Genomic DNA, 56,054 nt, shown 5'->3' on the forward strand with positions numbered 1-56,054 from the left:
GTCTGTCTAAATTCTGGTTAAGGAGAAAAAATTTTGTAAGGCAATATGTCTTTATTCTTTGTATCTTTGCATTCTTCCTTGTTTTGGGTGGAGATTGGAGACAGCTATGACCTTGTGAGCTTTGGAGGGAGTGAAGACCATGCTGAGTTTTGCAGCTAACAAGTTCTGCCTCAGGACCTTGAGGATGGAACTTTGAGATCCAGCCCAGTGATAGCTGAGATGCAGATCCATCCAGTAGGTATGCTGGGGGCAGCTCGGTGGCTCAGTGGATAAAGCACCGGCCCTGGATTCAGGAGTACCTGAGTTCAAATCCGGCCCCAGACATTTGACACTTACTAGCTGTGTGACCCTGGGTAAGTCACATAACCCCCATTGACCTGCAAAAGAAATCCCCAAAACAAAACAAAAAAAACCCCAACCCCCCAGTAACTATGCTGCATTTGGAAATGAACTTGGTGCAACCAATGCTATTAGAAAACTGTGTTAAGTCTGATCCCATTCTTTCCAGGGACTGAGGTAGTATAAAAGAGAGGGTGCTATCAAGTAGTGGACTGGGCAGGGGGTGGGGTAGTTTCTATTTCTGTTCTTGCTGTATCTAAATATACCTTTGTAAAAGCTAATTGATGTTACAGGCACTTGTCATTTGATTGTGTTTACCTTTATTACTCTTCACAGATATTGGTTTGTTTTTTGTCTTTTACAAATTGAAGGTTTCTGGCAACCCTGAAACAAGCAAGTTTTTTTAGCTCCATTTTCCCAACAGCATGTGCTCACATCTTGTCTCTGTCACATTTTGGTAGTTTTTGCAACTTGGTAGTTCTAAAACTTTTTTATTATTATTATTATATTTGTTGTAGTGATCTCTGATCAGTGATCTTTTATTTACTTTATTTATTTTTGCGGGACAATGGGGGTTAAGCAACTTGTCCAGGGTCACACAGCTGGTAAGTGTCAAGTGTCTGAGGCCAGATTTGAACTCAGGTACTCCTGACTCCAGGGCCGGTGCTCTATCCACTACGCCACCAAGCTGCCCTTGCCCCTGTACTTTCACTTCTACTCAGTGATTGCGGTAGGGAGTTAGGCTATTCCCTATTGCCTCTTATAGAGTCGCCTTCTGCCACCATCACTCAGTAACCCTTCCTCCTATGAGGTTCATTTAATACATATTTATTGCCCAATCAACATATTAGCGACTGTTATCTGTTGATGCCATGATACTGTCCTTCCTTCCTTGGTGAGTTCTGTGCTTGGCTCATGGTCTTGATTTAGCTAGGTGGTACAAGTAGATAGAATGCTGAACCTGATGTCAGGAAGACCTGAGTTTAAATTTGGCCTCAGATTCACACTGTATGATCCTGGGGAAGTCACTTGAATGCAATGCATGTCTTAGTTTCTTCAACTGAAAAATGGGGATAATAATAGGACCTGCCTCCAAGAGTTGTGAGAATCAAATGAAATATTTGCAAAAGTGCTTAGCATAGAGTAGGCATTTTATAAATGCTTGTTCCCTTTCTCTTTCCCTCTATCCTACCCTAAGGGACTCTTGCATATATATTGGTACTTTTGTGTGTGTGTGTGTGTGTGCGCGCAGCAATTGGGGTTAAGTGACTTGCCCAGGGTCACACAGCTAGTAAGTGTCAAGTGCCTGAGGTCATATTTGAACTTAGGTCCTCCTGACTCCAGGGCCAGTGTTCTATCCACTGTGCTGCCCCTGGAACTCTTTTTTTTTTCTTGTATTTTATTTATTTATTTTTTCCGTTACATGTAAAGATAATTTTCAACTTTTGTTTATACAAGCTTTCCAATTTCATATTTTTCTCCCTCCCTCCTCCCCTAGACAGCAGGTAATCTGATACAGGTTATATATATATATATATATGTGTGTGTGTGTGTGTGTGTATGTGTGTATATATATATATATATATAATAACATTAAACATATTTCTGCATTAGTCATGTTATAAGAGAAAAATCAGAGCAATGAGGAAAAACCTCGAAATAGAAAAACAACAGCATCAAAAACAAAAAAGATAGTATGGTTCATTCAGCATCTATACTCCACAGTTCTTTTTTTCCCCTGGATTTGGAGATCCTCCTCCATCATGAGTTCCCTGGAACCCTTCTGTATCATTGCATTGGTGAGAAGAATATGGCCCATCACAGTAGGTCAACACACAATGTTGATGATACTGTGTACAATGTTCTTCTGATTCTGTTCATCTCGCTCATCATTAGTCTACGCAAGACCTTCCAGGTTTCTCTGAACTCCTCCTGCTCATTGTTTCTTACAGCACAATAGTATTCCATTACATTCATATACCACAGCTTGTCCAGCCATTCCCTAATTGATGGGCATCCCCCCAACTTCCAATTCTTTGCCACAACATAAAGAGCAGCTATAAATATCTTTGTACATGTGTGTCCTTCTCCCCTTTCCATGATCTCTTTGGGAAAAAGACCCAAAAGTGGTATTGCTGGGTCAAAGGGTATGCACCGCTTCACAGCCCTTTGGCCATAATTCCAAATGGCTCTCCAGAATGGTTAGATCAGTTCACAGCTCCACCAACAATGCATTAGTGTTCCAATTTTTCCACAGCTTCTCCAACATTTATTATTTTCCTTTTTTGTAATTTTAGCCAATCTAATAGGTGTCAGGTGTTACCTCAAAGTTGTTTTAACTTGCATCTCTCTAATCATTAGTGATTTAGAGCATTTTTTCATATGGGAATAGATAGCTTTGGTTTCTTCATCAGAAAACTGCCTGTTCATATCCTTTGACCATTTCTCAATTGGGGAATGACTTGGATTCTTATAAATTTGATTTAGTTCCCTACATATTTTAGAAATGAGGCCTTTATCAGAAGTACTGGCCATAAAAATTGTTTCCCAGCTTTCTGCCTCCCTTCTAATTTTGGATGCATTGCTTCTGTTTGTACAAAAAATTTTAAATTTAATGTAATCAAGATCATCCATTTTGCATTTTATAATATTCTCTATCTCTTGTTTGGTCATAAACTGTTTTCCTTTCCAAAGATCTAAAACGTAGACTATTCCTTTCTCTTCTAATTTACCTCTTATGTCTAAATCATGTACCCATTTTGACCTTATTTTAGTATAAGGTGTAAGATGTTGGTCTATGGCTAATTTCTGCCATACTATCTTCTAGTTTTCCCAGCAGTTTTTGTCAAATACTGAGTTCCTATCCCAGTAGCTGGAGTCTTTGGGTTTATCAAATACTGTATTACTAATGTCATTTACTACTGTGTTTCTTGTGCCTAGCCTATTCCATTGATCCTCCCTCTATTTCTTAGCCAGTACCACATAGTTTTGATGACTGCTGCTTTACAGTAAAGCTCCAGGTTTGGTACTGCTAACCCACCTTCCTGTGAATTTTTTTTCATTATTTCCCTGGATATTCTTGATTTTTTGTTTTTCCAGATGAATTTTGTTATTATTTTTTCTAGCTCTATAAAATAATTTTTAGGTAGTCTGATTGGTATGGCACTGAATAAGTAAATTAATTTAGGTAGTATTGTCATTTTTACTATATTAGCTCTACCTATCCATGAGCAATTGATACCTTTCCAATTATTTAGATCTGATTTGATTTGTGTGGAGAGTGTTTGGTAGTTGTGTTCATAGAGTTCCTGGGTTTGTCTTGGCAAATAGGCTTGTATCATCACATCAAAGACTCCCAAGTATTTTATATTATCTACCATTACTTTAAATGGAATTTCTCTTTCTATCTCTTGCTGCTGGACTTTGTTGGTCATGTATAGAAATGCTGATGATTTATGTGGATTTATTTTATATCCTGCTACTTTGCTAAAGTTGTTAATTGTTTCAAGTAATTTTTGAGTTGATTCTCTAGGATTCTTTAAGTATACCATCATATCATCTGCAAAGAGTGATAGTTTTGTTTCCTCCTTGCCTATTCTAATTCCTTTAATTCCGTTTTCTTCTCTGATTGCTAAAGCTAACATTTCTAGTACAATATTAAATAATAGGGGTGATAATGGACATCCTGGTTTCACCCCTGATCTTATTGGGAGGCCTCTAATTTATCTCCATTACATATAATGCTTGCTGATGGTTTTAGGTAGATACTGTTTATTATTTTAAGGAAAGCTCCACCTATTCCTAAGCTCTCTAGTGTTTTTATTAGGAATGGGTGCTGTATTTTGTCAAAAGCTTTCTCTTCATCTACTGAGATAATCTTATGATTTTGGTTAGTTTTCTTATTGATGTGGTTGATTATGTTAATAGTTTTCCTAATGTTGAACCAGCCCTGCATTCCTGGTATATATCCTGGTATATATCCCACCTGGTCATAGTGTATTATCCTGGTGATCACTTCCTATAATCTTCTTGCTAATATCTTATTTAAGATTTTAGCATCAATATTAATTAAGGAAATTGGTCTATAATTTTCTTTCTCTGTTTTGGCTCTGCCTGGTTTTGGTATCACCACCATATCTGTGTCATAAAACGAATTTGGTAGAACTCCTTCTTCAGCTATTTTTCCAAATAATTTGTATAATATTGGAATTAATCGTTCTTTAAATTTTTGGTAGAATTCACCTGTAAACCCATCTGGCCCTGGGGATTTTTTCTTAGGGAGTTCATTAATGGCTTGTTCAATTTCTTTTTCTAATATGGGTTTATTTAAGGATTTTATTTCCTCTTCAGTTAACTTGGGCAGTTTGTATTTTTGTAAATATTCATCCATTTCATTTAGATTGTCAAATTTATTGGCATACAGTTGGGCAAAATAATTCCTAATTATTGATTTAATTTCCACTTCATTGGTGGTAACATCACCCTTTTCATTTTTGACACTGGTAATTTGTTTTTTTCTTTCTTTTTTTAATCAAATTACCAATATTTTATCTATTTTATTGTTTTTTAATAAAACCAGCTCTTAGTTTTATTGATTAATTCTATAGTTTCTTTTTGCTTTCAATCTTATTAATTTCTCCTTTAATTTTCAGGATCTCTAGTTTAGTATCTAATTGGGGATTTCTAATTTGTTCTTTTTCTAGCTTTTTAAGTTGCATGCCCAATTCATTAATCTCCTCTTTCTCTTTTTTATTCATGTAAGCATTTAGAGCTATAAATTTTCCCCTAAGCACTGCTTTGGCTGCATCCCATAGATTATGGTATGTTGTCTCATTATTGTCATTCTCTTGGATATAGTTATTGATTGTTTTTATGATTTCTTGTTTGACCCATTCATTCTTTAGAATGAAATTATTTAGTTTCCAATTGATTTTCATTCTACTTTTCCATGGCTCTTCCTTACATGTAATTTTTATTGCATCATGATCTGAGAAGGATGCATTTACTATTTCTGCCTTTCTACATTTGACTATGATGTTTTTGTGCCCTAATACATGGTCAATTTTTGAAAATGTGCCATGTACTGCTGAGAAAAAAGGTATATTCCTTTCTATCCCCATTCAATTTTCTCCAGACATCTATCATGTCTAACTTTTCTAGTAATCTATTCACCTCTTTCACTTCTTTCTTATTTATTTTTCGGCTAGATTTGTCTAATTCTGAGAGGGGGAGATTCAGATCCCCCATTAGTATAGTATTACTGTCTAATTCCTCTTGTAACTCACTTAATTTCTCCTCTAAGAATTTGGATGCTATACCACTTGGCACATACATATTTAATATTGATATTACTTCATTATCTATAGTACCTTTTAGCAAGATGTAGTTTCCTTCCTTATCTCTTTTAATGAGATCTATTTTTGCCTGTGCTTTGTCTGAGATAAGGATTGCTACCCTTGCTTTTTTTTACTTTAGCTTGAAGCATAATATATTCTGCTCCAGCCTTTTACCTTTACTCTGTGTGTAACTTTCTGCTTCAAATGTGTTTCTTGTAAACAGCATATTTGTAGGATTCTGGTTTTTAATCTACTCTGCAATTCGCTTCCGTTTTATAGCAGAGTTCATCCCATTCACATTCACAGTTATTATTACTGTCTATTCCCCTCCATTCTATTTACCTCCTTTGTACTTTCCCCCCCTTCTTTCACCCTATTCCTCCTCACCAACGTTTTGCTTCTTACCCCTGCCTCCCCCAATCTGCCCTCCCTTTTTATCACCCCCCTCCCTTTTCTTTACCCTTTTCTCCCTTGCTTTTGTCCTCCCTTCTATCAGTCCCCCCTTCCCCTTCCCCTTTTACTTCCCTAAAGAATGAGCTAAGTTTCTTTATCCCAATGAACGTATATGTTATTCCCTCTTTGAATCAAATCTAATGAGAGTAGGGTTGAAACAATGTTCACCCCTCCTTTCTTTCCCTCTATTGTAATAGTTTTTTTTTCACTTCTTCACCTCCCCTTTCCTCTCCTCCCCATTTACTCTCTTTTTAACCCCTTCATTTTCTTTTTATCATCACATCAAAGACAATTTATATTTATACCCTCTGTGTAAAGTCCTTCTCTCTGACCAAATACATTTACAATTCTTAAGAGTTATGAGTATTATCTTCCTGTGTAAGGATGTAAACAGTTTAATCTAATTGAGTAATTTTTCCCCCTCTTTTTACCTTTTTAAACTTCTCTTGAGTCTTGTAGGTTAAGATTAAATTTTCTATTCAGTTCTGGTCTTTTCATCAGGAAACATTGAAAGTCCCCAATGTCATTGAATGTCCATCTTTTCCCCTGAAAGAGAACACACAGTTTTGCTGGGTAGTGGATTCTTGGCTGCAATCCAAGCTCCTTTGCCTTCTGGAATATCATATTCCAAGCCTTGCAATCCTTTAATGTTGAAGCTGCCAGGTCCTGAACAATCCTGACTGTGGCTCCATGATATTTAAATTGCTTCTTTCTGGCTGCTTGGAGTATTTTCTCCTTCACCTGATAATTCTGGAATTTGGCTACAATATTCCTTGGAGTTTTCCTTTTGGGGTCTCTTTCAGGAGGTGATCGGTGGATTCTTTCAATGATGATTTTATCCTCTGATTCTATAATATCAGGGCAGTTCTCCTTAATTTCCTGGAATATGGTGTTTAGATTCTTTTTCTGATCATGGCTTTCAGGCAGTCCAATGATTCTCAAATTGTCTCTCCTGGATCTGTTTTCCAGATCAGTTGTCTTTCCAATGAGGTATTTCACATTTTCTTCTATTTTTTCATTCTTTTGATTCTGTTTGACTGATTCCTGGTGTCTCATGGATTCCTTATCTTCCAACTGTCCAATTTTAATTTTTAAGGCATTGTTTTCTTCAGTAAGATTATGTACCTTTTTTCCATTTGGCCAGATGAATTTTTTTTTTAATTTTTTTTTTTTTTTTTTTTAGTGAGGCAATTGGGGTTAAGTGACTTGCCCAGGGTCACACAGCTAGTAAGTGTTAAGTGTCTGAGGCCGGATTTGAACTCAGGTATTCCTGACTCCAGGGCCAGTGCTCTATCCACTGTGCCACCTAGCTGCCCCCAGATGAATTTTTAAAGGAATTGTTTTCTGCAGTCAATCTTTGTGCTTCCTTTTCCAAGATGCTGATTCTTTTTTCATAGTTTTTTTATTTTGCTTTCATTTCTCTCCCCACTTTTTCTTCTACCTCTCTCAATTGATTTTTGTTTTTAGTGAAGCAATTGGGGTTAAGTAACTTGCCCAGGGTCACACAGCTAGTAAATGTTAAGTGTCTGAGGCCGGATTTGAACCCAGGTACTCCTGATTCCAGGGCCAGTGCTCTATCCACTGTGCCACCTAGCTGCCCCTCAATTGATTGTTTTTTTTGTTTGTTTTTTGTTTTTTTGTGGGCCATGTTGCCCAGGGTCACACAGCTAGTAAGTGTCTGAGGCTGGATTTGAACTCAGGTACTCCTGAATCCAGGGCCAGTGCTTTATCCACTGTGCCACCTAGCTGCCCCCAATTGATTGTTAAAATCCTTTTTGAGCTCTTCCAGGAAGGCTTTTTGTTCTTGAGTCCAATTCACCTTCCCTCTTGAGACTTCACATGTAGGCCATTTGAGGGTATTGTCCTCATATGAGTTTGTGTTTGCCTCTTCCCTGTTGATACAGAAGCTCTCAATGAAGATGGCTCTTTTTTTCTTCTTACTCATTATTGCAACTTATTTATTTGTTTTTTAAGTTGAGGTCTGCTCTGGGGGCACCAGGGTCCCTGTTTTGGGCTTCTTGTTCAGGGGTATAGGTGCTGTGTGACCGGCTTTTTACACTGAGGCCTTTATAGTGTGTGCAGTTCGTCCCCCTGCATTTCCTGTCTGAGCATGCTAGATCAGTGGGCCTAGTCGCTCCTATCCTGTTCGTGGCCCTCTATCTGCAACTTGCCTTCTCGGCTGGTGCAGGTAGGCTTTTCCACGGTCCTGCTGGGCCACCAGATTTTTGATCCAGGATCCAGGGGCCTCAGTTGTTCGTCTGTGGCCCGCAGCTTCCTGCTGTCTTGCCCTGACCCCCTCAGTGCTGGGCTGCTGCCCTGTGCTGAGCCTCCCTTTTGCCTGAGTCAGACCGACGTTTTCCTGAAGTCTTCTAAATTATCTCTGGTTGGAAGACTGTGTTTCTCTGTTTCTTTTCAGGTTCTGTAGTTTCAGAATCTGTCCAGAGGCTTGATTTAATGTTCTTTTTGAGGGAACAGAAGGAGAGCTCAGGCAGCTTGCTGATTCCTTTCCGCCATCTTGCCACCTCTGGTACTCTTAAACATCGTAACTTTCAGGTTCTTCAATTAATTCATTTCCCGTAATCTGTTCTTCCATTAAATCTAAAGTATATGCAGAGGTAGTCATAGCTTGATCTTATCACCCACAAGTCTTCCACTAATCTTTTAACATTCCCTCTTTCCATGTACCTCTTGATCCCTAACTCTTTAATCTCTTGACCCCTCATTTCTTTTCCAGGTGATAACCTTGCACAAGCTGCATTGTCCTCTCATCAACATCTCAACCCCTTAGTGAATCAGTGCAATTCTACACTATACTCAGGTTCCTTGCCCTATCAGCCTAATTCTGATCATGCCTTGCCAAGTCACAATTCAGTTACTCTCACTGCCTTTGCTACTAGTCAGGAAGGGCTGAATTGAGCTAGAGAAAATCATGCAACTGTGCTGACTGGGTCCCCTAAAAATTTGTTACATAATGTCATCTGAAAAAAAAATCAGCAGCAGCCCAAAGGCAAACCTTTTATGCCTTCCTAAATGATTCATAACAGTGGCTTTTCCAAACCTTTTCATCTCTCCTCATGGTGCTCCCTCCACCCCATCCCCTCTAGAATCTTCTGAGAATCATCTAAGAACCTTGACTCATAATTCATTGAAAAAGTTGAAGCCATTCACTGAGAGTTGTTTTCTCCACTCCTCATATCACTCAAGTGACTTACTCACCATTTCTTCTTTCACCTCTGTTTTATGTGAAGAGGTAGCCCTTCATTTAGCCAAGACTAAACCCTCTATGTGCATGCTCGATCCCATTATATCTCTTTACTGCCCCTTTATCATTTTCAGTCTCACTAATCTTCAATTTCTTCCTATCAATTGACTATTTTTTGGCTGTCTGCAAACATGGCCAAGTGTCCTTCCACCCCTTTTAAAAATCCTCACTTACAGGGCAGCTAGGTGGCGCAGTGGATAAAGCACAGGCCCTGGATTCAGTAGGACCTGAGTTCAAATCCAGCCTCAGACACTTGACACTTACTAGCTGTGTGACCCTGGGCAAGTCACTTAACCCTCATTGCCCCACAAAAAAAAAATCCTCACTTACATCCTCAATGGCTATCACCCTATATCCTTTTTTTATGGCTAAACTCCTTGGGAAAGCCCTCTACAACTTCTTCTCCTCTCATTTTCTTTTAAACTTTTTGCAGGCTAGCTTTCAACCTCATCTGAACCTGCTCTCCCCAAAGTCACTGATGATCCCTTAACTGCTAAATTTAATGGCCTTTTCTCAATTCACATCTTTGATATGTATCATCTCTCCCCATATTAGGATGTAAACCTTTGATCCTTAGGTCATTTCTATGCATCCTGCCTTGGAAATCAGCTTGTTTTGCTTGGATAAACAGTATATTTTCTTTGAATGTTATTGTATTTTGTTTCTTTTCTAAATTTTTCTTCACCTTTGTAAATTTGAATTCCTGGGGCCATCACCAGTTGTCTTTGACTTTTGTCTTGCCACTGGACTCTGATGACTCTGGAGGAGAAAATATGGCTGATGACTTTATGCAGCTCTGCCTCTCTTCAATTCATGAGCAAGTTAAGACATCATCCTTGTGATGTCATTGGTCCTCTAACAATTTGCATTCCCAATTGATAGTTCACTCATGTTTCTTTGGTGAAATTTGCAACTACAGACTGAAGCATTTCTATTCTGCCAATTATTTTTTGCTATGCAGGTCATAAATTCTGCTCTCATAATTTTCTTTTTTCTTCAACCACTCTGGAACAGCATGGTGTGGTTCCATGTTCTCTTCAAATTCCAAAGGGTTCTCTGACTCATCAATTGTGGGGTCATTTCCTTTTGTTTTGCAGTATTCATGGGTGCCTAGATCTGGAGGCTATATTCTTTCTGTTGTTAATGTTTTCTCTGTATCTGCTTTGTTCAGGTTCTTTGAGTTGTCTATGACCAGAATTCTTTGGCTATGATAACTCTTGAAACAGAACAATTCAAAATGGCCCTCAATTCTGTGCATTACTCTTCCTTTTCAGCAGGGCTGAGGGCATAATGGTGAGAAAAGGAGAACTAAGTATTAGTTTGTAGACTATCCATAAATGTTATTTCACTGTTAGCATTCTATGAGATCCTTGTCAAGGGACCAATGAAATGACATTCTTCTGAAAGAACTGAATCATAAAAAAACTTAAAATTCTTGTACTACAAATGAATTATGAAGATAAAAGTTTTATCGCTCATATTTATTATGAACACTTAATGGAATTTATCTGCTTTCCTCCATGATAGCTAGCTAAGAAAATTGGTAGTGAGTTAATGGAAGTTTTGATGGTGAAACAGGAGTAGCTTAAGAACAATGGACACTGAGGGGGTGCTAATTGGGAACCCTGGACAAGCAGATAAGTAGGAGAGAGAAATTAATAGTATAGAAATGAAAAGTGTGTACGTCCTTGTGGGATACAAATAACATTGGTATTTGTAACATTTGTAACATTGGTATTTGTAACATTGGTATATGTTCTTGCTCCAGTGTTTCCAGAAAAAAGCACTGTTATAAAGAGCCACAGAGGGGAATGGCAATGTGGAGGAGGAATCCTCCCATTCCCTCCAACCCCACTCCTCTTTTCCTATATTACAACAAGGACAGAGCTTATGATTTCTCAATTCTTTTTCCTTCCTTCAATCATAATATACTTTTAATACTTAAACATAATTCTGCTCACTTTTACATTAAAAAATTAAAATATAATTTTTATTTTATCTTACATCATATTACATACATTCAAATGAGTATATAAACTAAACATATACACATATAAAATAAGTATATAATCTATTTTGAATCCTTGATCCCAGAGTCATCAGTCAAAAGGATTCATTTATGCCTAAATTTGTACATTTCTCTTCTGCCTGATCAATGACTCCCTTATGGTGCATATTAAGGGAAGCAATCTAACTGGAAATATGTTTTTTAGGCATTGAAATGCTCATGCTATTCATTCAAAAGTCACAAATCTTTTAACCAGACATTTCACAGGGAAGACTTACAGGTAATTACTACCAAAGGTAGTTCTCTTTGTTATTTGTAGGTTGTACTTTTTGGGAAAAAATATTCAAGTTTCTTTCAATCTCCAGACACAACCAAATGAAGTAAGTACCTACTAAGGAGGCTTTGGAGAGTTTAGTTTTGCCTGGCAAACTTTCCCACAATGCACTTCTTAAATGCCCTGACTCTTATAAGTGCACCTGTGTACCCAGGGAAAACCTTTCAAAACCAGTCAAATTCTATCCTGTTGTTAGGGTACAGGTACTCAATAGATGGATAAGAGACAAAGTTAAGAGCTGGGTATCCCTCCTCAGCTGCAATACTTAGATTTTTCATTGTGCTTTGCATCTCCCTGTTTGTTTAGGCCAAAGAAAGATCTTTTCTGCTAAGGTAAATGTGACATCTTTACCCCAGACCCTGCTCCATAGGAATGATAGATAATAGGAATTTGTTTTTCCATTTTTGCTACACAGGCTCTATAGAGAGTTAGCTCTCTACACCTTCTTCTCTGCTGTCAGTTCCTCCTGTCATTGGCATCTCTTCCATCTCAACAGACTGTTCTGGGAGTGGATTCCTGTAAATTGGGCAAGAAAATTCATTAGAAGGTCAAGTATCCATCCCCTAAGCTTAAGCTTAGAAGTATTTGTTGAGCTTTCTGTATTTATAAAGCATTATGTTGGGTGTTGAAAGGAAACTATATAATAACATTGTGCATGAGAATGTTGCTATGTTGAAGTTTTGAAGCATAGAAAATCTATTTACTCTACTTGGTTTTCAATAGTTCATCTAGATTCCTTTAGAAATCATAGGAGTGGGAAGCTAGGTGGTGCTTGGATTCAGGAGGACCTGAGTTTACATCCAGCCTCAGATACTTGACACTTACTAGCTGTGTGACCCTGGGCAAGTCACTTAATCCCCATTGCCCTGCAAAAAAAGAAAGAAAGAAAGAAAGAAAGAAAGAAAGAAAGAAAGAAAGAAAGAAAGAAAGAAAGAAAGAAAGAAAAAGAAAAAGAAAAAAAAAAAGAAATCATAGGACTTCATAGTTGAAAGGGACCTTCAATCCCAAGTATATAGGCCAATAAATAGCCTAGATAACCTTTTTCCTGGAGATGAATTGAAGATATGAGTTAATAATACTTGTGAATGTATTTTGACCTCTTTGGAGAAAAGCTAAGATGTGCCAAGCCATACTGAATACGGTTTTTGACTTGTAAATTGGACAGTGCCCTTAGGGAGAGAAGTAGGATCAAACAGCTCCTCTGTACTCAGGTGACCCCATCTGGGGACAATGAAAGCAGAGCAGGGTACAACTTCCATTCTGGAAGTCTATTAGGCTAAAGGAGTGTCAGCAGGGTCACAGCCTGGGAATACCTTAGTGGCTGGCAATGGAATCAGAGAAGACAGCAACTCTCCATTTTCTGATAAGGGATGGAATGAAGAATGAATTTGTTTTGTATGGAATGAAGAATAAATTCTGCTACTTTCCCCTTCTGCTCCTTACCTTTTTTTGCAGCACAAATATACCACCAAAGGAACTACCAGGAGACTTATGAAAGCCACTGGAAGAGAAACACAAAATTCGTGTCATGATAAATCCAAAGGTCTAATTTATGTCTAAGAACCTGAAGATCCCTTACAATTTGCATTGCTTCCTCTTGTGACCAGTTTATTCTTGGTATTGAATTCTTCTCTGAGTGTCTCTCATAGTAGTAAAACAAATATATCAAGAGCTTTATATGATCCCACACATCTCAGTCACCCTATCCCTGATCCCCTTTATACATGTCCTCTTTCTCCTCAGCTATTTGCTCCCTTCACAATATAAATTGACCAGATTAACAGAAGAGGAAATAGAATACTTAAATAACCCTATTTTAGGAAAAGAAATGAAACAAGCCATAAGTGAGCTTCCTAAAAAAATAATAATAATCCGCAAGACCAAATGAATTTACAAGTGAATTCCATCAAATATTTAAGGAACAATTAATCCCAATACTATATAAACTATCTGAAAAATAGTTAAAGAAATCCTATCCAATTCCTTTTATGACACAAATGTAGTTCTGATACCTAAACCAGAGAGAGCAAAAACAGAGAAAGAAAACTATAGACCAATTCCCTTAATGAATTGCAATACAACCTGAGCACTTTCTAAAGAGAATAAGGTTTCTAGAAGAGTGGAGGCTGGCTTCACTATCTCCTAGGCTAGTGCCTTCCCTCTGAAATTAACTTTTTTTATACTTATATTCTAGTTTCCTCTTTTCTCCTAGAGTGGAGAAGACTGATTCACTAGCTAATATATTTTAGTATGAGTATAAACGAAAGGTAGTATGTAGGTACAGCAATTTATAGTTGTGTGATGTTCCTCAGTACAAATGTCTCCCTGAACCCACACCTAAAAAATGCTTAATGAGAGATTATTGTCTGAGCATATAAGCATTAGAATTATTAGACTGTCAGGATTGGAAGGGATGCAGAGGATCATTTAGTCTAATTGCCTCATTTCAACAGATAAGGAAAAGGAGGCCCAAGAGTAAAGTTAGTAACAGAGTTAAAATTCTCAGTACTAGGCTCTTTTCATGACTCTACAGGAAAAAGAACATGAATACAGAGATATAGAGAGACATCATTTCACTTTCTTCCCTTGTTGCTTTTATTTTATTTTTGACTGGGGAAACAAGAAGAAGAGAACATAGTATTTAGAGAGAATAAATTACTGAAACTGGAAAGGAAGACATATATAAAGGGGAAGCATTTGCTTCCTGTGTGATTTAGCTAAGAGGCATAAGTAAAAGAGTGGGATAGTGAGAGAAAAAAGCAGATGTGTCAAGGAGAAGGGAAGGGAGCCTTAGAGACATGAAAGGTATCCAAGGTTTTTTGGATGAGATGGGAGGTCTAGATAGGACACAAGTTTCCATAAACACTAAATGTGTAGGGATGTGGCCTCAGAATTTTCAAATGAAACCCTTTTAGGACACCCAACAAAAGTGAAGACTTGGAGATTTCAAGAAATTGTGATTTAATAGGTATAGGCACTCTACTGAAACAGATTACAAAACTCTTAACAAAAGTCTTTATGAGTTCTCATGGCTGAAAAAAATTAACAACTCAAAGCCAGCCTTTATCTTGGGCTATCACTGAGCCTCTATTCAAAGAACATCCAAAGCTTTTGATCTGCTGGAATTATGTTTTAAGAACTCAGGCTTATCCCCAATCTCTGAGCAATTTAAAAACAATAATGGTCCCAGAGAAAAGATAGTGAAATGTTGCTCCCTCCTCTCAGCAGAGAACTTTGGGACTACTGCAGCAGGACATTGAGTACAGGGTATAAGATTAAGGGAAAAACACCTTTTTTTTTCCTTTGGTAAAAGGGCTGGTTCTATTTCTGGGGTGAGTAGAGGGGCATTTCCAAAAATGACTCAATGATCTATGATATAAAACCAAAATATATGACTAAAACTATTTTCTTTTTAAAAGAACTCATATTTCTCTCCATGTCATAACGAGGCATCAGACTTTAATGGAAGAATCTAACATATAATTAATATAAAATAGTCAACTGTAAAAAATCCAAGATAATTATATATATATATATATATATATATATATATATATACACACACACACACATATACATATACACATGCATATATGTGTGTGTGTGTGTGTGTGTGTGTATTTCTGGTGGGGTAGGAGGATGGGGAAGATATGTATGAAGTCTAATAAAAAAGAGAGCAAAAAAGTAAGATTTGGTTAGTCTTTATCCAGTATTCCCCAGGGTGTTCTAATGATCAGTAACAGTTATATTAGACAAACAGCCCTAGAACAGAGAAGACTGATTGATTAATCAGCTAAAAAGTTTTGATGGAAATCTCACTTAAGAACATTTAACTCTCTTTGTTCTAATTCTATGCTTACCAAAGTTTTCCAAGTTACAGTCCTGAGTAGAATTACTCAGAGTCAGTGATAATGTATGGAATTATTTTGCCAGATATATCTTCCATTACATAAATTGGTATTCTATTTTTATAAACTAGTATTATATGGTTAACATAAACTTGGAATCAAACAACCTCTGTGTTTACTGATAAAATAAAATCTCTGAGAAGGGAAAATTGAGGACCAACCATATGATAACCTCAGTGAAGTATTGCTATTTTATGAATCCCAATCTGAGAAACCATAGTTGTAGCAGTAAGAATACAATATGTGGGGGCAGCTAGACGGCGCAGTGGATAGAGCACCGACCCTGGATTCAGGAGTACCTGAGTTCAAATCCGACCTCAGACACTTAACACTTACTAGCTGTGTGACCCTGGGCAAGTCACTTAACACCAATTGCCTCAACAACAACAACAAAAAACACCAAAAAAGAAAAAAACCCAAAAGAATACAATATGTGTAACTTTAAGAGTCACAGTGGATAGAGCACCGGCCCTGGAGTCAGGAGGACCTGATCTGGCCTCAGACACTTGACACTAGCTGTGTGACCCTGGACAAGTCACTTAACCCCAACTGCCTCTCTCTCTCTCTCTCTCTCTCTCTCTCCTCTCTCTCTCTCTCTCTCACACACAACACAACACACACAAAGAAAAAAAGAAAGAAAAAAAAGAAAAGAAAAAAAGGATCATTGTGTAATAGTAATAGTTCCAAATTATTCAGTCTGACTTAACATTAAGTCAACCCCTCAAAAAACATGAAGCCATACAATTAGAAAGATAACCCCAGGGGTCAGCTAGGTGCACAGTGGATAAAGCACTGGCCCTGGATTCAGGAGGACCTAAGTTCAAATCCTACCTCAGGCACTTGACACTTACTAGCTGTGTGACCCTGGGCAAGTACTTAACCCTCATTGCCCTGCAAAGAGAAAGAAGAAGAAAGAAAGAAAGAAAAAGAAAGGAAAGAAAGAAGAAGAAAGAAAGTAAAGATTAACCCCCAAATGATTTATAGAAGTCACCTAAATATGTAGATTAAGTAGCCTCCAGATGTGCAGGGATTGAGACAGATAACTTCACAGAGGACAAATGACAAGGTAGGCAATTATGATTGATTCTTTTTTTTTAAGTGAGGCAATTGGGGTTAAGTGACTTGCCCAGGGTCACACAGCTAGTAAGTGTTAGTGTCTGAGGTCAGATTTGAACTCAGGTACTCCTGACTCAGGCTGGAGCTCTATCCACTGTGCTGCTAGCTGCCCCAATTCTGATTGATTCTTGTGACTCAGTGGTAAATCAGAACATAGGGAAAATAAATCATGAGGAGGCAGTGAGGCCAAGGAACAGTGTGGAATGGCTTGGGTTTTCAAACTTCGATGAAACACCAGCTTTTATTGTTACAAAACTAAAAAAAAAGAAAGGCTGGACTAGCAAGTAGTGTCTATTAGTCATCTAAGTATATCTTCCACATTAGCCAATAAGATTAACATTCCATTTACCTGTAGCTGTTAAAAATTTATTAGAAAAAGCAAGTGGATGCCAATAATCTAGTTTCTCTTCATAATGCTTGCTTCCTGTTTTTGTTCAATTATTAAAAATAATTTATAATTACTAAAAGTGAAAGTGAACAAGGGTTGGTGGTGGGTAGAAAGAGAGACACTCCTTGCCTAAATTTTGTGACAAACACAAACCCAGCTTACAGTTTTTTCAATTACATCATGCCCCCACCCTCATGTGAAAAAATTCAGAGTAGGAGAACTAAGCTCATGAATTTACATGCCAGCTGCCAAACTATCCTACCTACTGAGCTCATTAGATGGGTGTGTGACCTAGAAAAGTTGGAGATGCAGGGGAGTAAGAAGAATTGAAGAAACCAGGTAGGGTAGTAGCACTGGATAGAGGTGAAAGAGGGACAAAAACACCCTTTTCCTGACACCTGATGATATCTACTTACTATGGACCAAAGTGGTGGTTGCTGAGCATTTAGGAATTCAGGATAGTTATGTTCTCTAGTAATGATTGTGGGGGATAAGGAAAAACAGTTTGGTATTGATGCAAAGATTCAAAATGTCCTTGTCAGTGATCCTCTTGTCCCAAGCTACTGTTGGCTTTCTCTTGAACTCAGGCAGGGTCACTAGCACTAACCTGGTTTGGGCTCTGGTGGTATAGGTCTGGACAGCAGTCAGGATAGGTTGAGAATGAGAGCATTTTATTTTTTAAAATTAAAAAAAATATTTTATTTTTATTTTAATTTTATTTCCCCCCAATTACATGTAAAAACAGTTTTTAACATTTAAAAAATTCTTACAAAAATGAAGAGACCTATGCAAAAAAGGAGGGAATATAGAAGCATATTTATGGATAGTAAGATCTATCACAGTTGTGTTATAAAACATTAATAAGAAAAAATTATCATGACAATGTTTTAATCCTGAAGTCCTTGGGCTCATCTGAATTAAAAAAATCTGATCAATTTTCCTTTAAACAGAAGAAAAACAATTTTAGGGAGAAAGCTTGATTCCCTAAAATGAAAAGCCCTCAGTCTTATTTGTGGGTGAGCAAAATAAAAGAGGGAGGGCTGGTCTTTTTATTTAATCTCCTAAAAGAAGTTATCTTAGTAGATACGTAATAGAAGTATCTCTTTGCAAACCTTTGACCTATTCAAAATGAAATCCTAAGTGAGTGGTTAAAAGGAAATAATTGCTCTGGGGATGATATTTCTCCAGATGGGTGTGGACACTGACATCACTATTGTTCTGTTGATACAAATAAAAAACCAATACCAAACCTAGACTATGTCCTTTTGTTTATTTTGCTAGGTAATGTTGACTTCTGATGACTATATTGTACTATATAATATACTATGTACATGGTCCATTGCCTGTCTCAGTGCATTAGCAATGGGCTGTGTTGCCTAGAATGTTACTCATGATTGATCATCTTTGCCTCATATTACTGCCGAGATTTCTTCAGGGGTCAGTACAAATGCCATAGTCTACATAAAGTCTATAAGAATTCCCCCACTGAAACTGACTATATATTGTTTATATTTTTTTCTAATTTGTTTGTCATATCAAGATTGTGCTTCATTTTATCTTTGTACCTCAGCACAGTGTCTGGCATATAGTAGGCACTTAAGAAATGTTTTGTTGAATGATGAATTAGTTGTGAAAGGTACATCTATGTTAGTCAGTTAGAGTCTTTGCAGTTTGTCCAGTATGAGAGGTGATGATGAGTTGAACTAGGTGGACAACAGAATGAGTAGTAAAGAAGGTATGGATATAAGAGATATTGTGGAGATAGAATTAACAGGCTTTAATAATTAAGAGAGAGAGAAAGGGTGAGAAAATGGTGAGCAATTACTGACTTACATAGAAAAATAACAAAGTAGAGAGTATGTAAAACACCTTAGGCAAATGAATTATCTCTAAAACCAAACAATAGGAAATAAGGGAATTTGGGGGAGTGCACAACTTATGACAATATTTGCAAAAGCAAGCAGGAACATGTCAGGAAAATGGACAAAATCAGAAGGAAATAAAAACAAGAATACTTCTACATATATCTCTGTCAGGAGATAGCAGAAGACCAAGTTTGTGGTATAAGGCTTATGTGCCACTATAATTCTTGTTGCATAACCTTGCTATGTTATAGGCAAAGTAAAACTTTTGTTAACTGTTCAGTGATTTCTGAATGTTTATTTTGTCTAAACATCAAACTTGAATTAATATGAGTGTTGGCATTAGGCCCATCTCTGACAACATGTCTTCCTAAGGTAACAAGTAAGGATGTTAGACTGGGGTCTTCTTAGCTATCCTTGTCAGGATACTGCCTTACTATTTATATTGATACTGCCTTACTATTTAAAATGTGTCCTTGTATGTGAGTGTATTGGGGGTAGTGATCCTCTCTCTTTCCAGTCAAAACAATATATTTCAGAAAGAGGGCAGCAGTGTCAAATATTAAAAAGACAGCTTTTGTATCTGCCTGTCTCCTACAAACAGATCAGAGAAATAATGTTTAATTTTTCCTACAAATCAGAGACAGGACACGAAAAAAACATACCTGTTCTCCTACGAAAACAGTTCAGAGACAGACAGAAAAAAAATCAATTTAATATTTTATTGTCCCAAGAAGAAAGTTAACAAAACACATAACATGGCACATGATCATGTGGAGACTTCCCTCCTAAGAGAGAAGCTCAGAGACTCCCCATTTCTGAGGGTCCACTGATTACAGGGTGTTGTCAGTTTCAATAGTATAGAAGCAAAAAGTAGTTTAACAATTTCAGTTATAACGAGTATGGAGGAAATACAGAAGCATCATGATAAGACCACAGGATTCCAAAAAAGGCTTTGGCAAGGATGAGGATGCCCAGATGTTACCATAAGATAGGGACTTACTATCCTGAGGGAAAAGAAGTCACTAGGTAAGGTCTTTAATCTGCTAGCTATCTGGGTTCAGGTTTGGAGTTCAGTTGAAGGACATTTTGCTCCTATTTAATCCTATTAATCCAGGATTTTATAAAACTACCCTTGGATAATAAGGTATCTCCATCAAATCCAGGTGATCCATATATTCATATTAACAGTAGTGACTAAGGAAAGGGCTTTCTGTTGGTAACAGAGTTGGATATCTTCAAATTGACTTGTCCCTTAAAAACTCCTAGTGGCCCTCAGATGTGATACTGAGTTTCAAATCCAGAAGGCAGAGCTTTGCCTCCAATTTCCTCCTCTGTCCCTTCAGCTCTTGTTTTCTTCTCTAGTAGATAAAGAAATGTGAGGTCTTTGTCTTTATCCTTCAGTCCTCAATTTTTATGTGTCTTTCTCTGCTTGGATTGGAACAGAGAAGCCTGCTCGATCCTGGTCAAAGAAGGTCCACATGAACTGAATAGAGGTAATCAATCTAATTCCATCCTAGTTTCAGGAATGGTTCTGCATATGTCTTTAGATTTATTGGGTTTCCCCCCCCCCAAAAAATACATTTTAAATGATTCCTTTTGTTTTTACATTGTCTAAATTTACCTACCCCTGTATCTATTTTTTATCTCAAGATTTATTAGTAAGAATTATATTCTCAAAGTTAGGGGTTCTTAACCTAAGTCAGTGAGTCAATAAGAATTTATTAAGAACCTACTATGTTCCAAGCCCTGTGCTAAATAAGCCTTAAGGATACAAAAAAGAGACAAAAGACAGTCTCTGCCATACATAAACCCTCCAGAATAGTAAATGAAAAGAATAACCAACACTGCATGCTACATAAATTATAATGACCAAGCTTGGGCTCTCAAGAAAATGTACCTTCCTCTCTTATTGAAGGAGGGGAACTATGAGTATGGAGTATTGTATACTGTTTGACACAGTCCACGTGTTAGTTAATTTTGTGGAACTGTTTTATTTCTCTTTCTTTGGAATCTTTGATGCAAGGGATGGTTCACTGGGGAGAAAAGGAGAGGGTACATTTGGGAATAAATATGATGAATGTAATGTAAAAAATATGAAATTATAAAAATATGGAAGAACCTTTAATTATAAGTTAACTCAAATGAACAATAAACTTTAAAGTGTATTAAGAATAATTATATCCTTGATTTATAGAAGTTACTTTTGATGGTTTTGTAGACTTGTACTGGGCTAGAAATTTTCTCCAAAGCTTTTGTTGGTTCTCATTATTTCTCACCTCATACATTGAGCAAAATCCCCTATTTATTAAGAATAATGGGATTCAGAAATGAAAGGGATTTCAGAGATCAACTGAGGCCCAAAGAAGTTAACTATCTTTTCCAGTGCCACATAGGCAGTTAGTAGCATACTCAAGATGTTCTGACTCCAAATCCAGCACTTATTCTACTGTACTATGCTGCTTTTCTTAATTTATTCAGGGGCATACGGTCAGTCAAGTACCATACTATTCATTGCTTAAAGATTCTGAGAATTATTGGCTGAGGGGATGGGAGGTCAGTGGCAACCCCAAATCCCATCCTAGAAAAGGGTAAAAGAAAGATATATTAAATATAAGTGATGAAAACCCCTGTGTCTCAGATTCAATCTGTTGTATCCCCTCCCTCCCTATATTTTTGGGGTAGTGAATGAATAAATGAATGGCAGCTAGGTGGTGCAGTGGATAGAGCACTGGACCTCGAGTCAGGAAGACCTGAGTTCAGACTCGACCTTACTAGCTGTGTGACCCTGGGCAAATCACTTAACCCCCTTTGCCTCAGATGAGGAAATATGTAAAATCAGCTGGAGAAGGAAATGGCAAGCCATTCCAATATCTTTGCCAAGAAAACCCACTACTGAACAACATAAATGAGAATCTCAGTTCAAGAAATCCAAGTTTAAAAAAATTGGGGCAAGTGGAAAGAGGTTGAAGGTTGGGATCTGTGTGGATAAAAGCAAGATACTTGCTTTCTGGCCTTTTTGCTACATAGCAGTCATGGCCTCCTGTGGAACATCCACACTCTCCTGCTTACTCAAAAACATTACATTATCTTGTCTTTACACAAGTCGGCCTTCATGACTGGAATGTCCTCCCTCTTAACTTCTATCTCTTAGAATTTCTAACATCCTTCAGACTTAGCATGTTTGTCACCCCCCTGTATGCTTTCCTGATCTTCCAACTGTTAGTGCTTTCTCTCTCTTCAAACTCTCTCTCTGTGATCTGGGTACTTGTATCCCTCTAGGTATATGAAAACTCCTTTAAGGGTGGGTCCATTTTCTTTGAATCTTTCCTGTGTCTAGCACAGTCCTTCTCTAATGAATTGTTTTTCAGTGCCCTGCATCCAGGATTGTCTTTATTCTGGATATGGGACCTTATGTGTGCCCATGCTTTATCAATAAATTAATATTTAAGGGTCTACTATGTGCCAGGTCCTAGAGATAAATATTCAAAGAATGTATCAATCCATCCTCTCCTGGAGCTCATATTCAAACAGGAGACAAATACACACACAAGGAACAAATTTTATAGAAATAAGGCATGATGGTGTGAGGAAACTTCCGCATGCCCGAGACTGTGACGCTGGGAAGTATTCATTAAGTAATCTTTTGGGACTTTGGGTTAATTGATGATTATATAAAACCTTTCCTTTCCTTATTAAAGATCTTTTGTTATTTTGTGGCCAGCAGGCAAGTAGATTGCAACAAGAGAAGCTGCCCTAGTTTTCTAAGTAGAGGCAGCAAGTTTCTCTGATAAAGATACCCTATATGAGAAATAGATAAAAATATACAAAAGAGCCAGTTCCCAATATATAGATAGCTTAAGCATATGAACAAGCAGTCTTCAAAGGCAGAAATCTGACCCATCAACAACCTATGAAAAAAGTTCCAAATCATTAACAATTATCAAAATATAAATTAAAGCAACTCTGGGGTTCTATCTATACCCATCAGATCAACAAAGATAACATAAGAGGAAAATAGCAAAGTATTTGAAACTAGGCTCCCAAATCACTAAACTGCATACCTTTTGACCTGGTGACACTATTGCTACTATTAGAGTATACCGTAAAGGGAAAAGAACGAGGAGAAGAACCTATAAGTGCAAAAATATTTACAACTGCTCCCTTTGAAGTAGCAAAGAACTGGAAACTAAAGGGAGTGTCAGTCTATTGGGGAATGGTTAAACAGATTATGTTATATCAATGTATCATTAAGATTATTTGATGCTGGTTAAAAAAAAAACCAAGGGACAGTCAGTGGACCATACTAGGTACAACCATTGAGCTCCCAAAGACATATAAAAAGCCATATCATAAATGATTTAGAGGAGAAAGGAAAAATTTCAGATCTATGAATGTGAGAAGAGTTCAGAACTGAGCCAGTGATAGAGAAGATAATAATAAAACAAAATGCCCAGTTTTTATTATCTAAAATTAAAAAGGTTTACACAAATCTAATATAGGAAAACTTTTATGTGCACCAGATAATTGGGAAAATTATATGAGACCTTTATCAGAGAAATGTTGCAAAAAAAATTTTCCCAGATGGCATGTCTCTTTTGGCATTCGAAATATATCACCTCTTCATGAGAAGGTGAGTGGAATGTTTCAATTTCATTTGTTTGGATTCATGGCTTATCATTGCAGTGATCTGAGTTCTAAAGTGTTTCAAAGTTATTTTCCTCTATAACATGAGTATTCATTTTATTAATTGCTCTCATAGGTTCTGCTCACTTTGCTCTGCATCACTTCAAAAAGGTTTTCCTTTGTGAAATTGTCCATTCATCATTTCTTATTGTGTTCCATCCATTCATATATGACATTTAAGAAGATACTATCTTAGTTTCTAATTTGGGAGTTACATACATACACACATATATACATACATACACACATATGTCTAATGTAGAGACAGAGAATGGCTGTAAATATTTTTGCATATAGATTTTTGTATATACATTTTTTCCTCTTTCTTTGAAGACCTTGCAAAGTGATAGAGCAGTGAGCTTATGAACAAATTTGTTCTGTGGGCTAGATTTTTGGGGTTTATTTTTTAAACTTACAATGGGGGGAAGTAGATGGGATAGATTTGTTAAATATTGGTTTTATCACTTAATTTTAACTGTCAATTTTCTTATTTCTAAAATGAGGGGATTAATCTAGGTGACCTCTTAAGGTTTCCTTAATTTAAAGACTTCTGGGCCTTACCATCTGACCTGTCACTGCACCCTTATAAGTTCTGGGCCTTTCTTTATGCTCTGCAGCTGAGCTTTCTTTTATGATGTCACATTGTATTTAGAGGTGACCCTGTTTCTTAAAAGCTATATCAGTAGTTCTAACTTGGGCAGATTCCACCAGGTCAGATCCATTTTCATTGGAATTTATTTTGGGGATTTTCACATGCCTAGATCTACTATACTCTTGACTCATGAAACACGACTCATATTAGTGACATACTCCAAACAATAACACCACCAACAAAACCCCCAACCATTTCTACACATGGGATGGACAAAAAGAATATTACAGTAAGATGTGACAGTATAGTTATCCCTTCCACATCGAGATTTTCCCCATCATGGTTTCAATATATTATGGGTCAGCATAAGAAATTAAATGGGATTTTTTTGGGGATTTTTTTCAGAAGCTGCAGATGATATTGTAAAGCCAGCAGATGAAACAGAACCTATGACCAAATACTTAACCCAAATTTTACAATAAAGTACTTTAAAGATCCCATAAAAGAAAAAGAAAACAATTCCGGCTTTTTCTTTAGTATAAAGGTAGGGCCAAAAAATTTCACAGATTTTCCAGATTGAGGGGGTGCCATGTCCCTAACTCCCTTGATGTGGAAGGGATACCTATAATATCTGAAATGTTGTAGACATTGTTTGTTCTAATCATCATACAACTAAAATTTTATGTCAAAATTACATCGTCTGACATTTTAAATGAAATAAACACCCCTCTTGTTGAACTATGAAGACATTCTATATTTGTTCTGTGCCAACTCTTTTTTCCCTGTGCCAACTCTTTTTGGATACTTTTTATACCTACTTTTAGAAGTAAATTCTAAAATCACTAGAGAACTTTCAGTCTTTAAGAAGGAATAAAAATCTTTTTGGTTTGATACTATGTCTTTCTGTAAGAAAAATAGATGGAAATTCTGATACAATGTATCTTAATTATATATACTTTACTTTCACCTTTACTCCCCACTAAGGACTTTGGTTACTGGTCTCTCTTTGGTGTTTCCATCTACAATTACCTCTTCCCTACTAGAGGGTAAACTTGAGGGCAGAGACCATATTTTTTTTCTTTTGTATTACAGTAACTAGCACAGTGCTTTGGACATACTTGGCACACCACAAATATCTGTTGAATGAATGAGTTGCCTCCCACCATATTCTGGGCAAATGTTGGCTTCTACTAAGAACAAATTCTGATGAAACTTCAAAATAACCCTTTCTCCTTGCAGGTGTGATGTTTATTTCCTATCAGTTCATTCTAATAAACTGCTGGTTAGAAGATACAGATTTTTACACAAATGACACTGTCAAATGAAGAGGATCCATTATCAAGGAACAATCACCAAGATCCAGCTAAAGAGTACTTACCAGAAATAGGTGTGACATAATGTTGTGCTTCTGCAAAGGAAAAGGGACATAAAAATGTTTATTACTGAACCCTGAGGCTGCATTTCCCCCACATTGACCTTTAACCAATCAGACACAGGAAAAGTATGACTAAAGTGTAGATGTTTGACTCATTCTTTTGGAAATATAAGGGATGTCACCAGATGCCTTCTGGAAGAATAAATAAATAATCTGATTCACTTGGAAGTGAGACCAGAATTTTGGATGAGAGAAGCCCAGACAGAAGGGGGGCAAAACTCCAAATAATCTCCTATTTGAACTACAAAGCACTCCCAAACTTCTAAAGAAAACCTAACACTGTCCAATACAACAAATGCCTACACTATGGAGAGTTTTGATGTTGGAAAGGCATTGGAAAGTTGCCTTTATTTCTCTGTAGTTAGAATCACTAAGTAGATGCTCAATCTTATTCTAGAACTAGCCTTGCCGTGAAGGTTAATAAGGTAAGCCTTTTTGTTTCTGGAATATGTATGCCTCTTTTCCAGTGGACTTGGCTAAGTTAGGCCATTATTGCATAGGATGAAGACTATAGGCTATGGGAGTACTCAGGAGCCAAAGGGAAAGAGCTAACTCAGCATTGACTGTGCATCTGGATGTAACAACAACATGCAAAAATTGCATTGCCCTAGCTCCTAGACTCAATGTAAGTGACAAGAAATGCAGAGCTAATCTTTCTTAAAGTGGAGAGAAGTCAGTGGCTAACCTGGTATTATCCCATCGTTACTGGGGGAGGACTGTTCCATGGTCTGTGCTGTTGTTTGAGCCAGGTCTGTGAAGGACCAGTTTCGGGTTGTTATTATGACTGTTGCGGAAGGTGGTTCTGACGATATCTCCTTGGAGACTGGCTTCGAGACCGTACCTGCTATTGCTGGAGTTGCTGTGTGTATGGATGATGAGAGGGAGATAGAGGTTGACACCATGACTGTCTCTGTTGCCACTGTGGTGTCTGCCTTGGAAGCTTCTGGTTCAAGAGTGAAGCCTGAGATAACGAGGACATAAATATTTTAAAATAAGTTTCTTTTTTGTGGCAGGGGTGGGGGTGAAGGCTAATTTAGAAACATGATCCAATAATCAGAATCTAGTTCTGACTGAACAACACTTATCTACTATTAACCTCTGCTCCCTGAAACTAACCTTTTGGGATATCTCTGCAAGTATAACATTTTATCCCATTTGTGATAACTGCCCAAATTCTGGGAAGTAGAGAGGATCTATTCTACCACAATGTAAGGAAAAGTATACAAAAGTTTTAGTAGGTAGTAGGCATAAGAAAGCATTTTTACAGTATCTGTGAAGCAAAATATCTGGGAAGGTTTATTTTTAAAAGCAAATACTGTATTTGTCAAAGATACCTTGGATTCAGGTTTTAAATTTCTAAATTTTTCTCAAAACCTTGAAATAAGGGGAACCCTTAGCTACCCAGTTCTCCCAGCAGAAGTCAGGACTGCCTGCTGTATTCAGAGGGAAACTCAAAGAGTTAAGTACCTCAACACCTGTTCTGACCTTGTGGTAGAAAGATAATCATGGGTTGGAAGACCTAGCTTGACCATTCTTGTGTGGTATAGAGTTATGAAATGCCAATATAATGGGATAATTTTTTTTTGCCAGTTTCCATAAAAGGAATTATAGTTTAATATGTAACTTCCTAATATAGCAGCATTGTAAAGTACTTGCATAATCTAGTACTAGATGATGTTGGCCTCATATTTTACTGTGAAAGTAGTTTTTGAAAAGCAAAGTCCTTCTATGTCTCTCTGGTCATATATGTTTATGGCCTCTTTTATATACTCCCCTAGCTATAAACTCAGTGTAGAACCTTTACTTTCCTTGCTACCACTCCCATTTGTCATATATTGACCAAACAAATGTGCCAAAGCACCATTTACATGATATCATGTAAATATAGTAGACAGCTAGAGTACCAAAATTAGCATATGTGTGTCAAGTTGTCTGAGTTTCTGACCCCAGAATTGTTAGGCTCAGAGCTGAGAATTTAAAGGTAGGGCTGGGAATGTAGGTGATATAGCAAAAGTGAAATCCATGAAAAATTCCTAAACTTATTTTTGTTCTAAATATCTTCCATTAAAAAAAACAAATCAGAACTGTTTATTGTTAACTGAAAAAAGACTCATTTTCCCCATATATTCTTTGGTGGATATACTATTGGATAGTGAAATAGATGAAGGTACAGCAGAAGAAACAAAGGGCCTGGATGATATGCAAATATCATAATCTATCTCTGACTTATCTCCAGTTGACTATAAAGTAAGAGTATGACCAGCTAAGAATTGAGCATATCATTCTAGAAATTTGTAACTGAGGAATAGATTTTATCCTGAGAATGAACATCCCTGAAGAAACTGGAATGGAAGATAACCCCAGGCTCAATACACACACCACAGTAATAAATTATCATTAATCTGATATGAAGATGCTTGGATTTGATCTGAGCCACTCAACACTTCACTTTTAAATGACCCAATTATGAAACATAAAACCAGAATGTGAAACAACTGTCAAATTCCCTTGATTTTTTAAAAATTTAAATTAAGATGATGTTAAACCTTTCCTTTAGGCTTTGGTTGTAACTATCTTGTTACAGTTTTGCTAAATTTCCTAGCCATAATTTATGCATTTTGTGGATATGAAGATAAAGGAGAAGAGTCCTACCACAGCATCTAATTCAGATATTCCTACCTTTTCCAGTAGGAGTGAAAAGTTCTCTTGTTGACATTGTCGAGGAAGGTAGCTTTTGGTGAACCAGAGTGGGATCTCCTGGAGAAGATATTTAGAGGATATTTATGGCTGAATTCTGAAGACAGTTCAGAAATGTAAATACTTTTGTTATTTATTTTTTTTCTTTTTAAGAAAGAGCTAGTGACTCTCTTTTTTAGGCTGGCTGCCATAGAGGTACAAGTAATGAACTAAAGATTGCCTTGACATTTCTCCAGCTCAGATTATAGAATTTTACTATTTTGGGTATCAGCCATGACTTCTATAGATGGAAATTCCCTCTGAGGATAATACTACCAGTGACAGTGGGAAAAAACTAGGAGAAAAACCCAATCTCTTTTACCAGGACATAAAAACCCATTGTAAGGACTACATGTGCTACAAATTCTGTTGGATTAGTTCTTTCTCCAGCCTATGTTTATATGTTCTAAGCACTCTAGTAGCACCAACTTTCGAGTCATTTCCATGGGACAGGTCGAGGGACAGCATTCTCTTGGAACTCATAGCTAAGCTGGTTAGGACAAGTCTTCTAGTTCACAATTTGGAGGCCACAATTGCAATTCCTACATCTTTCTACCTACCTAATTTCAACCCTATTCATAATGCACCTGGTGAAGGAATGCCAACAACAGTCCTAACAGCCAATTCAAGCATATATGTCAAACAAAGAACTCTTTCTAAGCCATCTGTACTTTGATCATTCATTGATTTATATAGCTTTTGGTATGTTCTCTCCCACTGACCCAGGAAAGCTGTTGGAAAAGGGGCCACTTACTGATGCATTTCAGATTGGTCTCTGTCCAGTGGGCAGTATTCGAGTTCTGGTCAAGCATACACCGAATAAGGCTGGATGTCCCAGCCTGACGTTTGAAGCCTGCATTACAAACATACCGCTCCCTGGATTCCACACTGTGACTCTTGACATGAATATCCGCATGTTCGACAGATCTGGGAGTAGGGCATGTTACTTCTGTAAAAACATAGAGAAGTAGGAAGATGGAATGCTCAGAGCCATTATTACTATTGGTCTCATTAAGACAAATGCCCCGGGTTCTAGAAGGTTGGTAAAAGCTTCTGTGGCCTGGAGGTCTTTCTAAGGATCTCATAGCCCCATTTTAGCAATCAGTGACCTTACACTGATAGGAGGTTATGCAGAGGGAAAGCTGAGGTAATAGAAGATCCTTCTTTATATTTACTATTCTCGTGGCACAGTAGATATTACAATGAAGTAAGGAGATCTAGATCCTTATTCAGACACTCAGTAGCTATGTGGGTCTTGGCACATCACTTAAATTCTAAGTTTCTCATTTTTTGAATCCATAACATGGAATAATAATTGTATTAACTACTGTATAAATGTTGTGAGGAAAGTACTTTGTAAAGCTTTAAGAGCTTTAAGAGCTTATTGAGCAGTTATCACTTGCAAGGTATTATGGGGAATACAAAGAAGAATCAGACAGAACACTGGTAGAGAAAAACTGCTCCCTCCTAGGGTTTGTAAGAGAGGAGAGGAAATCAGAGAACAGTGTGGCATGCTTCTTGGACTTTGGGAAAGTAGATTTCAAAGGGCTGAAAGGAAGAATAAGTAGTCTGCATGGGAAGTTAGCACAGGAAGAAAAAGATATCCTCAAGAAAAATTCAGAAGACCTAAAGGGAAACAATTCCATTGAGTGGAAAAAATGGGAATTGTCTAAAGAGATGAATGTGTATACACAGAGAATTCTTTAACCAACTTAGACTTTAAGAGTGACAGTACTAATAATGTTCAAAATGAACTAGAGATGGTGAAGGAAGCAAAAGAAACCAGAAGGATTTCTGAAGCTACACTGGGAGAAAAGAAGGGATCAAAGAGTGAGTAGGACAATGGCAAATGACAACAGGGAGAAGGCAGAGCTTTTCAGCTCTTACTTTGTTTCTGTTTTCTTTGCCAAAGAGACATGCACTGGACTGTACTGGACATGACAGAACAAAAAATAGCTAACAGAAAGTGAAACCCAAGATAAGTAAAAAGATAGTGAAGGAATTCCTATCAGAATGGAAGTCACCTAACCCAGATGAACAACATTCTCTATTACTGAAAAACAACTGGTAGATGAGATTACTTAGCTACTGTCAATAATATCTAAAGGACTGTAGCTCGCAGGAGTGGAACCATAAGACTGAAAAAGGGAAAACATCTCTCTTTTTTTAAAGGGTAGAGAATAAAGTCTGCAAACTACAGGCCAGTGAATTTGACTTTGATTCCTGGTAAAATTCTAAAAGCATAATTAAAGAGATAATTGATGAACATCTACAAAGAACCATCTACAAAGAATGTAGCTTCATCAAGAAGAGGTCATGCCAAACCAACCTTATTACCTCTTTTGACAAAGTTAATAAACTGCTGTATAAGATGATTGTGATAGATATAGTTTACCTAGCTTTTAGCAAAGCTGTTGATAAGGAATATCATTCTATTCCTGTGGAGAAGATATAAAGATGTGGCCAATAATATAGTCTAATTAAATGAATTCAGAACTAGTTAGATGGCCTAACGTGAAGAATATTCATTAAGAGTTTAATATCAATGGGGGCAGCTAGGTAGCACCGGCCCTGGATTCAGGAGGGCCTGAGTTCAAATCCAGACTCAGACACTTGATACTAGCTGTGTGACCCTGGGAAAGTCACTTCACCCTCATTTCCCCACCCAAAAAAAAAAAAGAGTTTAATATCAACTTGGCAGGAGGTTTCTAGTAGCATGTCCCAGGGATCTGTGCCTAGCATTTTTTTTTTAATGTATGAGGTATTTTATTTTTTCCGTTACATGTAAAGATAGTTCTCAACTTTTGTTTATACATGCTTTACAATTTCAGATTTTTCTCCCTCCCTCCCCTCCCTCCCCCCCTCCCCCAGACAGCAGGTAATCTGATATAGGTTATATCTATATATCTCTATACATATACATATAGATATATATATACACACACACATATATATATATACACATAATAACATTAATCCTATTTCTGCATTAATCCTGTTACAAGAGAAAGAATCAGAGCAGTGATGCAAAACCTCAAAATAGAAAAAAAAAAACAACAGCACCCAAAACAAAAGAAATAATATGGTTCAATCAGCATCTATACTCCACAGTTCTTTCTTTCTTTTTTTTTTTTTCTTGGATTTGGAGATCCTCTTCCATCACGAGTTCCCTGGAACTCTTCTGTACCATTGCATTGGTGAGAAGAATATAGTCCATCACAGTAGGTCAACACTCATTGTTGATGATACTGTGTACAATGTTCTTCTGGTTCTGCTCATCTCACTCATCATCAGCTCACATAAGACCCTCCAGGTTTCTCTGAACTCTTCCTGCTCATCATTTCTTACAGCAAAATAGTATTCCATTGTATTCATATACCACAACTTGTCCAGCCATTCCCCAATTGATGGGCACCCCCTCAACTTCCAATTCCTTGCTACCACGTAAAGAGCAGCTATAAATATTTTTGTACATGTGGGTCCCTTTCCCCCTTCCATGATTTCTTTGGGCAAAAGACCTAAAAGTGGGATTGCTGGGTCAAAGGGTATGCACAGCTTTATCGCTGTGCCTAGCATTTTAAATCAAAATTGGGATATTATCAATATTTGGATTTTTAATTAATATTTAGAGCATAGATAGCATACTTGTAATATTGACAAATGACACAAATTTGGTGGTATACTGGATAACCAAGTCACAAACCAAAAAGATCTTGAGAGATTAGGGAGCATTGAACTGAATTTAATCAGTTGAAAATCAATGAGGATAAAGATGAAATCCTAAGCTTGGGATAAAAAAACCAAATTCACAAGTATAAAATGGAGGATGCATAATTTATTCAGAAGTTTGTCTGAAAAAAAATCAGGAGTGGGATGGGAGTTTAGCGGATTGCAAACTTAATTTAAGTCAGTGGTGAGGCAGCCCAAAAGTTAATGCAATCTCAGGCTGCACAAGAGAGTCAGTGCTTCCCAGAGAGGGACAACCAGGGTGGTGAAGGCCTTGAGTCCATGCCATATGAAAATTGGTTGAAGGAAATGGAAAGGTTTAGCCTGGAAAGAAAAGACCCAAGGGTGCATGATAGCTGTCTTTAAGTATGTAAAGAGCTGTCATATAGAAGAAGTAAATCTGTTCTAGCTGTCCCTACAAGGCAGAATCAGGAACAATGAGCAGAAGGGGCTTTATGTTAGGGGAAAGCACCTTAACGATTTGAGCTGGTCAAAAGTGGAATGATCTGCCTTAAGAAGTAGTGGATTTCCTTGATCTGTAAGTCTTCATGTAGATGCTAGATGACCACTAGTCAGATTATATGGGAATTACTTTTAGGTATGGTATAGATTAGGTGGCCTCAAAGGTCTTTTTATCTCTAAAAATCTATGATTCTGTAATTCCATCATAAGCTGCAGAAGCCCTCTAGAAATCTCATCTTATCATAGATAAGATGAGTCTATATTGAAAGCAGAGGTAGACTAAATGGAAAATTTTCCATCCCTAGGCTTTTATAATTCTTTGAAGGTGCCCATAAGGCCATAAGGTGCCCATAAGTTTAACAATCCAAGAGATCAGAACTGCCAGCAACTATTCCTTTTTTATTAAATGATATTTTGTCATTGACATCCTAATAATTCTAGACTTTTAAAAATAGCCATTTTGATATAATTTCTCATTGCAAGCCATCCTCCAATGCCAAATTATGGAATAGAGGTCATTCTGGGTTTTCAAATTTCATGCCAGTGGAAAGTAAATTCTGGGGGGTCCTACCAATCTGGAAATGTCCCTATCTCCATCTTGTTCCACTAGAGACTCCAAGGAGTTTCCTCTTAGTTGAGATGTGGGACTCTCATTTGAGCTAACTTTTTCCTAATGAGAGTTTCTTCACTCTGCATTATTTGATTTATTTCCTCCTATATGTACTGTTTCTGATTTCTATTTTGCTACCAATTTAGATAAATAGATTTCTTTGCTATGTACTATGTGTATTCATTGTGGAACTGATATTTTGTGGGAAAGGGGACAAGTCTTAGATATAGAGTGTGGGGTCCTGTTTTCCCCAACAACAACACAGGAATTAATAGCAGGAATTAAAACACCCCTTGGAAAAGGGTGGAGGGAGAAGAGGCTAGAGATGTCTATTCTGCCTCCCTTCAAGCTGCACAATGACACTCCCATGCTACATTTAGGAGGGGCAGCCCTTGCCACACATGGTACTCCTTATAAGAAAAATATAAAAGAGAACAGAAATGGCTGAAATGCCACATGAGTAAAATTTTTGAAACAAACAACACAAAACACAAGAAAATAAAAGAAAGAAAGATGCTGATGAGATTGAAAAATACCACACAGAAAATTAATTCAAGAGGAAAAGAAATGGAATCCCCCCCCAAGCATTATATGAGAGATATCTCCAAATAAAGAATTGTCAATGCTAAGAAAATCATGAGATGAAAAGCTCTTGGAGAAATTTTTTTTAATCTTACTTGGAAATTAAGTAAGAATTAAAAAATATGAAAACATATCCATTTCAAGAAAGTCTTTGAACAACAATGAAGTCTCCTAAACAAAAATGCAAATACTTAAAACAATAAAAAGAGTAGCCAACAAAATATGAAAACAATCAGAATATTTTAGAAGCTTTCAGAGAAATTGACAGGGGAAAGGAAAAAAATGATGAAGCTCTTATCTCGAATGAGAGGAAATTCCAAGTTAAAATAACCTACATAGTTATTAATGTAGTATGTGGGGGGGGATACTTTCACCTCTATTTGCAGAATAGATCTTGTGGAGCATGTCTATCTGTGAATCTGCAGCTTAGAAAGTATTTCTCATAAGTATTCACCAATGTGTTTACTTTTAATTGTGAGCCAATTCACTCAAAGCATAGTTATAATCACATCCAGTATTTACAAGGAGAGAGGACATGACAAAGAATTCACAAGTAGAAAGACACACATATATAGAGAACATATATAGCCAGGGCTGCATATAAAAGAAAGGGTGCTCTCATGTAGAGAACAGTGAGAAAATAAAGGAATTTGGCAGACGCCCAGGGGCCCCACCTGAAGATTGATTTGGAATTGATTGAATTGGGTGAGACTGAATGACAGACTGACTGAGAACCTACTTAAGGTTGATTAAATCGAGACCACACCTGGCTGGCCCTAAGTGGGGTGTTGTTCTCAGAGGCTGTGGACTACAACATCAACACAAGACCACCCTCAACCAATCCTCCCCTTCCAGGGAAGGAGACAGGAAGTAGGAAGGGAGGCTGGCTCCCTAGCTCTGCCTTTTTTCATTCTGGAACCTTGGGTTGGTGGCTGAGAGAGGAGTCCAGTCTGAATGCTAGAGAAGATAGGCTTCTTTTTCCGAATTCCATGTGTTCTATCTTTACTAACCTATAATATATTTTAATAAATACTTAATGCCCAAAACTGGTGCTGATGTTTCTAGCTTATAAGTAAACCATAGCTAGTTCTCCTCCCACACTGGGGGTAGAAACAAGGCGACCACACATTAGATTTTAAACATAACAGGAACACGTGTGAGTAAGAATGTATGTGTGAGAATAAGCAAATCCTATGACATTATGGTCCTGCTTCCCTTGATCTCTAGTTCCTGCTAAGTAGTCACTGCCAAGTATTGCTCTGTTTGTTATCCACTGATAGACAAATGCTTGGCTATAGTTTTCTACTCCTTTTGCTACTTGATCAGCTAAAATCCTCAGCTAGGGTGTTTCTAAACTCTTACGTGAGTAGAAACCTTAATCTGTCTTTACATTTGAAGTAGGATGCTGTATATGAATCATATGGTCTGTCTTCTTCATTCTCCAAGGAGCAAGCTATATTTTAAAATTCATCTATCCAGAATATCCTATGCCAGAATTCTTGAGTTTGGAGTTTTACAAGAGGCAACTCTCAAAGTGGCATTGCCTTAGAAATCTCCTTTTTCTGACAGAAAGCTAGATGCTGGAATTGTATTGTCTGGGGAATTCACAGTTCCTCCTCCTCTGCTAAAGGTTGGAGTTCAGGAAACAGGGTCCTTGAACTCCCCTCTATAGCTTCATGAAAACACATCTCCTATGCCATGTACTTCTGCTATAAGTTGCTGTTACTGCACTGTGGTAGAGTGGCAGAAAGAAAAAGTTGAAGAATTAATCCTTAAGAATAAAGAACTCTTGGGCAGCTAGGTGGTGCAGTGGATAGAGCAATAGCCCTGGATTTAGGAGTACCTGAGTTCAAATCCAACCTCAGACACTTAACACTTATTAGCTGTGTGACCCTGGGCAAGTCACTTAACCCCAATTGCCCTGCAAAAAACAAAAACAAAAACAAAAAGAATAAAGAACTCTCAGGGGCAGCTAGGTGGTGCAGTGGATAAAGCACCGGTCCTGGATTCAGGAGGACCTGAGTTCAAATCCGGCCTCAGATACTTAACACTTACTAGCTGTGTGACCCTGGGCAAGTCACTTAACCCCAATTGCCTCACCAAAAACCACCACCACCAACAACAACAACAACAAAGAAGCCAACAATATGCTGCTTATAAGAAACAAATCTAATCCAGAAAGATTGAAATAGACTAAAAATCAATCAATAAACATTTATTAATGTTTAATGGGCCTACTATGTGCCAGGCACTATGTGCTGAGTTTTGGGAATACAAAAAGATGCAAAAGACAATTTTTGCTCTCAAGGAGCTTACAATCTAATGAAGAACACAAAAAACAAACAATTATGTGCAACAAGTTATGTAGTTATAGGAAATAATTAAGAGGCAAGGCTTTAGAATTAAGAGAGGTTGGGAAAGGATGCTTGTAAAAGATGGGATTGGAGCTGAAACTTAAAGCAGGTAGAGATAAAGAGGAACAGTATTCCAGGAGTTAAGAGATGGAATGTCTTGTTCATAGAACAGTAACTTTCCTCATCTATAAGATGAGCTGGAGAAGGAAAAGGCTAACCATTCTAGTATCTTTGCCTCAAGAAAACCCCAGATGGGGTCACAAAGAGTCAGACATGACTGAAATGACTGAATGAAAGTGAACCTAAAGTAAGTAATGTGTAAGAAGTCTAGAAAGGTAGGAGGGGGGTAGGTTATGAAGAGCTTTGAATGCCAAACAAAAGATTTTGTATTTGGCCTCAGAGGTGATAGGAAGCCACCAAATAGGAAATAATTAAAAGACTGAAGGCAATGGAATTAAGAAGGGTTGGAAAAAAAATTACTGCAGAAGATGGGATTTTAGTTGAGGCTTAAAGGAAGTCAGGGAAGCAAGTAGGCAGAGATGATGTCAACAATCTGAGCCAACACCCATGAACTATTCCCAATCTAAATTTCTTCTGATAACTTGCTAATGTTTATATGACTGACAATTCTTATAGCATATCCACAGTGGCTTGTCTTAGCCTCCTTTCTACGTAGAAAAACCTAATATACCCTAACTTGCTTATATTGCCTGTCCTTCAAAACTTTCCTAACAACCTCATTCCCACATATAGGATTTATTCCAAGTATCAGTAAACCCTTTATGTATATCAATATATGCAAAATGACAATATTTTGTCAACAAAAAAATCAGAGGGTCACAACATTGCTCCAAAATGCCAATGTTTAACCAGTAACCAAAGAACAATATATAGCTTGTTAAACAATTTAGTCAAATCTGATTATGCTCAGCAACAATAATAACTGTCCAATTGAGTCATATGTAAGCAAAATTCTAATTATTGATATAATAATAAAAATAGCCACAAAACAAGTCCATTCTATGGTGGCACCAAATACCAAGCATTATTGTTTATAAATGCTTGCATAGTGCATATGGATCCTATTTGGTAAGATCTGAAAGCAAATCATTCCAAAATAAGCAGGAAAAAAAATATCCCACTTCAGAAGAAAACACAAATAGCATAGCATGAGAATCGGTATTTAACATTTTCCTCAAAATTTGCCACTTTGGGGTTTATTCAGCTTCCAATTGAAGTGATAAAACAAATAATGTAGTAAAATTATAACAAAATTAATTAAAATCAAGATGAGAGAAATAAACCTCGGTAATGTTGCTATAATGAGTTCTTGGATAATATCGAGGGAAAAAAGGAAAAAAAAAACTGATCCCAGGAAGAGAGTCCCACAATATAACATCAGCTCATGTACGTAAGGCAGATTTATAAAAACATGGTCCACATTCGTAGTAATTCTGCAGTTAGAAGGGTAGTTATGATATGCCTTGTGCTCATCCCAAAGTTGTAGCGCAAACTATCATTGGCTGTGGGCTGAGCTCATTGCCCTGCAGTAGGAAATGTTCCTCCTCTCTCCTGGGTAGTTCCCATTTTGCCTTCATGCCCCAAACAAAGGGACCCTGGGCAATATCCAAGTTGTATTTTTTTTTGTTTGTTTGGTTTTTGCAGGGCAATGGGGGTTAAGTGACTCGCCCAGGGGCACACAGCTAGTAAGTGTCTGAGGCCAGATTTGAACTCAGGTACTCCTGAATCCAGGGCCGTGCTTTATCCACTGCGCCACCTAGCCGCCCCGACCCTGGGCAATATCAAGACAGGGTCAACCACAAGGGTTTACAAGAAATAATCTTTAAATGGCAAATGTATTCTTTAGCAAAATGCTGGGGAGAAAACCACTCACAACTAAGCAGAAGTAAGGCCCTTCTGCTTCTCTGCTTGATGTGTCAGTTTCTTCTGCTACTGAAGCAAGTACCATGGTAAAACTCAGTCACACACTTCCCATGTCACCCCTTTAAGAAGTCATCTCTCATGATCTTAAAGAAAGAAACTGCAGATTTAGCAGACACTGACTGCTGCCATGAGATGAACCCCTCCTTTCTCTTTTTCTCTCCTCATTCTCCATAAGAGTTGCAAAAATCTCCATTGTTCCACATAAGGCTAATCTCGAATTATTTCTCTCTTCCCAAACAATAAAGAACCACAAATGCAAGGTGTAGTGGAAATATGTCCTGCTGCATGATCCTTTGATGTTTCTTAAATTCCTTTTTATCACTTGTAACTCTGATGTGTGACAGTTTTAATTTGCTATGGAAACTTACAAATTGGCTTACTCAATCCCCCTGATAAGCTACCACTCCTTACCTTTGTTTCTTGGCATAAGGCCATCACTATCAAGATGTCCATGACTAGAACACTGGGTGAGCCTTCATCTAGCCTGCATGTAGAAGGCCCACTACCCTTAAATACTTGGAGTGAACTGCTCCACCTCACTTCAAGGCTGGGGTGGGAAAACCCTTCTTGGTTCACAGTTAGGAGGGAACGCCACAGAGGAGAAATGCCCTAGTCGTATTCAGGGAAACTGTTCTATATAAACCTCACACAAATCCTTAGCTAGGTGGAACAATGTCCCTGTACTACTTGATTTTCTTCCCCTCTCAGCTGATGCTCAGAGGCCAATTCCTCTATCCCAAAGAATCACCTTTGTATGAGACTCCCTGAGGCTACGGTCTCTCTCCTTTCTCCTGTCCCCATTTAGTTTTTAGTTTTTTAGTTTTTTTTTTGTTTTTTTGGTGAGGCAATTGGGGTTAAGTGACCTTGCCAGGGTCACACAGCTAGTAAGTGTCAGTGTCTGAGGCCGGATTTGAACTCAGATCCTCCTGAATCCAGGGCCAGTGCCTATCCACTGTGCCACCTAGCTGCCCCCCCCCCATTTAGTTTTAATTACCATCCGATGCCTTGTCTCAGGACCATTGCAGTCTACCCATTGATTGTCAGTGGCTTGTAAGTGTTAACATTAATAAAATTTCCTGTAATGACTTTTGGAGTCACCCCTTCCTGACAAAATCCAACTGAAATATCTGGATGGGTAAAAAAACCAAGTCTGGGTTATGAGTACCCTTAGTCCACGAGCCATTGTTCAAAGCTTCAATTAAGGTTCCTGGCAGCTACATCTCTATGGACTTGGTCGAATCTGCAACTGTTTCATCAACCCCATCTTTACCAGAGAGAGTGAGGGCCCAGTCTCTGAACCCATGCTTCATTCATAAGGAGTAGCTCATAAACCATTGCCCTAATCTGTGACTACTCAGCTAGGCAGTCTCCAGGATATACTAATTAGAATGGCACCATGATTCAGGACTCCAAAGCAAGGGCTTGTCTGAGGAACTTCTTCCCCTCCGACCTCTTTCCTTAGAGCCATTAGTGCTGAGCAAGGCTGTGAGTAGGACCCTTGGCAGCCACACTGCCCTAAATGAAGAGAGTAAGAGGCATACCCTGAATCCCATGCCCAAGGGAACAAACAAAAGTTCAGAATAGACAGAAGGGGTAGACAGTAACAAAGAGAATAAGGTAAAGGAATCCTTAGAAAAAAGGTACAGAAGAGAGATCTAGTTTCTGGCCCAATTCACACATAATTGCTTCTTTTATGAGTTTCATTGCTATTTTGAACCATTCTGAGGTTTCTTGATCTTTGGGGGACACTATAGGAAACTGTCACTTACCACACAGTATTTGCTTTCCTTCATATTTTGATATTTGCTAATTGTAATTCACTTTTTTTAAAGGAATTTTTTTTGTTGTTTTTTGTTTTTGTTTTGTTTTTGCAGGACAATGAGGGTTAAGTGACTTGCCCAAGGTCACACAGCTAGTAAGTGTCAAGTGTCTGAGATCAGATTTGAATTCAGGTCCTCCTGAATTCAGGGCCAGTGCTTTATCCACTGTGCCACCTAGCTGCCCCCTTAATTCACTTTTTCTTTGGGGTTTTATTTGTTTTTCTTTCTGATCTATAGGATCCTTTTTGCTAGTTTTTTTCATTGAGGATTTTTTTCTCTCTAGGTATCTTTTATCTTTTGGTCTTCTTTTATTATCTACAACTCACTCTGATCCCTCCCTCTTCAATGGTCCTAGTAAATATCAGAATCACTATGCCTGGGCTGGGACAGCCATGAATAATCCTGCAATTTATTTTATGCTCACTGCTATGGCCACATGTGGCAAGAGGAGCATAATGCTCTAAGCCTTAAAGTTCTTCAGTGTTAAAAGATTTTTTACCTTACACTGTCCTGTCTTCTTTTCTTGAGGCTTTAGTTCTAATTACTCTCCATATGGTATTTAAGTCCTTTGGAGGTTGAAGGATTGGAGAGGTATGCAGAGAGCTATTACTCCACCATCTTGCTAGTAACAGGAGAAGTACTGTATGGGGGAAGGGGAAAGGATATGATGGTAAATATAGGGGATGTAAAGTCAAAAGATGGCTGGAGTGCAAGAGATGAGAGCAGAGGTAAGACCTAAATGCCAAGGATGATGGCAACAGAAGATTAAAGAACACTGAAGTTGATAAAGAGATTAAATGCCCCTGGGCAAATGCTAGGTGGGACTGAAAGGGAGTAAGGTGGCACAGTGGATAGAGCCCTGGGCTTGGAGTCAGGAAGACCTGAGTTCAAATCTCACCCTAGGCACTAGCTGTGTGACTCTAGGCAAGTCACTTAACCCTGTTTACCTCATCTGTAAAATGATCTGAAGGAGGAAATGGTAAACCATTCCAATGTCTGCTAAGAAAAGTCCAAATAGTTGTACATGATTGAAATGACTTAACAACAACAAAAAAATCCCCTAAGGAATTCAAAAGTATTATTAATTGAGCATACTGTCCTTCCTAGAAGGATGGCATTTCAAAAACACAAGTTTTAGGAATACAATGGTTAACACACGCATGTAAACACACAAAGATATAACACATTGTGTGTTACATGTATGTGCAATTATTTTATCTCCCCAATAGAATGTGAGTTCCATGAGGGTAGAAACGATTTTGTGTCATCATATGCCCAATGTCTAGTATAGTACTTAATAAATTATTGTGATTGATTAATTTTTAAAAAGTGTCTTACTTCTATCATCGTCTCTTGTTCTCCAGCCGTTGAGAAATAATGTGGTTATTTTTATTTTTATTTTTTGCGTGGTTATTTTTATTTTTTAAGGTTTTATTGCTACCTTTTGATTTTATATCTCCTATATTTCCAAATGTTTACCTTCTGCTCCCTTACAATGCTTCTTCTCTGACCAACAAGATGGTGAATTTGTAGCTTTCTGAAACCTCGTAGCAAAGTGCCTGGTATATTATAGACACTTAATAAAAACCAGTTGACTGACTGACTCCTTGATTCTACAACATCCAAATGAATGAATGAATGAATGAATGAATGAATGAATGAATGAATGAATGAATCTCTTTCCTTTTCTCACAGTCCTCTCTTCCATTCTATGACAAAGAACACAAATGAAAAGTTCTAAAAGTAGGAAAAAACCAAAACCCTAGTATCAGTAATGGGTAATTAATTATGTTTATTCTTTGTTGTAAAATTAACATATTCTAAATCCTGTCAGTTTTTCGTAGTAATGCTTCAGGATTTCATGATTATTTGCAAGGGTAGGGTCTATCCCATTCTAAAAGAACAGAGTACTCAGACTTCTTGATCGAATTAAGCAGAGGTCTGAACAAGGTGCAGATCCTCTATTGAATCAATTAATCAAAGGTATAAATTTATGAGCTAGGTGGTGCCATAGTGGATAGAGTACCAGGCCTGGAGTCAGGAAAGTTCATCTTCCTGAGTTCAAATCTGGCCTCAGACACTTACTATCTGTGTGACCCTGGGCAAGTCACTTCACCCTGTTTGCCTCAGTTTCCTCATCTGTAAAATGAGATGGATAAGGAAATGGCAAACCATTCCAGTATCTTTGCCAAGAAAACTCCAAATGGAGTCAAGAAGACTAGGACGCAACTGAACAACAACAAAAAAGAAGAAAACCTTCAAGAGTTAAAGTGCAGCTTCATTTTAATGCTGGCTGAGAATGGAATCACAGGCAAAAGGAACAGCTGGCATATCAAGGCATATGCCCAGTATGTAATGGGTAGTCAGCCTCTACTTTCTTTTTCATTCTACCTAGTAAGAATTGAAAGCTACCTATTTTTTTTTTTTGGTGAGGCAATTGGGGTTAAGTGACTTGCCCAGGGTCACACAGCTAGTAAGTGTTAAGTGTCTGAGGCCACATTTGAACTCAGGTCCTCCTGAATCCAGGGCTGGTACTCTATCCACTGCACCACCTAGCTGCCCCAAAGCTAACCCTTATTGGGGTTAGACTAGAATGAAACAAAACAACTTATTTCTGTTTCCTCCCCTTTTCTAGACACATTCTCCTCATTATTCATTCTTCTCTGACCCCAATATTTTCTACCTCCACCAAGTAAAAAATTTTTCCATAGAATGTGTCCAATCTCTCTCTCTTTAGAAGTTAGGATGGAAAGTGAAAGCAAAAGGAAGAGCCACTTCTTCCTCTGATTCCCTCCTACCATAGGAATGTGGGCAGGATAGATTCTTTCTAGACTCCACCTTTCTCTTTCCATTGGTTATGCCTGGAGGCAAAACCTTTCCTAGATCCTTGTCCCTAGTTCACTGCCCCCAGCTTTGGAAGCTGGAACTCCCAGCAGGCTCCTGTGTTTAAAGGCACATGAATCTGGTTCACCAGGGGTTGCATGGACTTGGGTCAAATGGTGCAGCTATTTCTGCTATTTCCCAGCTCCTAAAAGTTATCAATAAAAGTAAAAGCTGTGAAATATGCTCACAATCTGTTTATGTACCAACTAGGGACTCTTTAGCATTCCTGTTAGAGGTCAAAACTTTTGACACATTTAATCCTATGTATACCAAACTAGTCTCTGGTGTCCTCCGCTGCAACACCCCCCCCCCCCCACCTCCCTCAGCAATTAATTAACAGACATAAATCACAAGGAAATTATGGTGCTCAGAGTTTATAGGAAACAAAACCAGGGAGATAGAAGCAACTTAAAGAAATAGAGAAAATTACAGGTACCCAGGAAGGCAGAATGGAAAATTAAATCTTTTGCAGTTCTCAAAAAGGTCGGTCACATAGTCAGCAGTCTCGGTATATTCTGGCCATGCCTCGTACTTCCCCTGCCCTGCAATTGTTTTCTCGAGAAAGGAGACCAGCCTTCAATGACTGCTCTACCACCTCAAATGGCAAAACATCTACAGAGGACTCTCACACTCATCATGTAGCAACAGTCGCCACATTTGTTGGTTCCTGCCAACTAAACTTTGTCAAGGAGAAACTCCTACAGCCTTGTCAACCAGCGGATATTGGAATATTCGCATGCCTAGTTCTAGTTCATCCCCTACAATTCTCTTCCCTCTTCCCTACCTCCAGTGGGGGAGCTTAATCTTTCAATCTCAGAAACTTCATTCCAACCCAAGGAACTTCAGGAACCTCAACTCCTGTATTTCTCCAAGTCCCTGAAATGAATTTTAAAAAGGCTGCTCAAAGCCGTACTAGAATCCAGTTATCTTGTCTTCCCAACAAGTATTCTTCCACCTATGCTAGGCACAGTGTTCGGTACATAGTAGGCTCTTAATAAATACTGATTGATTACTATATTGCACTAGACTATATTCCCTTCCTCAGTATCCAGTATGTATATCTCTTCTCTCCAGGAACTAGATTCCATCCCTTCCCAACAAGCAGAGGTTTTTCACTTTTTCACTTTCAATGCTGGAGGCCTTCTTTCCTTCTAACTCTTCGTCAAATCACAATCTAGCTACATCTGAACACTTTTGCTCATTAAAAGTGAACTTTCTGGAAGCAGCTAGGTGACACAGTGCATAAAAGCACCGGCCCTGGATTCAGGAGGAATTGAGAGTTCAAATCTGGCCTCAGACACTTGACACTTACTAGCTGTGTGACTCTGGGCAAGTCACTTAACCCTCATTGGTCCTCAAAATACAAAACAAAAAACAAACAAACAAAAAAGTGAGCTTTCAGCACACAAACTCTTGGCAGCCAATTCAAAAATTAAAGACACTTGACTCCCAGTCAAGAAATTAGGAGGATCTGAAATTGAAAGTCGAGCAGATGAAACGCCCGTGAGCTCATCCGAGAAGCCAAAAAGTTGGCAGAGACAAGAGCTACTACCCAGGAGTGGTCTTAGTTTTATCTGGGCCTAAAGCTGGGGACAGAGCTCTGCCCGAGCCTCACTGGTTCGATTTCCTTGGCTCTTGACAGCTCCCTCGCTTCTCCTGCCCGCCCAGCTCTAGAGATAAAGAGGCAAACTTCCGCTTGGTTCTTCCCCACAGCTGGAGTAGTGGACTAGCAGAGCCGCGCTAGGTAAAGCACTCCTAGTCTACCCTCAAGACGCTCAAAAGCTGGACTCCAACTCTGGAGCAACGGGACCCGGACCCCGAGTCAGAGAAAGCGGCATGTTCTTTGTAACGTCTAGTAATCCTTCCTCCGCGCTCTCCTTTTCACCCCGGGTCCCCAGCCTGGTGGAGGTACATCATTTCTAGGGATGGGGCGGCTCCACTTTGAAGAAAGTCTCCCTCCACCATCTCCCCAATTGGGTTTGTTGCAACCTCCTCTGCTTACCTCGCAAAGCGCAGAGTGGCAGCTGTTGCAGCAGCAGCAGGAGGAGGGGTTGTAGCTGCAGCAGGGGCAGGGCGATGACCCGACAGCGCAGAAACTGACTGCAGTATGCCATAAGTTGAGGCTTCCCGCCTCCGCCCTCCCCACCCCTACACACTCGGTCCACAGCGTCCGAGCGCCAGAGCGCCACCTCAGGTTAGTTAACCGCGTGCCCACTCCAGCTCACGTTCGCTTCGTTGGCAGCAGCCCTGTCTCCGCTCCTGGAAGGCAGCGGTCTCAGGGGCTCCGGCTTCCCCTGGCTGGAGAGAAGGGGAAAAGACGCGACTAGAGAGACCCAGCAAAGGGAGAAAGGAGGCTGAATGCGGTTTGCTGGTGGGCGGAGGTCGGGGACAGTGTCATTCACTTTCACTTTTGCTTTTGCTTTAGCTCCTGGGAGGAATGGGGAGAGGTAAGGAGGAGAAGGAAGCATCTCCACCCTCTCCCTCCTATGCGAAGATTCCTCATTCATCTCTCTTGATCCCAAAACATTTCTGGGAAAGCACCCAGAGGAACTTAAATCCGTCTTACTATAGAGGCTGGTTTAAAAGGAAGAGTGCAGCGTTTGTCCCAAATGCTCTGCTTTGTAACCCAGCTTCTAGAGATTTTCCTCCTCTTTTTTCCTTCCTGCCACTTTACCCCCAATGGCTATCCAGTCTAATGGCGCTATGAAAAATGACAGCTTTCAGGTGTACCAGTCCTTTTGAGGGTCACAAGTGTAAAGGATTACTTTTGTCCTGTCTACAATGGTGAAAATTGTTGAGACAATAAAACTGTCTTCCACGGAGCTTCTCCTGATACGTCCCTGCCAAGGCGCTCATACATCAAGAGATGGAAGAGACCTCGTAGGTCATCTATTCCATTTCCCTTATTTTATAGATGAGGAAATTGAGGCCCAGAGAGATAAAATGATTTGTCCAAGGTCCTACAGGTAGTGTCAGAGACAGGTATTTGCCCCTATCACATTCTTTGTCTATGTTACTCAGCTAACATATAAAGTTGGGCAGCTAGGTGGCTCAGTGGATAAAGTGGATAACGGGTTGGAATCAGGAAGACTCAATGAAGGTGAGCAAGTTCAAATCTGGTCTCAGAAACTTACCACCTGTGTGACCCTGGGCAAGTCACTTAACCCTGTTTGTCCCAGTTTCCTCAGCTGGAAAAGGAAATGGCAGCTCTGCCCCAGTATATTTGCCAAGAAAGCCCCAAATGGGACATGAAGCATGGGGCAGACTGAACAATTGTAAGAGTAATCCGGAGCAGTGGTTATGTCATTTCTGGGCATCAGAAGTGTCTGGGTTTATAGTCAAGAGAGAATCATGTCAAATCCTATGGAACCAGAACCCCATGTTGTGGTCCACTATATATTGGTAAGTAACAACCTCTCTGCCCCTCTATAGCCTCATAATACCTCTAGTGTTTTTATTTAGTCTACTTGCATTCTGGAGTCCATATCACAAACTTGTAATGGAAAAAAGACTTAAACTTAAAGGTCAGGAAACCTGGCTTCTGGTCACTCTATTTCATTAACTTGATGTGTAGTTTTATGCAGAAGGCATTAATATGTATTCCCCTTACTTTCTCATCTGGGGAAATATTCATCTTTATTCATGTTTATAATTGTAAATAAATCTTGGGATTTATTGGATATTAAATGAGTTAAGTGTGAAAGACTTTAAAAAATAACGTTCTATAAAATGCAAGGAAGGTGTTTATTATCCTGTTTTTTCTTTTTTGATGAAGTTCAAATAGTGATCAGAATACAACATTATTTTGCTATTATTCTTTATAGTTAATCATATATGGCCTGCTTTTGGGGGGGCAGTAATTGAATAGGAGTACTGTTGGCCCTACTTTTAAAATTTTTTATTTTTGTTGGCCCTGCTGAAGCATCTTTGGGTATAACTGCAGTAGCAGATAGGATGAAAGGAATCATGTGCTTTTTGTCTTTCATGTATGTGCCTTCCACAATGAGTTTAATATTTTCTGCTAGGTTTCTGTGTTGTTGAAATCTTTAATTCTATATAGACTGGCTAGAAATTATAAATACTCATAGGATAATACATTTAGAGATGGAGGGGACATCAGGAGGTCATTAAATCTGTGTTCTTGTTTTACAGATGAGTAACTGAGGCAAATAGTGACTTGCCCAGGGCCACACAGATAACAAGCATCTGAACTCAAATTTCCCTGACTTCAGATCCAGTGTTCTATCTACTGTATCACCTAGCTGTCCATTTGTATTAATAACTGCAATCTTTAACATTTGCAAAGTGCTTAATAAATATATTGTTTTATTCTCACAACTGGAGAAGTAGGTGCTTATTTTATATTCATTTTACAGATAAGGGAGCTGAGGCAGACAGAAGTTAAAGTAACTAACACAAAGTACTCAGCTAGTAAGTGTCCGAAACTAGAGCTAAACTCAAGGTCTTCCTGATTCCAGGTTTAGCACTCTCCTAGCTGCCCTAACTTTACCTGCAATCAAGCAGAATGGAAGAAACCCATTTCAGATATGAAAGAGAGATCTATATCATTAAGACTATAAAAGAAAAGGAAAGGAACTATTTGTACAGATATTTATAGCAACTCTTTTGTGGGTGCAAAGAAATGAAATTGAGGGGGTGCCCATCAATTGGGGAATGGATGAGCAAGTTGTGGATTACGATTGTGATGGAATACTATTGTGATATAGGAAATGACAAACAGGATGGTTTCAGAAAGACCTGGAAAGACTTAAATGAACTGATGCAGAGTGAAGTGAGCAGAACCAGAAGAACATTGTATACATTAACAGTAATACTGGTATGATGATAAACTGGTAATACAGGGCTCCAAGACAATTCTGAAGGACTTATGAGAAAATGTGATCCACCTCCAGAGAAAGAACTGATGGAGTCTGAATATACATCAAAGCATACTACTATTTTAACTTTTTCTTTATTTGTGTGTGTGTGTGTGTGTGTGTGTGTGTGTATGTGGTTGGGTTTTTTTTTTTGGGTGGGGGTCAGTTTTTTTTTACAATATGACTAATATGTAAATATATTTTGCATGAGTACACATGTATAGCCTATAAATAATTGCTTGCTGTCCTAGGGAGGGAGGTGAGGAAGATATTTTGGAACTCAATTGAAAAAAAAGAATTAAAAATTGTTCTTATGTGTCACTGGAAAAAAATTATTTAAAAAACCCCACTGCAAATGTGCCAAAGAATTTTGAAATAGTAACCCAGAATTTCTCAAACTGTGTTCATTTGCATTGACTGAATAATTCCATGAAAAAGAAAAAAAAAGACCTAGATCTACTAGAATAGTTTGATATTGTTTACAACAGTATTCTATTATATTCCTGACTTAGCAAAGTACCTAGCACATAGTAACCACTAATAAATGCTTCCTTTTTCATCCTTACTTTACCAAATCTTGCCGTTTCTACTTCCCCATCTCGAATATATACCCATACAATCAATCAATAAACATTTATTAAGTACCTATTCATGTGCCAAGCATACCAACAGCTGTGCTAAAAGTCACAATGATAGTTTCCCTACTTTATTTTTCTCAGCTCCAATCTACCTACTCAATAATGCCATTGATGCTAGGGCAAAACACAGATTCCTCAGCCTGCTCTTTAAAATCCTTTATAACCTGGTCCAAAACTACTTTTTCATCATCATTATACTTTATGTCCTTTCCCACATGCTACAATCCAACCAAACCAGCCTCCTCTCCTTACACAATAGGACTCCATTTTCCATCTTTGTGCTTTTGCTTTGGCCATCCTCTATGACTGGAATACATTTTCTTCTCATCTTCACTTCATAGAATTCCTCATTTCCTTCAAATTTAACTCAAGCACAACTTTACCCAAAACTATTTCTGATATTTTCCAACTCCTAGTGACTTCACTCCTTAAGAAATGATTCTTGGAGGGCAGCTAGGTGGCGCAGTGGATAGAGCACTGGCCCTGGATTCAGGAGGACCTGAGTTCAATTCTGGCCTCAGACACTTAACACTTACTAGCTGTGTGACCCTAGGCAAGTCACTTAACCCCAGTTGCCTCACCAAAAAAAAAAAATGATTCTATCATTCTTGGATTGATTCCACCTACTTACATATTGTATATATTTTGACTCTGATAGAAAATAAGCTCCTTGAAGGCAGATACAAACAATTGTTTGTTTCTTTTTTTGTGTGTGTGTTTGTGTCCCTGGTGTCTAGATATTTAATAAATGAGTGTTGATGGATTATTACATACCTTTATACAGTTATATTCATAATTGAGGTCTCCAACCCCACTCCTTAGAATCAAAGGGGTCTTGTGTATTAGAAGTTTATTCCCCCTTCCTTATGACCTGATTAGCATTAATATGTAAAAACCAAGGGAAAAACCTATAAGCACTCCATCATGGGTATTTGATACTGACTTGAACAAAAAAAAAAATCCAAAGCCATCTTCTGGCAATGGCAGCTGATTTAGAGGCCAAACTTTTGAGGAGTTTAATGGCCACTATACTATGTAGTTTTAATTGATTCTTGCTTTCTTTTGCTTTTGCCTCCAAAACCCACCCTTCCACTTGTCTCTCCTTTCATAATTCCAAAAATAATTGTCCAATTGGGCCCAGATGGCTTTACAGACCCTGAGATCATAGTTATGATCCTTTAAATCCCCCCTTTTAACCAGCCTTGGGTAGATGAGAGGCATTTCAGTCCTGTGATTCTCATGCACCTCAATCAATTTTTATGCTTCAAGTCCTCAAAGCATAGATCTGGTAGCAGAGCAAACAGTTAACATCTTACTCTTTACTGATCTTGGTAGGGCTGCCTCTCTTCTTCTAGTTGGAAAGTCAGAGTGGACATCTGAGAGCTCTTCCTGGACCTTTTCCTCGAAGAGGGCAACCAAATAATTCACTTCATTTCCTACCCAGATTAATTCCTGAATTTCATGATTTCTAAAAACCATAATTCTGCAGAGTAAACTCCAAAACTCACACTTCCTCAGATGACCCCACCCACCTCTCAAGTGGTAGGATTTCATCATCCCTCACCCTCCAGATTTTCCCCCACCTTCAGCTTTAAAAAAAATTTATTATCTTCCCTCATTAAATTGTGAGCTCCTTGAGGGCAGAGATTGCTTTATACCTTGCTTTGTATCCTGAGTACTTAGTACAGTGCCTGGCACTGTAACCTTTTTTTGCCTATTGACCCCCCAAAAGGAGGGATCATGTCTAACATATGTAACATTGGAACTATGAATACTGTTATGAAGAAAAGAGATAAAAGCAGAAACAATTCTGGAGTTCACCAGTTGATGACATGTTTGATCTTGGATTTTCTGGGAATGGTGATTTGACAGTTTCTGTGAACACAGGAAGGAATGCAAGGAGAGTCAAGTGGGACACTCAATTTTTGGGTGCTGGCTCCTTACTCCTTTCTTTGAAACCCAGTGATTCAGATAATAGTAATTGGATGTTCAGCAGCAAAGTTTTCTTTTTTCCCTCCTACCTTCCAAGCTGAGACCTTGTGAACATACGTTGCTTTTTTATTGATAAAATAATAACTTTTGTGCTATATACCTAATAACATTTTAAAAAACTTCAACTTGATTATTTTTCTATTTAATAATTAATTTCTCCTTCCAATACCTCCTCCCACAACTCAACAACAAAATAAAAATAAACCCTTCATGGCAAATACGCATAATCAAGCAAAAGAAATTTCCACATTGGTTATGTTCAAAATGTATATCTCATTCTACATTTTAAGTCTAGCACCTCTCTTTCAGAAGGTGAATAGTATGCTTCATCTTTGACGTTCTAGAAACATGGTTTGCATTGATTAGAGCTCTCAGTCATTTAAAAGTTGTTTTGCCTTATAATTATTGTCGTTGTATAGATTGTTTCCTTAGTTCTGCTCACTTAATTCTACATCAGTGCATACAGGTCTTCCCAATTTTCTTTGAAAATGTCAATTTTGTAATTCTTATGGCACAATAATAATCCATCACCTTTGTATACAATAATATGACTAACATTTCCTAATGGATGGGTACCCCATTAATAGCCAGGTTTTTTGTTATTACAGAAACAGTAGATAGAAATACTCTTGTACATATAAGTTGTTATCCTTATTCTTTGATCTCTTTGAGAGTATTGATCTACTGACAGTAATACTGGGAATTTTTAGGGCATTGTTCTAAATTGCTTTCCAGAATGGCTAGACCAATTCACAGCTCCATCACAACAGTGCATTAGTGTGTTTGCTTTCCCACAGCCCCTCCAACATTTGTCATCTTCCTCTTTTGTCATCTTTGCTAATCTAATAATGGGTGGTAGGTTCAGAGTTATTTTCATTTCTATTTCTTTAATTATTAATTGTGAATATTTTTCACATGATTGTTGATAAAATTATTTTTTCCCCTTTGAAATCTTATTGTTCATATCTTTGACCATTTATCTTCAGAGGAATTTTTTATTTTTATGTAACCTAAGTTCCCAGTCTGTTGTATGGGACTTTCTCCTTATTGGTGAAGATCAATACCCTCTGACTGTGTGAGAGACCTAGTGGAGTTGGGAGCAGGAGAGGGGAGGAGTTTTCTTTCTTCAAGCTTGAGAATGTCTTCAGGTGTCTCCAATCTCTTCTGGCTTTGAGAGAGAAGATGGGTGATCCCAACCCCACTTCAGGGTGTTGAAGAAAAAGACTCTGGGAAGAAGTTGACATGAGAGGAGCTAGCAGCCTCAATCATGTCCTTGTCCCTAGTCTGCTACACTAGACACTTGGAGGGATTTATCCTAGGATGCGATCCAGGACTCCCTCTCATGGCTGAGTTGAGTCATCTCACTCTCAACAGGAAAGCTTCTCTCTGTTGCCTGGTATATTTTCATACATACATACATACATAAACACACACACACACATACATACATACATACATACATACATACATACATACGTATATGTGAGAAAATATACCAGCCATCCCCACAAGAAAATATACCATTTATATATATATAAACATATATACACACACATACACATCTACATACATATCTACAAATATATATCCAAATCAGTAGCAAAACAGAAGTCAAAGTATATATATATATACAGAATATATATGTATGAGTGTGTATATATATGTATATATATAATATATGCACACTCTTTGACTTCTATTTTTGCTACTGATTTGGATAAATGGGTTTCTTTGCTTATTGTTCTGTTTGTTCATTGTGGAACTATCATTTAGTAGGGAATTAAGTCTTAGATATAAAACTTGGGGTCCCTTAGCTTGAACCATATCCCATATACTAAATAGTATAAGGGAATAGTAAAATATAATTCTAGCTTGGTACCTTCTTTCTTTGAGAAGAGCAGAGTGGCTAAACTTTTGGCCCCAATATCTTGCTTCCCTTCCTGGAAGGAATTATAATGTTCTTTTGAGAAGGGTAGAGGAAAAAGAGGCTAGGGATGTCTACCCTGTCCTCCTCAAACCACATAGTAATGCCCCTGCTACATGTAGGGGATAGACTTTCACTATATGTATAAACTTAAATGTGTATGCATGTACCCATGCATGCATGTATGTAAATCTTCAGAATGAGACCTTTATGATAGAAACAGACTGCAAAGATCTTTCCTCCAGTTTCCCCTATAATTTTACTTGCGTTGGTTTTGTTTGGGCAAAATCTTTAAAATTTTATGTGAGCTTCTCTGTCCTTTGTTTAATTATAAACTCTTTCTCATGCATAGATGTGAAATGTATTTTCCTCCTTGCTTATGATATCATCTTTTATGTATGCTGTATATTCATTGAATATTTCATCATCTTGCTCCTGCTGGACCTACTCTCCACAGATGAGAAAACTGAGGGGATTAGGACAGCAAATAGCTAATTGTGGGAATTCAGTAAATTCAGTTCCAACTGTGACTCAATTCTGGAGCTAGCTCAGTTCCCTTTCTATTCAAGTATAGGTCTGGTCCAATTTCTGTATTGTGAGAAAACTTTTTTTATTTGTGGGGATTACAGGAAAACCTTATTGCATTGTTTGAACCCTAGCCCTGTATGGCTGGGAAATTGGATCACCTTTCCCTGTTGCTTAGAGATCCTTAACCAAGGACCTAGATTATACTGACTAGAAACTCAATCAGATCCAAAGATTGATGCAAGGAGTTTCTTGCAAATGTACAACTCAAACAACCATTATGTCTTATCTGAAAGCTGGCCTGTACTGATCAATTGATTGTTGTTTCCATGTTCCTTTCATTGTTTACACACATGTGGGAGGAGTGGGGGACCTCTTTTTCTGAATTCAGGGAATTGCACCTGTTTGTTCTCTCCCTCCCAACTTGGAAAGTCCCTAATCTTTCCTCCAATTAGAAATCAGATTACCTAATGTTGAATTGTTTCCTTTCAACTTATTGGCCTTATTTGGTTATTTGGTTTAATTTGATGTATAAAAGCCTGTCTCTCCCTGTATTCAGGGTCCAGCCCTAACCTGAGGAAGGGGTCTGGCCCAAGTTGTTAGGCAATTGGCATGCACTGCTTCATAAATCAATATGCTTGGGAGATCAAACCTTTGTTTCTGTAGCCATTTCATCTTTCAGCCATCACACTGGTTTCTGCTGGCCACATAGTCTGGCAATACTGCTCTCATGGACGCTTTTTGTATGGATACTGCACAGCCAGGCAGATGCCTCCTGGCCATAGGTCTATGTTTCCAGCTTTCAACTGTAGCTGCAATCCTTCCTCGTGAGAAGAGTGGGATCTGCCAAGTTTTTTTTTTTTTTTTTAAATTTCAAAGCCAGTTTTTTTTTTTTTTTTTGGCAGGGCAATGAGGTTTAAGTGACTTGCCCAGGGTCACACAGCTAGTAAGTGTCAAGTGTCTGAGGTTGGATTTGAACTCAGGTTCTCCTGAATCCAGGGCCAGTGTTTTATCCACTGTGCCACCTAGCTGCCCTGGTTGTTGTTTTTTTAAAGCTCTTTTAGTGAAGGAGCCATTCTTATCTTGGTGATAGGACTAGTGACTCAAATATTTAAACATTCAAATGCACCTGTGATTTCATTGACTTGGAAATTCCCTTGTGCAGATCACAGCCCATGCAGGCCTACATGATTGTTGTTTGTATTCTTATATAAGTTAGCCACAGGGGTTCACCATGATTATGCCTATCTGCCTATTATCCACCCCCCCTTCATACATGACCAGTTCCTCTTCTTTTCCTACCATACATTTCCTCGATAACATCTTTTATTCCGATCTTTAAAGTTTCTCCTTGAGTATATGTTGCCAGCCTGCTCATACCTACCATGCTTCTCTCTGTGTGATATTCATTTTCAGTTCTTCAAAGACTGCTGCATTCCATGTCTCATTGTCTATTTTTATTTTATTTTATTTATTTTATTGGCAGGGCACTGAGGGTTAAGTGACTTGCCCAGGGTCACACAGCTAGTAAGTGTCAAGTGTCTGAGGCCGGATTTGAACTCAGGTACTCCTGAATCCAGGTTTGGTGCTTTACCACTGCACCATCTAGCTGCCCCCATGTCTCATTGTCAAATAATACCAGTAGAATGTTTCCATAGGAAGCTTGGGGTAATTCAGGGAACTTCGCAATTTCCCCCTAAGTAATCTAGCCCATTTCCTGCAGTACTTTTTGCCCCTGCTAAACTCTGAGTCTAGCTCATTGGAGCTCTCTATTGCCTGCCTTATGACTAAGAGAAAAGAAATTAACTAAGAGAGAAGAAACCCTAGGGAGTGGTACTAGCAGCCCTACAATCCACTTGAGCCCCTGGGTACCCTCTCTCCTGTAGGAATAGCTAAACCAAGCTAGCCTACTTGAATCGTGATTTCCCTAACAATGTGGATGCCCTTATTTTTTGTATAGATAACTCCAATGAAAATATTTTATGGGTGGGAGAATATGCATATAGGTCAGTAGTTTCTTTGGTTGCTTTTTTTCTTTTTGTGAGGCAATTGGGGTTAAGTGACTTGCCCAGGGTCACACAGCTAGTAAGTGTGTAAAGTGTCTGAGGCCGGATTTGAACTCAGGTCCTCCTGAATCCAGGGCCAGTGCTCTATCTACTGCGCCACCTAGCTGTGCCTCCTCTTTGGTTGCTTTTTTAAAGAATTAATAAGTTTCAGGATATTTTCCCTGATATATGTATTCACACACACATATAATGCACATTCTTTTTGGAAGCACCCAAAAAGTGAATATCCTGTCCACTCACATTGTGGGTACCCCCATTAGGCCCTATGGCCCCAAGAAATGGGCTCAGGGTTTGTTTGTTTTTTTCAGTTTTGCTTATTCTTTTCAGTTTTAGGCATAGTTGAATCTGAACTTGAGCCATGATCACTTTGAGAAAAGATTCCAGGCCAGATTTTGCAGCCAGCCTCGCAGGAAAGCCTGGATTCCTAGGATTTGAGCCCCAAATGAACTTTGGATTTGGAACTGTAGTGGTTCCATGCTTGTTCTACTAAGGACCATTTAGGAATTGAGTTTAGTTATGAAAATAATCTCCTTACCCTCTCCAGAGACTGAAGTGGTTTAAACAATAAAGATGATGAGATCACAGATACATTGGAATTATAGTCTAGTCCTAATGATAACCATTTAAGATTTCTATGATTACAATCATAGTGGCCACATGGACGTAGTGCTGTGCTAGATGCTATATAAACTTATAAAGCTATATCACTTGGCCTCTAGGAGTTTATAGTCTAAGTCACCATTCACAGTGAAGACAAGGTAGAATCAAGCTCAAAAAGGAAAAACTGAAAAGTCATTCATCTACAGCTTTTACTGTGTTTATCATAAATTCATTAATAATCAAACATTAAAAAAATGCCTGTTATGCTTTGCTCAGCATTCCAGGTCCTGAGGATACAAAAAAGAAGCAATCTTTACTCAAAGAACTTACAGAAACCAGGGCAGGCTATCAAGGGATGGGGTGAATCAGAACAAAAGGATCAGGTATCATTTATATTTGTTCTGGGGTTTTGTCTGGTGGTGTTATTCTGTATTAGGAAGTTGGGGCAAAAGTAAGGCAAATCCCAAAGGAGCATCTTTCCTTTATACCCTGTGTAGTTTTGAGGAGAATCCTATTGATTAGCTAACAAATCTTCATTCATAACAGACAACTAGGACAGCTAGGTGGCACAGTGGATAAAGCACCGGCTCTGGATT

The 56,054-nt window shown here is 38.2% G+C and overlaps 1 protein-coding gene across 4 annotated transcripts; it reads right to left on the bottom strand.

Moving 5' to 3' along the window:
* Positions 1–10,895: 10,895 nt before the first annotated feature.
* Positions 10,896–45,325, bottom strand: IL15RA (interleukin 15 receptor subunit alpha). Of its 4 annotated transcripts, none has more exons than XM_043967945.1 (7): positions 44,839–45,325; positions 29,210–29,404; positions 28,399–28,476; positions 26,561–26,680; positions 25,663–25,692; positions 13,176–13,233; positions 10,896–12,248 (listed from the first exon to the last, which is right to left on the bottom strand). In XM_043967945.1, the coding sequence occupies exons 1-7, from the start codon at positions 44,948–44,950 to the stop codon at positions 12,161–12,163; spliced, it is 681 nt and encodes a 226-aa protein (XP_043823880.1). In that variant the 5' UTR covers positions 44,951–45,325; the 3' UTR covers positions 10,896–12,160. The 4 variants fall into 4 exon arrangements, with proteins under 4 accessions (XP_043823880.1, XP_043823877.1, XP_043823879.1 ...); XM_043967942.1 differs by having other exon boundaries at positions 26,405–26,680; positions 44,839–45,322; XM_043967944.1 differs by lacking the exon at positions 13,176–13,233 and having other exon boundaries at positions 26,405–26,680.
* Positions 45,326–56,054: the final 10,729 nt, after the last annotated feature.

The sequence above is a fragment of the Dromiciops gliroides genome, chromosome 5, assembly GCF_019393635.1.
Source record: "Dromiciops gliroides isolate mDroGli1 chromosome 5, mDroGli1.pri, whole genome shotgun sequence".
NCBI lineage: Eukaryota > Metazoa > Chordata > Mammalia > Microbiotheria > Microbiotheriidae > Dromiciops > Dromiciops gliroides.

Bases quoted from the DNA above. Each gene is read 5' to 3' on its own strand.
- IL15RA (XM_043967942.1), bottom strand. From the start codon at position 44,950: ATGGCATACTGCAGTCAGTTTCTGCGCTGTCGGGTCATCGCCCTGCCC. The intron at 29,405-44,838 runs GTAAGCAGAGGA...ATGTTTTTACAG, and splicing joins GCCACTCTGCGCTTTGCGAG to AAGTAACATGCCCTACTCCC. The intron at 28,477-29,209 runs GTAAGTGGCCCC...TATCTTCTCCAG, and splicing joins GACCAATCTGAAATGCATCA to GAGATCCCACTCTGGTTCAC.